This window comes from Cnephaeus nilssonii (assembly GCF_951640355.1).
Source record: "Cnephaeus nilssonii genome assembly, chromosome: 9".
NCBI classification, from domain to species: Eukaryota; Metazoa; Chordata; class Mammalia; order Chiroptera; family Vespertilionidae; genus Cnephaeus; species Cnephaeus nilssonii.
In genome coordinates this window covers 76,715,585-76,769,902 of record NC_137080.1, presented here as the reverse complement: position 1 = coordinate 76,769,902, position 54,318 = coordinate 76,715,585, and the positions used below count along the sequence as shown (strand labels likewise).

Below are 54,318 nucleotides of genomic sequence, written 5' to 3'. Positions count from 1 at the left end.
AATCTCGTCCTATCTGTAAAGTGAAAATTCTGGTCAGGTTTATATAGCCTGTGCTCGGCCTCTTCTCTCGGATGTGAGGGCGATCTGGCTGCGACATCTGTCACCCCATTGATCGCCAGGGTTGATTCGGCTGATCTGGCTGGCTAGGCGGGTGTCCCCCTCCTCCCTCACCGATCCATGTGCGTCCCTCCCGAAGCTGCGCGCTCGGTCGAAGAGGACGACCTTCCCCCCAGAGGAGAGGACCGGTCTTCGGTCAAGGGTATACGAGTAGCTGCGCTCCCCTGCTAGAACCTCCAAACAAGCTCTCAAGGTCCATTTGTAGGAGAACGTAGGGTAGTCAAGCTTCCAAGACTCCAGACACATCCAAATGAGGCGCTGCACGTGGCAGTCTGCCTTTCTTTTCTAATTCCAATCAAAAAATTACTTTTTTTTAAACTTTTTTGTCTTATAGTATCAAGTACACGATAGATGAGCAATTTAAAGTTAAAGGTATATGCTTACTTAAACCGTAATTTTTTATTTTTGTCGTTTCTTGTTTGACTGTAGATGCTTTTGATTATTGCCTTGAGAACCTGTGGTTTATCTGACAGAAGTGTGAAGAATAAATTGGGACAGTGGGGTATAAGGTGAAGGATGAGATGCGGAAAGGAGAAAGAGAAAAAAATCTAAAATGACCCACACACATTTCCTTTTCCACTTTCCTATTTTTCATCACATTTATTGTCATCTAAAATACCATACATTTTATTTTGTTGCCTGTAGATTTGATAGAATGTAAATTCCATGAGGTTAGGAATTTTCACATTATTAACAACATACTTTTGTGTATCTTTTATTTACTGAAAGAATCAATGATGCCTTGGTTCCTAGCTCCATAAAGCCTTGTGGGGGAAACAATGAACAGATTTGTCTTTCATTCCTATGAGCCATCCAATTGGTAATGTCCACTAGACAGTTGTATAAGCCAGTGATGACTCAGAGGGGAGGACTGGCATGGATCAAACTGGCAGCAAAAGGGTGAGCTTATCTAGAGGAAGCATGTAAAACAAGAAATAAAGCAAATCGAGAATAGCTGGCAGCCCAAGAGTCAGAGAAGTCACTTTCACACAGATGACTCACTCAAACATGGGTAGGAAACCCCGTTTTCCAGCCCTGCTGAAAGTGGTCATTCATTTTTAAATATATATATATATATATATATATATATATATATATATATATATATATGTTATTGTTGATAGTATTACAAATATCTCCCATCCCCCGCCTTTACCCTCTCCAAGTGGCCATTCTTGACTCATCTTTTCTAACCCACCTTTCCACACGGATTCACTTTAATTGAACTAAATAGCACAAGCATTATTTTAACTTTTTAAAATCTCATTTATCTTCATTCCCTTATATCTAATTGTTTGAACCATATCACATTGCTGATACTTTACTATTTTTTTTCTAACCTACAAAAATGACAAGTTCATATTCCAACATAATAAAATAGGGGTCATATCATCCTAGCAATCTTGTTTACCTGAAAGAGGAACTAAGGCAGTATCATTGGACTCTATTAATTGCACAGCCTTGTGAAGAAATAAAAAGTCCTGTTAATATGATTCTGCCATTCTACGATAAGTTCCCTTAGGCCATTTTCTTCTTTGGAAGCCCCTGAAATCATTTTCTTCTTGGAGACTCTTTGAGTCACTCTGTCTTATTCATGGTGTCCACCCACCAACCTGATACATTTTCAGAGGCTCTGGGAAATCTTGTCTTTTAAACCTTCGACCACCTACTCAGTAGCATGTAAAATTGCCTTAATAAAAAATCAGGAGCTTTAAATCGTAGTTTAAGAGAAGCTTGATATGTAAACACTCCAGGAAGAGGGAAACAATTGGCTTAGCTATAGATGGCTAGAGTCAGACCAAATCCTACAGGAGGTTTTTGCCGAGGAAGGATGGCTGAGAGCTTGAATCGGCATGGCTTCTAAAGGGGCACCTTTGCCTAGAGGTTACACAAATGCTGACGATTACACAGTCGGTCGGCGGTGTTCTGATCATGAGGGGCATGTTTAGGGATTCACCAACACAAGTCTGATCGGTAAATCACATTCCTACAAAACTCCGTTGCGGATTCGAAGAACGTTTGGGAAATGAATTTCCTGTGGAATGTTGTATACAATTCATGAAGTTAGGATTTTCTTTTGAAGGTTTGTATTGTACACATGAGTGCACTGTAAGAGCTAAAAACATACAAGGCAGGTATTTACCATGATGGAATCAGAAACAAGAAGTTTTGGCCTGTGCTTGTTGTTGTTTTTTAAATCTCTAGTCACCTAACTTACTAAAAGCTAAATTAAAAACAAACAAACAAACAAAAACCCCTCCACATTGCAGGATAACTCTTCATACTGCTGCTCTAAGTATATACTTCCAATGTACAAATATTAAGAAAAAGTTATAAAATATCAAAATGCCAATTAGGAAAGACTAATGTTATCTTTTAATGAAAGAAAGAACACGAAAAACAAAAACAGAACACTCAAATCAATTTTTCTTAAACCATAACTTTATTTGGAGCAGAATTTTATAAATGTAAAATTAACATTTTAAAACACCTTAGGATGAACTATTCAAAAAGCAACATTTTTATTTCAGAGGGGCTTACATAAGTGGTTTTCTGTCCTCTATCTTCTCATCATTAGGAATATTTGCTTTATAAATAAATATATTCTTAGTTACTCCCTTGTAATCAAATCAGGTGATTAAAATTTCTGCCAGTGCCCAGATATCTGAGATTAGAAGACTATTTACTTATTCAGGTCATTTTAAATTCACATTAGCACAGTGTCTATAAGAAACCAATAATACAGATGAATGTGATATCTGCCTCCAGTCTGTCTCCTTAATGGTTTCTGTGAGAAGGTCCTCACAATAAATTATACAAAATACAGTACTTTGGTTGAAAATGTAAAAATAATTCTAAAAATTAACCACATATATTAAACAAACAAGTTGCTACAGTATGCTTTAAATGATATATAATTAGTATGTCACATATATTGCTTTTGGTCATATACTGAGCTGAAACATACAGCCTACTTTCTTTTTCTCTCCTAAATGGCACAAACAATGGCTTGATGGAAGGGAAATGCTACTTCATGAGGAAATATGGTGCCCACGAACTCCAGCAGTACTGGGATTTGTACTGAAAAGCAGAAGTTCTTGATAAAATCTTGACAATTCTTGACAAACAAGAATTGTTGGTTTTTACATGTGTTGCCTTGATTGTACTGTCTTTGAGAACCCCAGAAGATGATATAGATATTATCTACATTAGTTAGTCCTTTCGGTGAAATGTGCCTTAAAACTTGTTTGAAAATCTATTTTCTTCCTATTTAAACCCTATCATACATGAGCTGGGTGAGGGCTTAGCAATTAATGAGATTTTATTGTGAAATGAACAACCACACCAGGTAACTTCTGTGCCTGTGCAGTTCACATGTGGACCCCCTGGCACACCTGTCACTGAACCTTTGGGCCCAAAATGAGAGCCATCCCTGTACCGTTGCCCGATGCAGTCTCACTGGAAACGAGGTATAGTCATGGAGGGTACAGTTAAACTCATCGTTCCTCTTGGTGTCTTGCAGTACGCTTTACAATTCAATAGTAAGTGAAAAATACATGCAACAGGTAGCATTTATTTTCACTAAAAAAAAAAAAAAGTCACTATTTCCTTCTATAGTAAACAGCTTGCATACACAATTTGTCCTTTACCCATTTCAGGGCTAGGAGGAGTACTTTATAGGAATTTGCTAGTTCTTTAGAGTTTACAGTTTTTCAGTTTTCTAGTTTTCTCAACTGAACATCAGTTTCTTGACTTTCATATGAATAAATGTGTTTAGTTTCCCAAAGGAAGTTGTTTTCAGATAAATAAAGAGGAAGAAAAGTGAAATATTTTCTGAATTTGGACCCTACAAAAATATTATTTTTTAAAAATTTTTGTTAATCCTCACCTGAGGATATTTTCCTATTGATGTTTAGAGAGAGTGGAAGGGGAGAGACAGAGAGAGACATACATCGATTGGTTGTCTCTCACACGGGGGACTGAGCCTGTAACCGAGGTACATGCCCTTGATAGAAATTGAACCCAGGACCTTTCACTCCAAGGCTCTATCCACTGAGCCAAACCAGCTAGGGCCCTACAGAAATATTAGAAAAACCACTTCATAATGTGTATTAACCAGGTAACTAGTTTTTCAATTAAAAAAAAAATGTAATGACCTTAGCATAAGCTAGAGTTTCAAGAATATGGTATTCACAATCCATTTGCTTCTCTACAGGGTATTTACAATTTAAACCCAGCTTTCCAGCAAGCTGAGGGAGGTTACAGATTAACTTACTCTGTATACATAATACAGAACGGGAAATAAATATTAACCTCAGTAAAGGACTCGTCTCTGAAAACACATTTTCTGTTGCTTTCGATGAGTTGAGAATATAATACAGAAATGAATTCAGGTTCAAGTTGTGCTTACACATACATATTTATTTTCTGAAGCTCTGCCGCCAGTTTGTTAACAGGAAAATATTACCTATTAAGTCCACATCCATTATGTGCTTTTCTCCCGGCCCTAGGATCATAGGCTTGGTCAAGTATGTTTTTGAGCCAGATTCTCCAAAGCAGAAATTACTCCCGACTTTAGGTTAGCGCTCTTTGGGAGCCACGGTATAATTGGTTCAGGTCAGGCGGCAACGTATTATTAACACACTGAAGTGGTAATTTCCCAACTGATTAGGCTGAGCCATATCAAAGCGCCAATATTCATTTTAACCTACAAAAATGACCATTTCATATGGTCCAGCTTGCTATATCCTGGAACCTGGAACCACATGAGAGTACTTGAGCCCTGGGAGAATGAGTCTATACACTATTGAGATGATACTGCATTCTCTGGAGGTGACCTTCCCTCTTGCCTGTCAGGCAACCATGAGTGGAGGCAAATGTGGCCTACAGAGATGGATGAGAGTGGACCTCTTGTCTTTTTCTGTCTCCAAACTAGCTTTGTCATTTTCAAAACTGCTGTAAACATTCCTCTCAGTGGAACAGCCACTGCCAACCAATAGAGTTCTCACTGTTGGAAGAAACTACACAAGGGTTAAGAGTTCAAAGTTCAAATGTGGCACACTATGACACTAGCGTCATGGTAACTGTGGCTTCCTCTGCCGTCAATCTTTTCTGCTCCCCAAGGTGCCCTGAGATTTTGGCTAGGAGAGGAGATGATTTGTGGTGTGTTCCCAGCCAGGCCTGGAGAACTGAGCTGAATGCAGTATCCTATCAGTTATTATCATAAAAAATCTGCTGGGTCAAAACTTAGCTTTTTGGTCGTGCATCTTGGCAGGGATGTCAGTTTCATTGACTGTATTCACCTGTATGTTGAGAATCTTGTGGCTACAAAAGCTTCCCTTTTGCGGTACTGATACAATTTGATTTTTAAAATGGAAGAAATAGAATGGGATGGCATAGCATGATAAAGCCTGGGTTCACTTGGCTATCTCCAACCACAATAAAGGGTGTTGTAAAAATTAAAAAAAATATTTACTTAGAGTTCTTTCAGCTGGGGAACAAACACCAAACCAAATGAATTAATTATGTAACAGTACTTTCAGAAGGGCACAGTGGTCTCAAAAAATCAAACCAATAACATGACACTGGAAAGCAAAAGACCGTTTTTCTAGTGCTGAAGTCAGTCCAAGGAAGCCTGAGGTACCCCATGTGCCACATTTAAAATTTAACCACTTCACAAATAATCCGCACGCGTTGAGTAAATAACCCTCTGTCATGTAGCTTTAAATTGCACCCCTGTTGCAATACTGCATCAATATTATTACATTTTTAAAAATCTGTATAAAATATTATCTGGAACCCCAAAAGAAAATTAATTAATCTTTAAAAAGTTTGTTACAAAGTTGACTGTATAAAACACTAAAACATAACCTATATGTACAAAATGCTGCTGTTTAAGAAAATAATGGGACCCAGTATTAGAATAAAATAATTTTGTACAAATCAATATTTAAGAAAAAAACTTTTAAAAAGAATATTGAAATGTCTTAGTTCAGAAGAACAACTATAAAGTGTGTGTTTGCTTTTACACCATCCGGAAGTTTCTTGCAGGGAGAACACCAGTTGGCGGGGGGGACAGGGTCCTGCTTTCCCCTACGGAAGGGATCCCGACTGTCATCGCCGAGAGGCGTACTTGGAAGCCCAGTCGGTCCGGCCGTGCACGGGCTGGGCAGCCGGAGGCCGTGGGATCAGCCCCGGAGTGCTCCTCGGCTGGGTGTGGAAGAAAGGCCGTCCAGGATGAGGTCTCACAGCCTTCAAGGAGGAATAACCTGCCGTGAAAGAGAAAGGTGAGCCTGGTAGGTGGAGCACCCATGCAAACAGGTGCAGATAAATGCATCTCAGTAACAAAAATTATGAGAAAAAGAGGATTCAAGAGCAGCACTTTGCCTCCTACTCATAGTCTTCCCTCTCTCCGTTAAAGTCAACCTAATTCTATAGTGTCAGGCCAAAAATACAGATGTCAATCCTGACTCCTCTCTTTCTCTCAAATTCCACTTGTAATTTGTCAGCAAATCCTACTGGCTCTACCTTCCAAATATACCCAGAATCTGGCCCAACTCAACCACTAGCACCCCAGCTCGGGCCAGCACCATCCCTTGCCTGGATAATTAGCCTGCCAATCAGTGTTGCTGCCTCCAATCGTGCTCTCCCCTTTCAGTCTAGTGACAGCCAGCTCTTAAGTGAGCGTGGAAGATGCATGTCAAATCACCTCACTCCTCTGCTCAGAACCTTCCAGTGGCTCCCATGTCGCTCAGAGTCAATGACAAAATGCACATGGTAGCTGCAGGGCCTCATAGCATGGGGTGTCTTCTCACCTCTTTGACCCGCTCTCCTCTTCCTACTCCCCGCCTCTCACTCCTGCCACCCTGCACTCTGTCCCCTTGCTATTCGCTGAATATGCCAGGCCTGTCCTGTCTCAAAGCCCACACACCTGTGCCAAACAGGTGTGGCTCAGTGGCTGAGCGTCAACCTATGAACAAGAAGGTCACAGTTTGATTCCTGGTCAGGGCACATGCCCAGGTTGCAGGCTAGATCCTCAGTGTGGCACTTGCAGGAGGCAGCCAATCAGTGACTCTCTCTCATCATTGATGTTTCTCTCTCCCTCTCCCTTCCTCTCTGAAATCAATAAAAAAAAAAACACATATTTTTTAAAAAGCCCACACACCTCAGAATCCCATGTGTGAAACAGTCTCAATATATTGCCCGCTTGCTCACTCACCTCCTCCATACCTCCTTTGCAATGAGGTCTTGTTTGGTTACCCTATCTAAAATTGCAATCTGCACCCCACCCTCCAACTCCCACATTCTCTACTTCCTGCCTGCTCTATTTTCTCCTCAAAAGTTACAAGCATCTTATCTGGTCCTCTTATATCTATAGAGTATAAGTCCACAAGGACAGAGAGTTCTGTCTGTCTCCTTCACTTGGGGATCTTAGATCTACAACATGCCTATCCATGTCTGCAAAGACAAAGCCGTTGTTCAATAACTACTTGTTGAATCAATTCATGAATAATCCACAATGGAACTTACCAGGGGAAGGGTCTGGAATAGGTGCCAAGTGTACCCTCTGCACAGCAGAACCAACTTCTTTTTTCAGAAAGGAAGGGATATAGTTTCCAGTCAGTCCACTAGAACTTGTAGAGCCGGAACCAACTGATTTGCAAAACAAAAGTTCATTACTACAAAGTCACGTGTACATGACAGGGTTAAAGGACAGTAGTACAGAACAATAAAGAATTAGGTTTTTATTTTTGGAGGGGGAAGAATTATGATAAAAACATATTCTGATCAGAGCATTCCAGCACACCACACTGTCAGAAAGATGGGGGTTGCGGGGGGGGGGGGGGGGGCGGCGGGTTATGCTCCTGTAGCCCACACCCAAATGGAGGATGGTTGATTTGTTGATTTGTATGAGAAAAGGGAAATTTGGAATTTTCTTTCTCTTGGTATAATCAGTTTAGCCTGTTCTGAAACGTGCTTTTTCCACTTCATAATAATATAAAACAATTATCATTGTATGTCAGTATATGCAAATTCTAGAATATGGCTAAACTATAATACATTTGACCACTCTCTTATTCATCAATACATGGGTTATGTTAATTATTTAGCTATTATAAGTAGTTCTATATTAAGTATTCTTGTCTGTAATCAGAACAATTAACCATTATTAAAATATATTAAATACATACACTTATAATGCCATTTCCATCTGGAGAGTGCTTTAAGGGCCAGAACTATAGCTACTCATCTTAGTATTCTAGGATGTTAGAGGAATGCCTTACATATAGCAAGTAATCAATATATATTGGATGGGGGAATGAATATCTATAAGTCTTACTATGAAGGCATAAAGCTACATATGGAACGATGAAGAGTGTTATTATGGCCATTGTACAGTGGAAGTCCTAGCCATTAAGAAAAGAGTTACTGAGTAGTGGAACTGCTCTATGTCTTCCCAACACAGAGCATCCTTGCTCAGAGCAGAGCAGGAACCATGGTCGGAATGCCTGTCTGAGGAGCTGTGTTGGTCAGCTGGAGCAGATTTTGCATTTTTGGTGAATAAACAGATATGAAGAAAAAGGAGAAGAGAACTTGAACAGATAGTCACAAAAGGGAAAAAATGTAGTCAATAAACGCAAGATGCTCAACCTCATTATTGAACAGGACATGCAAATTTAAGCCACAATAAATGCTATTTCACACCCATCACATTAGCACAAATTTTAGTCTCGACAGTACCAAGTGGCATCAAGGATGCAGCACAACTCCCACACCCTGCTGGAGAGCAATCTGGCAATATCTGCAAAGTCGAAGATGAGCACACCCTTTAACCTAGCATGTTTATATCACACCCAGAGAAACCCCACCCAGGTGCACAGCAAGGCCCATTTCAGCACGCTTTCTAACAGCAAAAACCATAAACAACTTACATGTTCATCAAGAAGAGAAGGGATAAATAAATATGGTCTAGTAGAAGTAATAAATGATGGTATTGTATGGTTATATATATTATATATGTAATGTGATATATAATATGACATACATTCTATATATGTGTAATTGCTATTTACATAATATAATTATTAAAATGAGTGAAGTAGAGATCCGGGATTATAGGCATATAAATTTTAAAACATGCAAAACCATACTATGTGTTCCATGTATTTATATTTTTAAAAGCATAGAAATAATAAATACCCAAATCAGGTGGGAGTTGAGTGAGGGAGAGACAGAGGGAGAGGAAGGGAAGGCCTAGACATGGGCTTAGGGTCTATTGGCCAAGTTTGACTCTGTAAGCTCGCAGCGGGTATGTGGTTGTTGATACATTATTTTCTTCTTCTTTTTTGTATTCCTTGAAATAAATGCACATGTAATGGATAAAGGCAGGAGAAGTGAAGCCCAGATGTTTACTTGGAATGAGGAGGGGGAGCAGCACAGAGCAGGGCTGCCGTGTGAGGGACGGCCATGTGGGAAAGTGGTCGGCGGGGAACAGGGTTAGTCAGCCTGCACAGCTTAGGAAAAGTCATTTACTTATTTACGAAGAGTGGGAGGGCCTCCCAAACTATCCTCCAACCGGAAGTCTTGATGGCCTGGCAGGGGCTGGGTAATCAAGCAGAGGGGACAAGCTGGAGCTGACTTCTGAGGTCATGCACCATAGAGGGTCAGAGTCTGTCAAGTTTTTTACTGTTTTTCCCAGGAGCCAAGAACAACTATGCTTTTCTCGCCAGATACTCCTGGAGGTAGAGCCGTGGAGCAGGCTGAGTCCCCAGGGCCTGCTGCTGAGAGAGCGGAGCACAGGCCAGGAAAAGAGGCCCAGGGTTGGCGTAGCAGAAAGGCCCCCGTGGTCCCACCATTGGTACCCTCGTCTCCGTTCCCACTCTGCCACACCCAGAGAATTTGCTTCTTGCCATTTAGGGGTTAATAATTATTACTCACCTGAATTTATCTTGCTGATTACTGACACCGTCCCTGAAGACTTCCCCGACAAACCGGAACTAGACCACGGGTTAGATGGAATGAAGTCCTTGCCCGGAGTCGGGAGGATGCCATTCCTTATATTTATGCCTAACAGGGAAGAAATGTGTTTAAAGGCAAAATATGCACCAGACTTCAGAGATAAAATTAATGCAGAACCCAATTTGTCTAAAAGTTTCTATGGCTCAAAAATCTAAGCAAAAATTGACTGAACAGGAAAGATGCTGTCTTTGGGTTTAGTATGTTGCCTCACTGGCACGTGGCCGGAGAGAGGTGCCTGAAACTTCTATTACCAACAGCTCTGTCCCATGTCCTATGTTTTGATGCCCTCTGGTGCTGTCCTGGGCTTTAGTGCTCCTGGACATTCCTACTTGTCCCCTTCACAGACCACCGCCTCTCTGTCATCTAAGTTCCTCTCCACCCCCCTCCAAAGTCCCAACCTCTGCAGCTCTTCCCTCCTCTTTCTGCCTCTGTCCCCCAAGATTCCATCTTCTCACCTGACCTAGACCACTTCGTCATCCCATGCTGATGGCTCCAGTCTGTACCAACAGCCCTCACCGACTCCCTAATGTCCAAGGCTGCCTTGACCTTAACCTCCAGATGCCTGCATCCCCACTTGTGTCAGGCACTGCAGGTTTCGGGGGGGACGGGGACCGGGAGGGGGGGAGAGACCTCAGGCATGCTGCCTGGCTCTTATCAGTTCCTCCCTCCCTGGGGGCTGGACCCAGTATCCGCTACCAAATTTCTTATCTTAGGCAACTGTAAAAACTAAAAATATGAGGCCTGGGCTCCAGCAAATATTTTTATGATGTTCCCAGCAGTTTTGAAGAGAAGCCCCAAGTGCCTTCCAAAACAGAATCTCTGTGAACATGGGATCCCAGGGAAATGGTTTCTTATCGATGGTCAGAGAAGAGGGAATTGCTTCTATTACCCGGCAAGTATCGGGAGTGCTTCAAGTAGTGCTGCTTGGCCGAGGATCTCAGGGTCGGCGTGTCTCGCCTCTGATACGAAGTCTGGGTGGGGGCACTGTTTCCTGTCCCCATGGGCTCAGAGGGCTTCAGGTCCAAAACACTCTCAAACCTGAATCGAGAGAACATGGCTCGGGTCACGCTCGAGAGAAAGCATCGTCAGATGGGTAAAGGGCCCTCACAAATCCCAGACCCAGTCCGTTCACAGACAGAAGCGCACACTTGCCTGCAGAGAGTCTCGTCGCTCTGTCTCTTCTTGTTTTTCAGGTCAATCCTGGTGAGGGATGGACTGAAATCCAAGTCATCCAAGTCAGCCCAGTCATCGGAATCCTTTGTCGACCTGGAAACAAGACCCCACCTTCTCCTACTCTTTGGCTTGATCTCACCGTTCTTGTGCTCCAGCCCAGCGAGGATTTTCTGTGTTCACAAGGAGAGGTGGGGAAAGCGATACTTCGCATTAATGGAGCTCACCCATGGGTATTCCCCATTCCGAACTTTCTTGATCATAAAAAGGAGGATCCTTGCCGAAACCGGTTTGGCTCAGTGGATAGAGCGTCGGCCTGCGGACTCAAGGGTCCCAGGTTCGATTCCGGTCAAGGGCATGTACCTTGGTTGCGGGCACATCCCCAGTGGGGGGTGTGCGGGAGGCAGCTGGTCGATGTTTCTCTCTCATCGATGTAACTAACTCTCTATCCCTCTCTCTTCCTCTCTGTAAAAAATCAATAAAATATATTTAAAAAAAAAAAAAAAGGAGGATCCTGGGCATAGCATTCCCTAATCTGCACTGCTCATCTGAAAGGGCAACCGGGGCAGTGCTTACCCAGACCCTTGTCTCTCGCCTACCCTGCACAGGTGACATCGGTGTTCATCCTATGGAGACACGAGTCGTATAGGAAAAGGACTTCAAAAAAGAAATTTAAGGGACTTCTCCCATACTAGGAAGATGGCTGGATTCTCATTCAGGCCTCATCTCAAACAGTTAATGTGATTTATAGTGTTATAAATAAAGATGTAAAGAATATAGTGTCAATCATCCCACCCTCTTACAGAAAACAATACAAATAATGCCTTCTTTGCCTTCTTGATAGACTTGGACATGATTTAACTACTGAATTAGCTATAATAGGAAATTTCCAAATACCGCTGCCTTCAAGTCCAGGGCTGGGGTAAAATAAACAGTCTAGAGACGCCACCCTGTAACCTCACGCAGTATTGTACATTGTGCTGCTTGGGAGCCAGCGCTCAGTGAAGGAATACTAGTTGACAGAAAAAGTGTTACTTTTGCATGAAGGTGTCAGGAAATCAGACTTTCAGACAGCATTAAAAAGCTACTGGCAACTAGACTCCCTTGGCGGGGTTATCATTTGATTAAATCTAATACCCATTGATTCCTTTTGAATCCCAGCCCAAGAGGAGAAGAAAGATCTGGGCTCAATTAACAGCCCAGCATAAGAGCCATTGGTGGGATTCATGGGAATAACAACCTACAAATATTCGTATGGCACTTTGTGACTTTCAAAACATCTGCACAGCCCAGCCAGCGTGGCTCAATGGTTTAGCGTTGACCTATAAACCAGGAAGTCATGGTTCGATTCCCGATCAGGGCACATGACCGGGTTTTGGGCTCAATCCCGTGTGGGGAGTGCAGGAGGCAGCTGATCAGTAATTCTCTCTCATCATTGATGTTTTTATCTCTCCTTCTCCCTTCCTCTCTGAAATCAATAAAAATATTTTTTAAAAAAACCCAAAACAAAACAAAACAAAAAACAGCTGTACAAGCATCAGGAACTTTGATCCTCATAAACAGCCCTGTCTGGTGGACAAGCCAGATGTAATGATTTTCTGTTACAGATGAGGAAACTGAGTCCACAGGGATCAGCATCAATGACTAATATTTATTAAGTTCTTCCTAGGTGCCAGGTATTAGTTTAAATTCTTTCAAGCATTAGTTCATTTAGTGCTCAAAAGAATTCTGTCAGGCAGGTGTTATTATCTCTATTTTACAGAGAGGAAATGAGGAGCAGAGAGGCCGGGTCATGTGCACAGGGCCATCGAGCTGTGAAAGAGCAGAGACGAGACTTGAGACGTTGGCAATCTGGTGGCAGCGTCCAGCGCTCACCCACCACAGCGCCATGATTAACAGGCAGAGCCAGAACTTGAACTTGGCCCTTTAACGCCAAGGCCAAAGCTCTTTTCACAAGTCCATGATATTACAAAGATAAATTCATTACAGTTAGACTCTATATGCTGAAAAGGAAAACAGGTCACACAGTAAGTGAGGTACCAGTAGAAGAGGAACAGACCAGACGGGGGGCTCACTAGCAAATTTCACCGCTTACCGCTGGAGGATTCTTGGCGTGGAGGGATGGGAAGAGCAAGGGGTTTGGCCTGTCCTCCGGCAGGTGGCTCGGGTGCTCTGTCCTGGGCGCCTCTGCTTTGTAGGGGTACATGAGATGCTGAGGGGGCTGGCTGGCTTGATGCTGTCTCGAAGAAATCCGCGTGTGTGGCTTGGTCGGGGGCTGGGCAGGAGGGACCGGCTTAATGTGAGGCGGTAGGCCTGCCTTTTCCAGGATGTCCTTCTGTGGTTTTCCGGGATCCTGAAGGCTCTGTGTGGTGCTGCCCAGGGGATGCCCAATCTGGAAGTAAGGATATCGGAGCGCCTGGAATGACACATATGGCTGCTTCAGAAGAAAAGTCTAGTGGGCAGGTTAGCACCATCAACTCACGGGGCTACGTTCCTTTGATCAGTTTACTGCAATTTCTTAGCCCAAACCAACTACAGGGTGGGGCAAAAGTAGGTTTATAGTTGTTTGCATGGAAAATAATACAATAATTAATAAGTAATATAAAAGAATAAACTCTGTATTTCTCGTACTCACAAACCTATGTTTGTCAGCACCTTGAATCTGTAACACCCCTTGTAATTTTTCTTATCTAAAGTATTATCGAATGTATGAACTTAAAATTATCTCACTAAAGCAGCCAGTTATACCGCTATTACCTTTGCTACTTCTGAAAAGTATTCTGGCTCAACACAGCTCCTAGCTTTGTAACTTATTATTTGCTATATATCTTAAATATAATATTTCACTTTTCTAAGCCCATTTCCTCATTCCAAAGCAACTATGTTGTTTAAACCTTGACTACTTTAACTTTACAAGTTTCAAACTATTTTAAGTTCTTATATATAACGAGAGGCCTGGTGCACGAAATTTGTGCATGGGGGCGGGGGGGTCCCTCAGCCTGGCCTGCACCCTCTCACAATCCGGGACTGCTGGCTCCTAACTGCTCACCTGCCTGCCTGCCTGCCTGATGCCCCTAACTGCTCCCTTGCTAGCCTGATCGCCCCCTAACTGCTCCCCTGCCAGCCTGATCACCCCCTAACTGCTCCGCTGCTGGCCTGATCACCCCTAACTGCTCCACTGCCAGCCTGATCACCCCTAACTGCCTCTGCCTTGGCCTCTGCCACTGTGGCTTTGTCCAGAAAGTCATTCAGTCTAATTAGCATATTACGCTTTTATTAGTATAGATACCCCAACAGTGGTATTCTATACTATTTTTTTTTAACAAATTAAGTACTTCCTATGAGATTATAGGACTCATTCAGAGTTAGATATGAACTTCATAAGAAATGCATCACACAGAAGAAGATGGAAGAAAACCTGACTAGCTGTTGGCCGTTTTTTGGGATCCCACTGAAGCAGGTCTCTCAGGAGCTGAATTGCTTCGCTGCTAGCATTGGGAATCAGGGTCTTCAAGTTATTGGGGACACACTGGGGCCAGCGGAAGTTCATAGCACTTGAAAGTTGGTAGCCTTCCGGCCAGTCTGTCTGAAAGAAGGAAAGATAGAAAATCTTGCTCAGCCACTCTCTGTGATAGGAGTGCATATCCTGGCATGTGTGCCTACAACGGAAAGGCGATCATGTCATGACCACGTCCATATCCATTCTGGTGGCACCATGATGACTGACACACAGGAGGATGCTAATGGGGAGACCAGAAAGTACGTGAAGTCTGAGAACGCGTAGAAAAAGAGACTGGATTTGCCACCAACCTGCTTTATAACCTTAACACAAGACAGCGCCTCCCTTGAGATTTGGGGGTTGAACCAAATTAGTATTTTCCCAATTGTGTTCCATGAGACAGAGGATTTAGAAACTGCTAGTGAGATATTTTGGGGGGATGGGGGAATAAACAAAACACCTGTCCCCAGTTAAATAAATTTGTCAAAACCTACATGTCCCCATCTTGATGAAGTCTAGCGGTAAAGAAAGCAATCCCACACAATCTCAAGTTCCCCACTTTTTCACCCATCATACCCATGACTAAATGCTGAAGTGCATGATGGGAAAGGACGAACAAATGATCTTTAGGGTCCCTTCTAACTCCAACACTCCACTATTTTACAAGACACATTCTAGTGTAATTGCTTTTTTAAAAAAAGCAAAGTGGCATTATGTATTGCTCATATCATTCATTCACTTAGATAGTTACTGAGTGCCTGCTATAGGCGTAGTGGTGGGTATCCAAAAATAATCTGATATAAATGCTGCCCTTATGGAAATTACTGTCCAAAGGAGAAAATAAGATATTTATTTAAAAGCAGTAATACAGAATAAAAAGTAACTAGGGCCATGAGAGGTACAGAAACAGTTATCCCAAGGAGGAGAGACTCCGGCAGGAGACTCTGGAAATTTTGAAGAGGTGCCATCAGTGATTCATTCAAATGATTTAGTCATTTATTTTGAGGGACTGATTTGTACCAGCACTGATGCTAGCTAGGACCCGGAAAAAGAAACACAAATATACACAAGATAAATCCTTGCCCTGAATGAGCGTAACGTCCAGGAAACAGATATGGACACAGATGATTATATTAATAACACAGATCACAGAGGAAGGCGGAGAGGAGAATCAGTGAGGAGAAAGATTGCGGGGCCTTGGGAAAACAGCGGATGGGGTCACGGGAGAGACCTCAGTCGGGCAGAGTGTGCATATGCAGAGCACGATAGTGCGGAGGTTCCAGGTGCATGGTATGGGGGTACAGGTATAAGGTGGGGGACAGAGAATGACAGTGAAGGTGGCTGGTGATAGGAGCCAGCAAATATTTTTAGGAGGGGACACCAGTACCAGAGCTGTTCTTTAAGGAGGTGAACTGGCTGCAGACTGAAAGGTTAGCTGGAGGGAAAAAGACTTGAAGGCAGAGAGATTGATACCCCCATTCAGGGAGGGCAAGCAGGGCCGTCTGTGATGGGCCAGTGGACTCCAAGGATGAGAGCCACCTGAGAGACTGCAGCGACAGTCAACAGGATGTAAGGACCCACTACTTAGGTGAGGGGATGGGGAGTAAGGGAGAGAGAGAGAGAGAGAAATGGACACTCAGCCTCAAGGCTGGGGCTCTGGGACTATGATGGGACCACAGACAAAAATGGAGAATGAAAGCAAGAAGCCAGTGGGGGTAAATGAAAAACAGTCTGGTGCACCTTAAACCCACACAACACTGTTTCCATTATATCTCAGTAAAATGGAAAGAAAAAATTGCAGAATGTTTGTGTTCTTTGGAAGAAGTTTAAAAAAGCAAACTGACAGATGTGTTGATGGTGAGGGTGTCAGGAGCGCCTCTCACAGAGAGATGTAACTCTGTGAATGGAGTTACAAAGGGGGGAGGTGAGGGCTACAGGTTGCCTTTAGGAGACTTCTGAATAGAGAAAGAGAAAGGCTACAAGGGAGGTGAGGTGCCATGGAGAGGAGAGGAGAGAGAGAGCCAGAACAAATGTCTTCTACTTAAGAGCAGAAAGAAGGCACTAGCTGGTTTGGCTCAGTGTATAGAGCGTCGGCCTGCGGACTGAAGGGTCTGATTCTGGTCAAGGGTATATGCCGGGGTTGTGGGCTCCAGCCCCAGTAGGGGGCATGCAGGAGGCAGCTGATCAATGATTCTCTCTCCTCATTGATGTTTCTCTCTCTCTCTCTCCCTCTCTGAAATCAATAAAAATGGAATCTCGGAGGGAAGGCAGGGGCGGGTGGGTGGGTGGGAAGTTATCAACCAAGGACCTTATACTAGTATGCATTTATGCATGGCCCATGGACACAGACAATGGGGCGGTGAGGTCCTGGGGTGGGGGGGGGGGGTAGCCTAGAGAGGGTCAGTGAGGGGAAAAAGGAGACATATGTAATACGTTCAACAATAAAGAATTATTTTTTTAAATAATTAAAAATTAAAATTAATAAAAAGAGAGAGAGCAGAAGGAGGGAGCGAGGGCCAGGTCTGAGAGGTGGGCGTGTCTGAGGGCATGGGCGTGTCTGAAAGGTGGGTGTGGAAGATTGCTGAGGCCAAAAGAAAGATTCCAGAAGGAGCAGGGGGTCATGGCGCAGTGGAGGCCAGGGAGCCTGGGGAGCCGGCTTACCTTTTTCGGGGTCCCCAGTACTTGGCAAATTTTGAAGATTGTGTCGATCTCACTGGCCCCGGGGAAGAGTGGCCTGAGGGTGTACACCTCGGCCATGATGCAGCCCACGGCCCAGATGTCAATGGGGGAGCTGTAGTTGGTGGACCTCAGGAGCACTTCGGGGGCCCTGTACCTGGAGGGACAAAGGGGCACTGCCTGTTACTGCCTCCACTGGTCAGAGCAAGTTAAATATATCATCAGCTCTCAGTGAGAGAGCTTACACATTCCCATTATCTGTGTAGCTCAGTGTGGTACATGCAGGCGTGGAGATTGGCAGCTGCTGTGGCTGCTGTCAGAGAGCAATGCTTCTCTATCTTAGGGTTGTTTCTATTGTGCATGTCTCTACAGGACTCCTCTCTGCAGCCTCTTTGGGAAATGCAGAGTGAGAATAAAAGCGAGGAAGAGAGAAGGGAAGGGAAGGGAAGGGAAGGGAAGGGAAGGGAAGGGAAGGGAAGGGAAGGGAAGGGAAGGGAAGGGGAGGGGAGGGGAGGGGAGGGGAGGGGAGGGGAGGGGAGGGGAGGGGAGGGGAGGGGAGGGGAGGGGAGGGGAGGGTGGGGAAGGGAAGGGAAGAGAAAGAGAGAGAGAATATAAAACATTGTCTGTAGGCTACTTCTTGCTCATGGCCAACTACTTAAAGCAAATTCTTAGGGTTTGGAAGTTTTAATAATAGCGGTTATTCAGATAGGTCTTTGGAGAATCTTTTACACAACTCTTTTGTAAATGGTCTTTAAGAAGGTCTATAAAATATGATTCATATTATGGAAAAGCATAATGGACTTCCTTTAAAAATTATTTACAACACAAGCTTTTAACCCTTGCACAATGCCAACATATTTACACATTTGTTTTAAACTGCACTGTTTCTCCTAGTGAAAAGTTGATGTTTGTGACATGAATAGCACCCTCAGTATAATGGCATATTTTTAAAGAAATGTAATCAAATACTTTTGAAGAAAATGGCATTCACCATCTGGTAGATACGTAATCTGTGTATGGAGGTCTGGATCGGATTTCCCGGGCCAATCCAAAGTCTGCGATTTTCACAAGATCTGGTCCCATGCAGAGCAGGTTCTCAGGCTTTAAGTCCCGATGGAAGAAGCCTGAGAGAAAGCGGAGAAGGATTCCAAATGCAAGCTGGCCTCTGTTTATACTCTTCCCAGCTGTATCGCTCTTTTCATAACTGCCATAATTTAAATTATAATTCAGGTATGACAGTGAAGGCTCTATACATCCATCCCACTGGTAGAGTCCTTCAGACCTCTCAAAGGACTTCATTCATTTCCCTTTGATGAATTCAAGATGTAAAATTATTCCTAAGTTGATCATCAATCATACTTTTTTTTCCAAGAGAGAAAACTTATTCTAAAACATCAAAAATTTTATGTATGCAATTTATACTTCTATAAATCTGACAAGAATGAGACATAAAAAAAATCTTCAAGGAGTTCTTCCCTAGTTTCTGTATCCGATTCTCATTTCATTCCTTGTTTTCTTATTTTTTTAAAAAGCCTTAATAGCTGCATAATATCATCATTTGGATAAATTATCTCTGGCATACCAATTCTTCTATTTGAGCATTTAAGCTGTTTTTTCCATTTTTCACTATTATAAATAAAAGTTGAATATAAAAAATTAAAAATAAATAAGTAAAATATCAAAACTCAATTATGGGCTGAGATAACTTTGCAAAAAGAAATTGTCATTCAAGGAAAAAATGTCATTTCAAAAGACGAGTCTTATGGGTACTAAGAGTTTATACCACAAGCAGAAACACAATTACAATTTTTGTTCAAGAAACAAGGGATTTATGAATAGGACTTACATAGCTGAGATTCTGCTGTCACAGATGTTTAATATTAAATACTATTTTGCCTAATGAAGAAGTAGAAGTGCAGTTCATATCTTGAAAGGCAAAGCTAACTGATCAAATGGGAAGCCGGACTCAGCTTTAACAAAGCTTTGGGGGTACATGCAGCAGACACTCAACATGCCAACCTTCCAGGCGCACGCAGACACCCACTGATCAGCAGCATATGCCTCTGAAAACCCAGAACCCCCCACTTACAGAGGGCATTGCTGACATAGACATCTTAATCTCAATGGAACACCCAAACTGGAAATACAACTCCGTTAATGCTGCTCACAGTGTTATTTGTTATGTGCTATCATTATCAAGGTTGTGAAAGTTAGGATCCAACTAGCGCATTATGCGAGAAATTAATAGCCATCACTGAAGATCTACACTATTCCTCAACCACCTCTCGCTGATAATGAACATCTCTAATGTCCTCCTCCACCCTTTTCTAGACCTATGTCTCTCAGGATCGCAGCTGAATATCACTGTCATCCCCACATCAGCCTGTCCCAAACTCTCTCTCCTTCTTGAACCTTTGATAAGATACCCAGATACCTCGTAGTTAGGTTGGATCCTAACCGTCACATTTCTCAGTAGATCCCTCATATGTGTCCCCTGTGCCCTTGCTCATTGGCCCCTCCCAAATCCTACCTCTTGCAGCCTATCCCTGCACTGCCCCTTTGTAGCAGGCCGTCCTCACTCCAGCTTGCTGGATTCCCACTCTTCCTGACAATTCAAACACCGTTCTGCTACTGTCCATCCACAAACACACACAACAAAACCTTCCATGGCTCCTTTTAAAATTATTCAACAAGCCTGAAACGCCTTTCAGTCTGTCGAAAGAGACAAAATTATTTTCCAATATTTACCACCAATATGTGTAAAGTGTGTTCCAAACAGGTAAAATTCCTCATTTTCGTTAGGTTCATTGTATGAACCTTGGTAGACATAATAGGCCCTCACCAGTAAACTTGAGCAGAGTGCTATTGTTTTCAGGCATGTTAACCATCTCTCAGTAATTAGATGTAGCACGTTAAGGGTAGAGGACACAGTTTTATTTCTTCTGGATGTCTAATGCAGTGGCAAGAGCATGGTGTCCTCATAACATATTCTTACTGATTGACCCAGGACTTGAATAGATTTGTAGGGAACGTGAAGACAAATGATGACAAGTATACCTGGGTCAAGTAGGGAGAGGCAACAGAGAGCAGACAGGGCTGTTGGGAAGGTGGGAGGAAGAAAACCTCACAAGACAGCAGCTGAGAACTGAGAAGAGCAATGACCCTGACGCAGTGCGGGAGACACCAAGGGCTCAGAATGGGAAGTTCTCATCACAGAGAGTGTTCCAGCAGGACAGAATCTACTAGTCAAGGACATTTTCTAAAACCCCTCTCTGTTCTAAAGGAAGAGCTGGGTGACTGTAACCTAGTTATATGTGAAAAACGCACTAGATGTCCTGTATCACAGAAGCATCAGTGTTTTCATAAAAGGATACTCCTCTCTGTTCATCATTCTGGAGACACCAGAGCTCAGTATAAGGTCAAGTTCCAGGTGGTTAGTGTTATGACATAATGATGGGTCTGTAAGGTGAATGGCTGGCTAAGATGGACCAAGTGAATATAATTACAGATCCAAGAACCTGGTCCGCGTAGAAGGGCTGAAGGTACAGAAGTGATCGCATACATTCAAGAGAGCCACAGGGGAGAAGAGTAAGTGCTTCCTTTCACCAATGAGCTGCTTTTATTTTCCATCATCCAAGGCATTGAGAAGATCAAAGCAGTTAGACCTGGATTAGACAGAGACTGGCATAGCAAATTTTCTATTTGTATAGCATATGTATATGTAGTACATGTATGTGTAGAGCTTTGAGTGTTTATATGCTTATATGGGTGTAGAAAGGTAGTCTATATCTATATCTATATCTATATCTATATCTATATCTATATCTATATCTATATCTATATCTATATCTATTCCATTGCTTCATTCTTTATCCTAACATTGTACCAATATATACCTAATGACCTTCCTTAAGTTTCCTAACCAAATTAAGAGTAAATTAAAGCTAAATTATAGGAAGAACCAAACTTGAGGCTGATTCAAAATCAAACAGTAATTCAGTGTTAGTCAAAAATGGCCTTTAAAATGAAAGAAAGGATTTCAGATGTGGGCAAATTTGGATGACTTCTGCTCAGCCTAATTAAATAAAGATGATCAGCGCCCACCAGAGTGGGCGAGGTCTGTTCTGAGACTGAGTCACTGTGTTTGGACCCTCTGTTCTTCAGAGCACCATCCAGCTCCGAGAAGGCCTGACGGCATGCTCCCATCTTGGAACTGACTTAAGAATGTGAAAATGTACAAGCAGTTATTAGAGAGTGACCTTTTGTCAGTGCATCTAGGAAGACTCTCGTGGCCCCTGAAGATATATGAACTATGAGACCATGGTCTCTCATTCAGAGAATTAAAACCACACCAATGAGCTCTGTCCAGCATGCTCAGTGGTTAGGGCGTAGACCCATGCACTGAAGGGTCAAGGGTTCGATTTCCGCCCAAGTGGGGGCGCATGTGGGAGGTAACCAATCAATGTGTCTTGCTCACATTGATGTTTCTCTCTCTCTCCCTCTCTCTTTCTGTCTCTCTCTCCCTCTACCCTTTCCCTTCTACTCTCTCTAAAAGTCAATGCAAAAAATATACTCGGGTGAGGATTAACAACAACAAAATGATGACACCAAACACCTCAATGAGAAAAGAAATGGTAGACATTGTTTTCTGACTGAACAGATGGGAAAGGTGAGTCATGGTGGGTGGGTGAATCATTCACAATCCTACCAAGAAAGGTGCCACAGCTGTTATACTACGGAGCTCCACTCTGTCCCTCTCAACCCACCCACACAGCTAACCTAGGTTTGTGGTTCAAGTCTTCTCAGGTCCAGATTAATGCTGCTTCTCCTCTTAACTCCCCCTTTCTCCTCTTGCTGGGCTAAATTATTATTTCTAAACTTTAGTGGCATTTATGAGTCATTTGTTCTCCAGCCCCTAAGCTCCACTGCCACCATCTATAACACCCACCTCAACACACTTGCATCTTCTCCTGCGCATCCCACCACATCGACCTGTGCTCAGATACAAGTATTCTCGCACTCCTTGCTTCCATGCTGGTCATGCTCCTGTAAACACGCACTATCTCCTCCCGCCAGTCCAGCTTTATCCTCTCCCTCTTTACTTCTACTTCCACAGAGAACACGTGCACTAATGAAATGAGGAGAGTGAAGATTCTGGTTCCTCATATGTCCCTCTAAGCAGCTTTCTTTGCTATGGATCATACTTCAGGCCCCAAATAAATAATCAGAGGGAAAATGGCTAGGGGGAAAAAATTAATTGCAAACAGACCCTTAAAATTGGCTGGTGAAAACTGTATCTGTCAGTTGACATATGTTGTCTGTTATACTGTATTTGAGAATAAGCCTTTATAACTAGGAACATTCATGAATATGTCTGTAGAATCTAGCCCTCTGTTCTTTTCATTACTGAATAATGGCAAGAGCTATTATCAGCTTTATGCCCATGCGTTCTATTCATTGGTAATTAAAAGTATAAGGCCCTCCTGTCATGTACATTTACTTTTCGTCTCTATTTTAACAAAGCATTATCACATGAGAGGCAATACTGCATAGTGGTAAATTGTTCAGACCAATCAGATTACCCAATTTCAAGTCCCAATTCTGTTCACTGGCTGGCAGATCACTTAACCTCTCTGTGCCTCACTTCCCTCATCTGTAACAGCATCTACCTGTGGGGTTGTTTTGCAGGATTCAATGTGTTAACATTTGCACAGCTTTTAGAGCAGCACTTAGCACGTCGGCACCTTGTTGGTATTAGTAGTATGAATCCTATCATTTTCTCTTCCCAGCAACCTGGTAAAGTGAACAGGCAGACACGGCTCCATTTTTGTAGATGCAAAGAATCAAGGCTGTGAGGCTAGTGATGTGCCCCGACCTGCGAGGAGGTGGTGCTAGCTCTGCTCTGATTCCTGGCTGGGTCCACGCTCTGCGGATGCGTGCTTTGGGACTTGCAACAAGAGTCCACTTCTCCCTCTGCCCTTCCGATTCCCAATGCAAACCCTTAGAGCTGGGTCATTCAGGGGTCATGCAACAGCAAAGTGCTGTTAAGATAACCCTTCCTGTCAAAACTGTTTGGCTTTCATAATTCAGGATCAGCCCTTCAACCTAATTTCAGGGCGCCCTACGCCAATCGAATAACAGAGGAATTTCCTCTTTCATCCTGGCAGAAAATGTGTTGTGCTTACTTTTCATTAAGAACCCTGGGGCAAGGAAACCACGAAGCCACAAAGAAGGCTTTCTCCCCTCTGCCACATCCTGTTAATGAGGGTCCTGATACGAACATAGGGAAATAACCAGAGAATACTTAAACACTATGAATTCATGTAGCACACCTTCCTGCGACGGGAGGTGTCATTTCACAGATATTACCGAGTTGAAACCTACAATGTTTTTATAAAGAAGGCCACGAGGCCAGCAACACACAGAAAGGCCAAGGGCTGACTCAAGGTCATGCACAGGAAGACAGTGGTGAAACACAGAAGCAGAGAGCCACTTCTTGGGGCAAAACATTGTTCTCAAGCCAGCTATGCATTTCTGATTACTGGCATGGACGCGTGTGACCTGCATATTTGCAAGGGCAGGTTAAGGAAGAAACACAGTGTGCATTAATTTTTTAATTTCCGCAAAGTGCATGTGCTTTGGCACTGCTCAATCGGCCCCAAGCAGGATGGTGTCTTCGTTCCCTGGGGAAAGGGCTCAGTGACATGGACTATGGCCATAGCAACTGACTACCCGCAGGGCGCCTCTCCCCTCTCAGAGGAGTCTGCTCCCCGGGGACAGAACGCGCCTTCTCACAGTGAGAACGAGCAACAGGGAGGAGCCTGAGATTCACTGTGAAGTGCTTTAGGTGATTTTTCTTTCCAATACTGGAGAAAAGAAATAATATGGAGTTACATGTGCACTTAACCAAAGTCAAGTCAATACCATATACATACCATTAAAAAGTTTCCAGAAATTATTTATCAATGAAAATGAGGTAGGACCTGTAAAATTAATATCCACCTACAATTATTATCACTATTTTATTAACCTCTTACTCTCTTGTTCGCTGGGAAATACATTTGTCTAGTGAAGCATGGCCAATGGACACAGGTATCTGAGCTGATCTCTGCTCTTCCACTTCATTGCAGTGGGGCCTACGACAGGTCTTTAAAGCTCTCTAGACCTCTTTGGAAGGAACAGATACCAGCTATCCTTTCTACCTGAGAAATTGGCACGGAAATAAGTAAAGTGACAGATGAAAAGATAATAGGTTATACCTAGAACTGGGCACTTAACAGCTGGGGAAAGTGTCAAGAAATTCTGGTAAAAAAAAAAAAAAAAAGAGAAGAAATTCTGGTCATAGAAATGGTGCTGGGGTTATAAAGTAAAGGTGGTTTGACCTTCTCAATAAACCCAGCTTCTCAAACACAATCTGATTTTAAATCCCAATTCTGTGTACTGGCTGGCAAATTATTTAACCTCTCTGTGCCTCACTTTCCTCATCTGTAAAATGGAGCAATAACAGCATCTACCTTGTAGGGTTATTTTGCAGAATTCAATGTGCTAATATTTGCAAAGCTTTGTGCATTGGGACTTGTAACAAGTCTAAGGCGTGTAAGCAAAACTGATAGTGTGGAGTTCAGTTTCAAAGAACTGCTTTGACACAATAGTATATGGATGCTAGTTTATTAGATATGCATATAAGTATTGTGTGTGTATGTGTGTGTGTAGGGAGGGGTGTATATGTAGATACATGCACATGTGGGTATGTGTACATGTAGATGTGTATGCACATGTATGAGGGTATGTGCATGTATTCATTTGATGGGTTAGATAGAGACCTGGATAAAAGGCTACATGCTCTTTCTGGAAACAAATATCTGAGTCTCATAAAAGCAGCAAAAGAAGAGAAAGCTAAAGAATTTAACTTTCTTTTAGGTCCCCACTCAGTTTCCAGCACTGAGCAAGGAGTCCGAGCAACTGAGATGCCATCACTGGTCCCGATTTGAAAACATTCTGATTGACCTTTCTCTTTTGAGAATCTCTTTGATTTCTTTTTTTTTTTCTTTCTTTGATTTCTTATCATTTCTTTTTCCTGTGCTCTTAAATCTAGTAAGTGACTCTTTCCCCCATTTGTCCCTAATGTCTTACTATAAATGTTTCGTGTTTTGCAAATTCATAGTATGCCTTGTGAATTCTGGTGAATACGGGCTGAAGTGCTAGCTCTATCAATGTCAGCAGAATCAGACATACCTTTTACTAAAAACTTTTTACTAGAACTGATTCACAATTTGACTCAGTCTTGCAATTACTCACTGGTTATTTTAGCATGTGTCTGAGGCTGACAAGGATTTGTACGGATAGCCTGTCTGTTGTTTGTGTTTTATTTAGTCTCTAACTGTGAGAGGCTACTTAGGGGTTAAAGAACAGGCTGGGAACAATCCCAGATGGATGGTGGCATGAGGTTTTTTTCTACTCACTACCAATCTGTGTCAAATCTGAACTGACTGTATTATCAAAGGGTTTCCACCCAGTTTCCTTACTAGGAAATTGATTTGTTGGTGCAATATTTGCAATGGCAATGATACCCTTACACTGGCAGTGAACAGATTTCTCCCTGGGCAAGATCAGCTGCTTAGCCCATCTGTCTATATATTAAAGTGACCTCAAATGACCTCCTGCAGGATCTCCTGGCTCTACTGGTGCACATGTCCATCCCACGGCTCTGTGTTCACGAGGAGGTATCGATCCATCCCAGGTGGGCCGCGTGCAGCTAGTAACAAAGACTAGTAATGCCCCAGATACTTGCCGGAAAATATAAGCTCAAACTCACTGCTACTCATTATCTTTCAAAAGCTCAGCTAAGAAGGACAAAAGTGATAGAGGCTTTCCTAAAGAGTAAGCACCATCCATTATTCTAAACACTCTCTTTCCTCGGACTAACCACACCATCCCTAGAGGGAATTATCCTGGGCCTCAGTAGAACTGTGTTCTCTGATCAGTTGATATAATTGGCCTGTATTGAGGGATGTGACATGAATCTTCCCCATGTCACTGTGTTTACCATGAAGTCATGTTACATATTATTTCTTCTACAAGGACACATAAGAGAACCTCCCTGGTCTCGGTACCAAGAATAGTCTGCTTCTCTTGGGCAAACGGACTGTTTTTACCTCCGGGAAACTATGTAGCTTGTAATCTGTCATATTTCACATTTCTCATTGTCAGAAAGCAAGCTCAGAATCAAATCTGTAGCCTGCTCCTTCTACTTAAGTAAGACAGGTCGAGATGCATTTTGTGGATTAACCTCACCCCCTGGCTATAGCTATACTGTAGCTTGCTTGGCCTCTGCCTTTTTCTTTCTTTGCTAATTTTTAATTCATTTAATTTTCCTGTGTTGCATAAACCTTGTTAGACTATTTTTGAACCCCTCTGAGCAAATTAAAATATAAATACATTAGGAAAACGAGAAGCCACAGTAAATCAGTGTTAGTTAGTGGGTTAAACATAATATGTGAAATTTCCCTGAATTCTAATCTTGGGTTTCTCATTAATACACCATTTAAGTCAGAAATGATTTTAGATCTATAACTAACAAGCTTAACGTTAAAGCCCAAAGAAGAAGAATACGCGGACATGAGAAATAATGAGGGATATTCAGAAATCAAGTAATGGAAGATAACATATTCCAAAATCCACTGTCAACCTCTCAACTCTTCAACCTTTTCCAGGAGTCAATTGCAAGATACACGGATGCTTCATGTACCCACCTGATGACAATACTTCACTGCTATTCAGAAGAACAATAATCCAAATCACCTACCGTGTTTGTGAATAAATGCAAGTCCTTGCAGTATCTGAAACATGATGTTCCTTATAGCAGACTCAGGAAACAACTTATTTCTGTATGGAGCAGAGGGAAAAAGTTATAAATCTAGATTTACAAATGAAAATGGAATTCATCTTGGTTATATAGTAAGAACTTGTGAAAACATTTGCTCATGTGCTAATTTGACCAGATCCTTTGATAATACAGAGCAAAGAAAAACAACCATTTGCCCAAACACACCAAATATATTTAATTATGTTACAAAGAAGCAATGATGAAATATTTTATAGTAAACCCCCCAACAAAATTCCTGCTAATCCTATATAATAAAGAGGTAATATGCAAATTGACCATCACTCCAACACACAAGAAGGCCACCCCCATGTGGACACAAGATGGCCAGCAGGGGAGGGCAGTTAGGGGTGACCGGGTTGGCAGGGGAGGGCAGTTAGGGGTGACCGGGTTGGCAGGGGAGGGCAGTTGGGGGTGACCAGGCCAGCAGGGGAGGGCAGTTGGGGCGACCAGGCCAGCAGGGGCGGGCAGTTGGGGGTGACCAGGCTGGCAAGGGAGGGCAGTTAGAGGCAATCGGGCCAGCAGGGGAGCAGTTAGGCGTCAATCAGGCTGGCAGGGGAGTGGTTAGGGGGTGATCAGGCTGGCAGGCAGAAGTGGTTAGGGGCAATCAGGCAGGTGAGCAGTTGGGAGCCAGCAGTCCTGGATTGTGAGAGGGATGTCCGACTGCCCGTTTAGGCCCACTGGGATCGGACCTAAACGGGCAGTCAGACATCCCTCAAGTGGTCCCAGATTGGAGAGGGTGCAAGCTGGGCTGAGGGACACCACCCCTCCCCCGTACACGAATTTCGTGCACCGGGCCTCTAGTGTAACATATAAAAATCTCCTCTCTCCTTAATATAAACTAAAACTTTAAAAAATTTTAATGGGGAAAATTTGAGGCTTTATCACATGTAGAGAGCAACATTTTTTTCCTGGTTGGGCAAATTACGCATCTTCTTTGCTATGATTTTCAATAAAGACAATCCTTGTCCACTGTAATCACTCAGAGGGATTCTGTGAATGGCTTTCATCTGCCACCAAGAAAATGTGCCCAAGAGGTTCTACATGGCTCACTTTTAAAGTTCCTAATTACCATAGCAGGTAAATTTTTTATTAGTCTCCTCTGCCCCATGCACAAGCCCCTGAGCACTGTGGCGAGGAAGGAATGGAAATGAACCCAGAAGTTTTCGAGGGAGGTCTCAAAGTGAATGAAGCTTTTACACCTTGACTTGCAGTTGCTCTGCCCACATGTCCTTGTGGGAATGGAGAACTGCAGAATGTCTGTTACATGTCTGAGCTTCTTTGGATGAATAAGCCATTAAAACATGACAACAGCTTCATTGAAACTAGCTTCTATGATGCCAGTGCAAGGCCTCCAAAGTAGGAATGGAAGTCTGGTCTCTAACAGGCAGCTTTAAGCAGCACAGCCTAAGGAACATGACTGATAAAAAAAAAAAAAAAAGCAGAAAGAAAACACGTCCACTTTGCAATCGTTATTTCTAAGATCATGAAAACCAAATCGTACCTTTCTTTAATGAGCTGGTAGAGATTTTCCTGCATGTACTCAAAGATAAAATAAAGATGATCGTTCTCCCTGATAACTTCTTTTAATTTTACTATATTGGCATGGTTGAGCTTCTTTAAAGACTGAAAGGCGAGGAAGAAAAACAAAAAGAGAGGTTCTATTGTTGAAAAAGAAAAGTAACCCCATGTAGACTTAGGAAGAAACACCCAATTCTACAACCACAGAAAGACCACAATTCATATTTTAACAACAATTTCATAAATGACATGTCAATGAAATCCATAGCAACTTTAAATGGAAAACTATCTTGATTAACTGACTGAATGGTAAATGCATGACCTTAACTGGTATTTCTGGTGCCGCCAGTACCAGGCAGTGGGCCAGGGCTACCTGAGGTGTGTTCCCCTCCAGATAACAGAACTCATTCCTGGGAGGTGGAGGGAGGAATCTATTGGAAGATGAGGCTTTGACTGTTCTAGCACAGGCAAGCCTCGTTGTATTGCACTTCACTATATTGTGCTTCACAGATGTTGTGTTGTGTTTTGTTTTTTACAAATTGACAGCAAGACCCTCCACCAGCAAACAAGATTACAGCTTGCTTTATTGCGGTGGTCTGGAACTGGACCCTCAATATGTCTGGGGTGTGCCTGTATTGGAGAAGGCAGCCGCCTTGCGGCAAGATCACCAGTTGACAGTCTGCAGACATCATGAACAAGAAATTGTTCAAACAGGGGCCGATAGCCTGATTCTGTCAACTCCCATCTGGTTCATCCGTGTCCAGAGGACACAGAGTGCTCTTTACACTGTGAGTTCTGAAGGAGAGGGAGAAGGAAGAGAAATCTCTTTGGAAAGACTCTGAAGTGATATGGGAGGAATATCTCTGCTTCCAAGAACAGCAAAGGCAATACAAGTGAGCCACAAGGAACAAGAGGGTGACTTGGAAAATGCTGCCTGACCTCATTATTCAGCCTTGCATGCATGCAGGTTTCCTCTTCTGGGAACGCACTCGTGAGTACGGCCACGTGTAAACCATTTTTTGCTTGCCTCATTCGTTCTGTCAATGGTGAGCAGCAATCCCATTCATGTGTGACAGCCAGAGATACCCAGCTACTGGTGTGCTCACTAGACGATTAGAATTTGATAGACAGGCTCCTTCCAGGAAGCCTCGAGGGGTCACCCTGGCCAGTGGGATGAGCCCTGTCATTCAAAAAGCCACTTCCTCCCAGAGAAGGGAGCCCAATAATAACACATTGCAAAGCCCTCATTATCTTTGCATTTCCTTAAAAGGACATCCCTCTAATAAAACAAACGCCATGCCTGAAGATGAAATGCTAGCATGAATATTCAAAGCTGGAAGGACACTCGGTGATAAGGTACCCCAGGGACCAGAGCTTGGGAATGTGCAATAAGATCAAGTTATTTCAAGCAGCTGGGAAGAGAGGGGGCTCTGGCCAGTGAACGAGAGCAAAGGAAGACTCTCTGGTGCCTCTTCCTGGCCGGCCGAGCTGCCGCCAACATGCTCTCTGGCAGGAAATACTCAGCTGTTGGGGCCAAATGGACAGATCCTTCGAGAATGGCCCCACCGGGCGGATGACTTCTTTCAGTTGGGTTGGATTCCTGATTCTCCATGAGTAACAAAAACAAACATTGCTTAACTTGTAAACAGCGTTCACTGGGCTCTTGCAGACTGCAGCCATCTCTTCTGCCTGCCTGCTTCCAGTGCCTCCCACACCATGGCTGAGATGTCCAGGGGACGAGCAGCAAATTTGTTCAGAGGAAAATGAAGTAAGTTTTAAAAATTTTCAAGAAGAGAATTCTAGGCAAGGAATAGGGTACCTTCTGTTGCTAGCCTGAAGTGTGTTTTGAGCATGAATTACTGGACCAAGCCTGAGTGGCTCACAGCTCTTGTTTCTAAGCGAGGATCATGAGCAAGATAAAGCATGTATTAGTTTAACCTAAAAAGAATTAACTTTGTGTGGAGGACTTCATGTGACTCATTTTACAGAGAAATATTTCCGGGAAGAAGGCATCTTACTGTGGCTCAGGAGAGGTCTACAAAGGAGAGGAAGAGGCAGGACAGCTGTATCAACGCAGAGAGGCAGATTGAACCTGGGTCAGCAGCCCGAATAGGGGCCGTTTGTCCCCGAGCATGAAGGTTCCCAACTAGTAACAGAACTACAGTAAGTACTCACTTAACGTCATCAATAGGTTCTTGGAACTGCAATGTATAGCAGTGTATAACAATGTATAACAAAATCAATCCTAGGCTAATTGATATCAGCGTTCTAAAAAGACCTTGCAGGAAAGGGCATTACTGGAGGACCTGCTGTACAATACCCTGGGCCCCAAGGGTATCTTGGGGTGCCTGCCCTTCAGAGGCAAACAATCTAATTCAGAAGAGAGGACAAAATACATGTAACAAAATTAAGAAGATTGTATTAATGACAGAGACAAGGAACATCAGAGGTGTTTTAAGAAGGAGTACTTATTAAACCCCGAGTAGTCAGTGAGTATCATTTGAATGTGACTTTAAGGAACAGTAACACCTAGACAACTCAGTGGGAGGGAAAGGGTGTGTCGGGAGGGAGCCCTCACAGGTAAGGGTGTGTGAGCATGGAGTGGCATTCTGTGTCTGAGGAATAGGAACGGCCCCAGTTAGGTTCTAAAGGAAGTGCATCCGGAAGACTTTACCTGGAAAAGTGGGCCGGGAAGACATTGCTTGGATGCCAGGTAGATACCCACCGAAACCTTCACACAAACCTGGGTTTGAAACCAAGCTTTGGGGCTTACAGGTGTGTTTACCTCAAGCCAGTTACTGAGACTGGGTCTCAGCTGTTTTCTTGAGCAAACTCAAGACCCTAACACTTTTCACATCAGGTAGTTGTGGGGTGAAGTAAGACACCTAAGGGGCTTCCTGGCCTATCACAGCCCCTCAATAAACGGTAGATAGTGCATGAGCAGCTGAATGTCACGGAGATCATTCAGGCAGCAGCACACAGGATGGATGAGACACGAGGAAAGTAGGATCACACAGGCCACCTACAAGGAGCTGTGGTTTCTGGCTGAATGTTAATGAGCAGAAGGGAGAGAAAATATGAGCACTGGGGGTTGCAGACATTCTAGAAAATTCAGGCACTGATATCCACTGAGCATTTGGATATAGGGGTCTGCAGCAGGGATGAGCAACTCGCCTCCAAAGGGACAGAGAGTAAGTTATTTTAGGCTCTCTAGGGGAGAGGTCTCTGCTGCAACTACCCCACGTTGCCATTGTAGCATGAAGTCAGCCATAAACAATATGCAAACAAACGGGCATGGCTGTGCTCCAACAAAATGTTACTTACAAAATCAGAACGTGGGCCATGTGTCAATCCCTGGTCTAATGCATAAGAAAGGTAAAAGATCTGATGAGACTGCCGAAGCAAGGGGGTTGAATGACATTACTCAGGAGGCGTGTCAGAGCAAAGAAAAAAATTGCTAAGAACAGAATGCGAGAAATCGCCGATATTTAAGGGGTGGACCCACAGGAGAATTGGTGAAAGGCAAGAAAGAGGTAGGACAGCTAAGCAAAAGCAGAGTCCCACACCCTGGGAGAGGAGAGGAAGTGGTCCACAGCACCCAACCCTGCAGGCAAGAAAGTGCCGGAGAAAATGATCCTGGACTTGGCAATAAGCAGCTTCCATAACAGAGAGGGAAATGCCAGACTAAATTCAGTGGAAAGTCAACGGTAGGTGACAAATGATGGTATAAGGTGTTGTTTGGAAGGAAAGGGGAGGGAGCTCAAGGGAAGAGAGGGCTGAGGCTGATTCGAGAGAATGGCAGGCACATTTAGAGACCGGAGAGAAGGAGCCAGTGGAAAGGAAGAGTTTAAAGAAACGGGAAGGTTCACCATCGCCGAAAAGTGAGCGCAACCCAAGTGTCCATCAATGGACGAATGGACAAGCAAAATGTGGTATATCCATACCATGAAATACGATTCAGCCTTTAAAAAGAAGGATGAGCCTTGAAGACATTTATGCTAAACGAAATAAGCCAGTCACAAAAAGATAAATACAGGCACACCTCGGAGATAACTGAGGGATTGGGTCTAAAGTTTAAACCACCTCAAGGAGCGAGTACTGCCATGAAGTGAGTTAGAGGGTCTTGCCTTCAATTTGTACAAAAGGCAACATGTGTGAAGCACAATCAGTGAAGCACAACAAGACGAGGTCTGCCTGTACTGTATGACTTCACTCACCTGAGGTACTAAGGGCAGTCAAATTCACAGAGACAGAAGGTAGAGGTCATGGGGAGTTACTTGCTGTTTATGGGTACAAAGTTTCAGTTGTGCAAGATGAAATGAGTTCTAGAGATAGATGGTGATGATAGTTGTAAACAATATGAATGTACTTCATACTGTATACACTTACAAATTGGTAAGATAGTAAATTTTATGTTATTTGTTTTTCATCACAATTTGAGATAAAGAACATTAGTGGGAAACTATTGAAATCGGAATAAAGCTGTGATTAACTTAAGAGTAATATACCAATATATACACACATTAATAGCATAGCAATCTTCTATCTTGAGCTATTAACTGAATAATGTTAGCATCCCTCCCCCCTTTTTGGGGGCATCAGTGAAACAATTCAAAGAGAATGAATATATCCACACAAAAAACGTAAGCATATATAACATTATTTTAATCAACTATACATAAATTATTCCCTATGGTATTAATACATACCTTAACCTCACGAAGGTTCATGCATTCCTCCCAGGAATAAAACTTCCTTTTCATTCTAAAAGAGAACAAACAAATAGTATGCTTACTCCTAGTCACAGGCTACACTTTCTTTTTAATGTTTTCATTCTGAAACAAATGAATAGTGCTTAAAATTGGCTTTGATTCCTATCAAATATTATACTATCCAAAACAGCATTTATTTTAAAATCTGGCAATCAATCCTACATCACCAATTTCCCAGCAGAGGTGGTGCAGCGTAGCACAAGGAGGCCTGGCCTGCGTCTTGCTTTGTCACTAATTAGTTAACCTGGCCGTGGGGGGATCCCTCATTCTTATTTTATCTAGACCAGAGTTGTCCATTAGAGCTTTGTTTCCCTGGAAATGTTCTGTTTGTCCAGTATGGTCACCACTAGACAGACACATGTGGCTAGCGAGCACTCGGAATGTGGCTAGTGCAACACAGGAACTGAATTCTTAATTAAATTTACATTTCAATGTCACATATGATTACTTGCTACCCTATTAGACAACCCAGTTCTAGACACGCCAGTAAAAGGGTTGGCAAGGTATGTCTCACCCCAGCTCCACCCCACCACATGTTTTTGTAAAGCCCATGAGTTAAGACGGCGTTTATATTTTTTAATAGTTGGAATAAAAACAATCAAAAGAAGAAGAATATTTTGTGACATGTGAAAATTATCTGAAATTCAAATGTCAGTTTCCATAAATGAAGTTTTATTGGAATACAACCACACTCACTCATATATATGGTCTATGACTGCGTTCACACTACAACAGCAGAGCTGAGTTGTGACGGGGGCCATATGGCCTGCAAAGCCTAAAATATTTACGGTCTGGCTCGTTACCGAACAAAGTTTGCCAATCCCTGGTGTGGAGCCTGAGGTGAGGAAGAGAGGCCCATTAGCTAACCAGAAACCCAGGATGCGAGGGAATGTGTTTAACACCTCAGACATGAGCATTCCAGAGTCGACAATCATCTCACCCACAGAAATCAATGTCTAGGGTCCTTCTCCATGCTTCCCACACACTCCCCTTTGGACAATGCGTAGTGGAGGATGCATTCATGAGAGCGAAGGGTCAAACTTACTTTTTAATAGCAATCAGTTCCCCAGACTCAATGCTTCTTCCCAGCAGGACGGAACCGTAGGTTCCATCCCCGAGCTGCTTGATCGTTGTGTACCTATTCATGGTGTGCCCCCGCAGGCCGGACGCTCATCTCAGAGCCGAGGTGGTTCAGTCCTGCGGCGGCAGCAGGCCTCCCCGGAGTGTAACCAGATTTTTCTGTGGCAGCACCCGCACAAGGTATTCAACAGAACGTGACTATCTCCCAAATACATATTTTCAAAGATCAGTCTTCTGCCTGTAGAGAAAAATCAGGGACAAGCATAAATGCTATTGTATATTTTGAGTTTGTGTATTTTTATAGCCTAAATCGGGAATCAGCAGACTATAATCCTCCCCCGCCAGCCCCGCCACCTGTTCTTTTTTTTTAAATTTATCTTTATTGTTGAAAGTATTATAGATGTCCCCCATTTTTCCCCCATTGATCCCCACCACCTGCACCCGCCACCTGTTCTTATAAATAAAGTTTTACTGAAACACAGTCCTGCCCACTCACTGGCATAGTCTATGGCTGCTTTCACACTACAACAGCAGAGTTAAATAGCTGTGACAAAGACTGACTGGCCTACTTAGCCAAAAGTATTTATTTTCTGACCCTTTACAAAAAAAGTTTGCCATCTGTGATCTAAATAATGGTCTTTTACAAGTCTTTGTAAAACTAAAGATAGCATTTTTGGAAAGTGAATTTGTCACTGACTCAAAAATGAATCTGCAATTCAAAGCTTTTTTGTTGACTAACCACTGTGGGCAAACCCTGCACAATAGCTATGGTCCCTGAAAACTGCCGAGCTCATGCTAAATATACCGTGTTCTGTAATTCTGCTACAGTTAACAATGCAAACATACAAAATCAAGAAATGCTCAAATCCAAGTTCTCCTGATAGAGAGCGGACTTGTGCTCCATGATGTATTTGTGGCTAGGCAAAACAGTATGATTTTTACTACTAGACATTCAGAAGCTAAACAAAGAGCTAGTGATTTTTTTATGGAGGCTGTGCCCCTTTTAACATCATTCAGATTTTTATTCATTCATTTATTTATTTATCTTTAAAAATATATTTTTATTGATTTCAGAGAGGAAGGGAGAGGGAGATAGCATGGAAGATGTAAAATATTTGTCACAGTGCTTAATATTAAGAAGCTTTTCCTAGTATTTCACCTAGATTATTTTTGCTGCCATTTGAATTCTGTATACCCTTTAAAAAAAAAGAAATTTATTTATTTGTGTATTTATTTATGTATGTATTTATTTATTTTAAGGGCTTTTCTTTAAAATTTTTTTTATTATTAATTTCAGAGAGGAAAGGGGAGGGAGAGAGGATAGAAACATCCATGATGACAGAGAATCACTGATCAGCTGCCTCCTGCACACCCCAGTAGCCTGCAACCGGGGCATGTGCCCTGACTGGGAATCAAACCGTGACCTCCTAGTTCATAGGTTGATGCTCAACCACTGAGCTGGCTGGGCAGTCCTGGGCAGGTGGGTGTTTTTTTTAATTAAAAATATTTTTTTAGTTCTGTTTTTCTAATGCCATTGATTTTTTCATTTATAAAATTGAGTCATTCAGTTTGCTTATAATAAAGAAAACACAGTAATAACGTATGTGATTATAATGCCTTTACATAAACATTAATAAAATGTAAATACATGAATAGAACATTGAAAACATTTTAAAAATACAGCTATTAATTATCTGAAGAATCACCAGAGCAGAAAATATTGATGTTTCTCTCTCTCCCTCTCCCTTCCTCTTTGAAATCAATAAAAATATATTTAAAAATAAATAAATAAATTATATGCTTCATTAAAAAAAAAAAGTAGATGCTGGCCTAGAAACAATGGGAAGTCAATTAAGGGTTTGTTTGTTTTTTAACTAGAGAATAACATGGTCAGAATTGCATTTTTTAATCCAATTAGCTAGACTATTTTTCTCCATAGCCAACCAAAACTTGCCTATTGTACTTTAAGCTAATTTCTTCATGCTTATTTTTTGTGGATATAAAGAATATATCTGACAAAAAATATGTATATACATGAAATTAGTAATCAAATGTGAGTCCTTTGGCCTTTTCTTGCTTTAATTACACAACCTTTCCTCACAGGACCTGTTTCCACTACTTTAATTACCTTTGGCTTTCATCTCTGAATCCTCACACACTTCTCCATGTCCTTGATGAACTGTGGTGACCAAAACTTAATGACTATCTACCTTCCAGAAGCATGTGGGCTCCTCCCCACTTTTTTCCCCCAATGGCATTATACTAATGAATCACATCTATTAACTATTAGTCATAGATGCCTTTCTTTGATAATTAATGAGCTACTACTTCCTCATTCATTTAAACTGTATAATTGGGACAATGCTTTACCTAGATCAGGGGTAGTGAACCTTTTTTCTGCCAAAGGCCATTTGGATATTTATAACATAATTCGTGGGCCATACAAAATTATCAACTTAAAAATTAGCCTGCTAGCCTGGCTGGTGTGGCTCAGCGGTTGACCAAGCGGTCACAGGTTCACCCGAACCAGTTTGGCTCAGTGGATAGAGCGTCAGCCTGCAAACTGAAGGGTTCCAGGTTCAATTCAGGTCAAGGGCATGTACCTTGGTTGCGGGCACATCCCCAATAGGGAGTGTGCAGGAGGCAGCTGATTGATGTTTCTCTCTCATCGGTGTTTCTATCTCTCTATCCCTCTCCCTTCCTCTCTATCATATTTTAAAAAATATATATTTTTATTGATTTCAGAGAGAGGAAGAGAGGGAGAGATAGAAACATCAATGATGAGAGAGAATCATTGATCGGTTGCCTCCTGCACGCCCCCTACTGGGGATCGAACCTGCAACCCAGGCATGTACCCTGATAGAAATTGAACCCGGGACCCTTCAGTCCTCAGGCCGATGCTCTCTCCACTGAGCCAAACCAGCTAGGGCTCTATCATATATAGAGAGAACTGAGATTAAAAAAAAAAATTAGTCTGCTATATTTAGTCAAATATTTACTTAATTCACCCCTAATGCCTTGGCAGGGCCAGACCAATGATTTCAAGGCACTCATATGACCCATGGGTTGGACATTTTCCACCCCTGCCCTAGATGATCACTGAGAAAGCTATTTGTGAAAGCATTAAGAACTTTACTGAAATCGAGATAAAGTGGGTCATTCATTCAACACACAGTCACCCTAACAATTCTTTCTTGTTACAGTTTTTCAGATCATAGAACAAAACTCAATTACTCTGGCAAGATGTAACTCTCACCAAAGCATGGTAGTTGCTTTTTCATCTTGAGTAATGACCTTATAATGGATCAGACTAGTGCCTCTCCAGGCTGAGATGCTAAGCGTTATGCAAGCTTTGGGGGCACATTATGGGTAAGATAAGGGCCCTTCCTTTACATAACTCACAATTGACACGTACACGAAAAATGTAGAGAGTGCTATGAGGACATGATAGAGAGAATCACCAACTCTTGGGAGAAGGCAACCCTTCAGAGAAGTGAAAGGGCTGAGGTACTGAAGAATAATCAAGTTTCATTATATACAAAAGGGAAAGAAAGGAATTAAAAGTAAAGGAGGCTTGGGGAGCTATGGTAATTGTTTCAAGTGTCCAAAGGGGTATCAGAGAGAAGGATGTAGGGCTCCAGAGAAGAGAACCATGACCACTGTCTGAGCTTTCTATTCTCTACTCCAGTGAATTATTTCCTATCCTAAAATAAATAAATAAATAAATAAATAAAAATGAAGTGGTATTATTCAAATTAGCATTAGACAAGAAGTATAATCAATTCTGAGCATGTCCCAGCAGTAAGTGGTTAAATGCATTTGAGATCAGTGGTGGTCAGTTATTCATCATTTTTATGGTGGCCTGAATGTGATGACTCATGTCATGATCTGAAAGTGAAGAACAAACCTCACTGCTGCTCCAGGAAAACAAGAGTGATGGACAATGCACTGGAAAAAAGAAGGAGACAGGGGTGGGACCACTGCTGACCTACCCAATAGCAATGCTCCTTTCCTTGCTCAGTTTATAGAACCCTGATATTGTTCAGGATTCAATCTAATGAGGGCTGGTAGCTACCTACCATAGTCCTGATGCATGAATTCTGATCAGTCTAAGCCAAGCAAAGCAACTAGGAGTGAGGCTATGGCTCAGACTTAAGAGATGGAAAGGAAAGTGAGATGATGATGGAAGAGAAAAGCCTCTGTGAAGGAATCTATCTACTTCCTGATAAAGACAGTTGACAAAAATAATGCCCTGTGTTTCTGCCTTAAACATGATTGTATAAAACTGTGATATTTAGGGTTCCGGCAGCCTTCTGGTGACTATAAGAAATGAACTCTAAAGATGAGAATCTTTTATGCTAAGGATGGAAAAAAAAGAAAGAGGGGTTGGGGGAAAGGCTGAGTGGTTGATGATATCACTAGCCTGCTGCATGATCCCTGAAAATGTCTGTCTTGGATTTCTTGTTATATGATCTAATTAAAGGCCTTTCTTGCTGAAGCTGCTGTTCGATATTCTATTGAGTACAGCTGAAAACATTCCTGATACTGCAGACTAAGGCTACAATGACTTAAGATGAGGTGATAGAGATAGATCAATCATCTGTAGTTAGCATGCTTTGAAAACTGAAAGAGGTTAGCATAGTTGGAGACAAATTAGAAGAAGTAATTCTCTATTAGCCTAAGGTTCAATTTTTCCATCCACCATTATCTGCTTCTATTTGGGAAGAACATACAACTACAAATCTATTGTGGTGCAATATGAAGGAGTGTCCAAAAGTGGCCCTGGGCACCACTCAGGGTTGCCTGGACAACTAGCCAACTGGGAAGGGGACTCTTTTATCCAGAGTTTATCAAAACCCAGCTTCTCTTGGGTCTTGAAGGTCCCTACATGCTAGGTGGATGGCTTTACCAGACTTCTACTCTTTAAAGCTGACACCTAATCCCAGACTCTGAAAATCATCTGATTATGCCAACACTACCTATTCAACAGAGTACCATAGTCCAGCATGGCTCTTCACAAAGATGGTGATAAATTGGGACATCCATGCCACTCTTCCTTGTTTTCTTGATTTGAAAGTTTCCGCCCAAAGAACCTATTCCTATTATCAATGACATACATTCATGCTGTATGTCATTGATAATGAAACTTACCACAGACGACAACAGAGCTTAAGTTCAAGGAAATCAGAGAACCTCCCAAAGACTTTCATACAATCATCTGAATTAAGGCAGCAGTGGTTTTTATTTATTCAAAAGAATGTTTTAAGAATGAAATCAGGAATATAAACTGTGCCCGGGAGATTTGTTTTCTCGTTCTTGTCCACTGAGACACCCTCTGTGGGAACGTCAGTGGGTTGCTCTCATCTCCTCGTGTCTGAACATGGTGCGGACTAGAGCAGACATTCTCCTGGGCACCTATAGAAAAGTGGTGGCTGCTCAAGCCCCCAGGAAGGTGCTCGGTTCCTCTACCTCTTCCACTAACTTCACTTCACCTTCCTCGAGGAAAGCTGAAAATAAGTATGCAGGAGGGAATCCAGTTTGTGTGCGCCCAATTTCCAAAAGGCAAAAAGGAACTGGAGAATTCTTCCAACTGTCTCCTAAAGATTCTGAAAAAGAGAATCGGATTCCTGAAGAGGCAGGAAGCGGTGGTTTAGGAAAAGAAAAGAGGAAAGTACATCCTTTACCACCGGATGACACAGATGATGAAACAAAAAATAGAACTTTCTTATTCATCCTTGACTAATGTCTCCTGTTTACTCTGGTATCTTAGGATGTAAATTTGCATAAATGTATTTGTTCCAGTTACCTTTGTTGAATAGGCACTTAATTAAAAATGAGGGTTACATATAGTTACTCAAAAGCAACTAGTTATGATATTGGAAGATTTATGAGATAATTATGGTTACTTACCTTAGTATTCAATAAAATGCAGTATTTGATTTCTTTTACCTGTTATTAAGCTTCTTGTTCTTGCATGTTGTATACAACAAATCTGCTGTATTTGAGATATGGTTAGATTTTTGTACTACTGCCATTTTTATTGGCATTAGATTTTTTGGGATGGTACCATATTTTTGTTCCTTTGATTTAAAAAGCAGAGTTGGATTTCCGCACATTAAAAAAAAAATCAGTATTGATTAAACCACACCTATATCCTTTTTTAAGAATGGGGGCCAAAGTTGAAAAAATTTGATGGCTGTCTTCTCCTTAGAAAAATGTAAGGGTAATTTGATCCTGAGGGTTTCAGGTAGGAAGATTTCATAGACTACATTAAAAGAGAAGAATTTTCTTAGACTATGCATTTGATTTGGTATCATAAAATAGTACCCTCTGGAAATCAATAAAACATGAAAGGCAGATCATGCCATAAACCTAGAGCTATGTCTAAAGTTCTTAGAGCTACCTTTATATTTTTCAAGATAACAGGGGTATAAATGACGAGGTGGATATAATATTACTTAGTAATAGTAATTCTTGCTTCCTCATTACATTTTTTTTTTTTTGCTCACTGACAGCTGTTGTCAAAATTAACCATGTTTTAACAGATATGTTTTTCTGAAGTTTGTTTTTAATAAATGAATACTTATTTTAACAATTTTTTTTAAAAAAAGAATGAAATCAGAAGTCTACACTTCCCCAATAAGCAACGGAATTCCTTTTTGAAGTATAGAGACTATTTCTCTACAATTTTGCAGAGTGAGCAAGACTTCACAATTGTGGCTGAAATCTCTGAATACGACATTGGCATATGGAGATTCACACTGTGTGAACCGGGAGCTTGCAAACTGGCCGTCTGAGGCCTAGAGTCAAAGTGAGGTTCTGAATCTGTATTTGAAAGCAGGATCTTTCATATAAAAATCCAGATTTGGGGCTTCTTTAGAAAAACCGAAGGGCTGACAACATGGGATCCTTAGCCTTGTGTGGTAACAAAAAGCCAGAAAAGGGTAGTCACCAACTCCTTAGATTGAGATGGACTCTTCAGCTCATCACAGTCCCCATCCTTCCTGCTGTCCCCAAAATGGTTTCTATGTCAGTTCCTCAATTTTTTTTTTTTTAGTAACCATGTATTTTTGTACCATCACAACCACCTGTTTTATTGAAAGAAAAACATTTCTCTGTTCCTATGCTGCTATTAAAAGTGACAAGCTAAAAGGAAACCTGAAAAAAACCTCATGTTTGAAGAAAAATTGTTCTTTATTTAAAAAAGAAGAGCATTTTCTTACTGTCTAACAAGCACATAGCTAGCTTCCTCGAGTCTTTTACATTTCCTCCTCTGCCCCCACAGCATCTGAATTCACAGCTCCAGGTATAGACAGACAGTCAACACTGCCTGAGAAGTGAGTGGAATGTAGCAGCTCATCCACTGACTTGGGAATTAGCTGACATGCTAAGGGGTAGACCTTTTACATACCTCTCTGACTCCAAGAATAGCCTAGATAAATCCCTCACTATATCTAACCCACACTCGCCTTCCTAATATCCTCTATAATTAAAGGCTAATATGCAAATCGACCAAATGGCGAAAAGACCAGTTGCTATGATGCACACTGACCACCAGGGGGCAGACACTCAACTCAGGAGCAGGGAGCGGGTCTCAGCTGGCAGGCGTACATCCCCCAAGGGGTCCCGGACTTTGAGAGGGCACAGGCCAGGTTGAGGGACTCCCCAACCCCCCACCACTGCATGAATGTCGTACACGAGCCTCTAGTATCAAATAAACCCAAAAGGTACTACTACTAATTTTAGTACTTACTATATGTATAGTAGTATTGTAGTGCTTCTATATATTAATCTGTTTAATCCTTACAACTGTACCAGGTAGGTACTATTATTGTTATTATTCGTATTTTACAGATAAGGAAACTGAGGTATAAGCAACTTGTCCCTAGTACTATTACCATCACCCCTGAATTTTATAGATAAGGAAGCTGAGACACAAATTACTTGTCCAAAGTTATACAACTAATAAGTGGTAGGATAGATATAGGAACCCAGGCTGACTGCACCAAACTCAAGGGAAAGGTTGCAAAAGATCCAAAGGTCATAAAATCTTTTGATGATCTGAGAATAAGAGGAATTAGAGGAAGTACGTTGCAGCTCAAAATCCAAATATGGAAACCAGTGACGTAGCCATGCTCATTGGCCTCATTCTGCTAACAAACATCAGTGAACCCAGTGGGGACCTCACCACCACCAGCAGCAGCAGCAACGGAGGCAAAGTGATTGCAGACAAAGAGGGGCTGGTCCCAGTTTCCAGACCTCCTCTGATTCGGAGTGTCTCCTGGCCCTCAGGTTTACTTTCTGTGAAATTAGGGCACTGGACTTGATGCAGCTAAAATGGTTTCTTGCTCAAATGCTCTGTGATTCTGTGACTAGATCACAATCATGCCAGCATTTGTCTAAGAAAAAAAAAAAAAAAAAGAATCACTAGCCCTGGCCGGGTAGTTGGTTGTGGTGGGAGTGTCATCCCAAAACACCAAGGTTGCAGGTTTGCTCCCCAATCAGGGCACATGAAAGGGTCAGCCAATGAATGCATAGATGAGTGGAACAACAGGTCAATGTTTCTCTCTCTCTCAAACCAATAGGTGGGGGAGGGGAAGAATCAGTTTCCACTTTTCCCATCACCTGCACAAAAGCTAGCAAAAAGAGTGCCCCCGAGGGACCCTGTATGCTACATGACATTTCTCTTTCAGAGAGGGACACGTACCTCTTGCCTCAGCTGGGCCCCCAAGTTCAGAATCTGCAACAATCACCTCTTTGAAGCCTCCTGCCCCAAACTACAAAGACACTGCTTTTCTCAAGGCCCTGTCCCATCTCAAAGTCCCCACACCTTCCCAGTGGTCAGTGACATGCAGGCCCGCCCTCTGCATCAGCCAGGTCACTCACCACGCTTCCTTGGCCTCTGCATTCTCACACCTCACACTCCACTTGCACACAGCAGTTACTCAAAGATTGTCTGAATGGTCAAAATCTGGATGTTAGTCTTTGCTATCCATTTTCTGTACCACCCTCAATGAGTATCTCAAAACTCTCAGCACTTCTATTTCTTCATGTGCAAAGTAACAATGAAATTGTTTGACCTGACCACAAACGTTCAGAAGTTCTGAAATGGGAAAACAGAAAACACTACAGAGAAGCGAAGACAGGCAGGCGGCCTGGGCCTTCCCACCGCCATGCCAGAATCACCGAGTCTCAGAGACTCACGGAAAGGCCCCCTCCACATGGTCAGATCAGGTCTTTGGCCTTTGGGTAAGGCTGTACCCAACTAGCAGAGAAGTACAAGTTGGTTTCACTTTCAAAGAGTTCTAGCCAAACTCTGAAATATAGTGATGGTTTTCCTGGCTAGGTGACATCGGGGGAAACCTTCCTGTGACCGAACAGCCCCAATTCCCTCCCCTCGGCTGCCATCCTCTGTGGAGGCAAAGAACATCTGCTCATAGCCAGCAGCTCGCATGGGGGCCCTGCTCATTCACAGCCTGGACACCAGAGACTGGGCACAGGGAAGCGGTAGTCATTCCTTACTTTGGAATCCTGATAGTCACTGAATGAATGCCACAATTACTCATTTGTTAAGATCGAAGACAGAAAAGTGCATGCAAACATGGGCTTCTTGAGAGCTCTGGTTTACCAGCCCACTGACCCCGCTCAGACGCTATGAGGGTCTTGATTGTTTTACACGGAAAAGATTCCACTGCTTTCATCTGCCCTCATAGGAAAACTGGATTATGTGCAAAGTCATTCAGTGGCCCTTCTCATGGCACCATAACCAGCATGTAATTAATTACACCTTGGATTCTAGGTTTACGTGTGTCATAACTTGACATGAGGAAGTTAAGACTGTTAATTTCTTTTTAAAAGGTACTAGAAACAGCACACGTGCTCATATTTTTCTCTCTGGAGCCCAATTCTTCTGTCTATATACATTTAGCAGAAATGTTCTTTAAGTATTTTGCCTCTTGGATGAATGCCTCTTCCGTTTCCAGAAACTGCTCCATGTCTTACCTCTCTCTCTGCCATCAACCCAGCTTCTGAAAAAAGAATTCCCCATGTCCCAGGGCCCTTAATCCTCTGAGCAGGGTCCATAACTTCCCATCGCTCCCCCTGCAATACCTAAGGGTGCTCGTGCCTGAACCTTAAAAAAAGTCTTCAATCACATGCGGATTATTTCTAAACTAGGACCCATAATTCTACATTCCACTCACTTTCAAAGAGTTCTAGACTATAAAGAACTGAAAGGGATGTTGACGAATAGAAGGATGTTGATAAATGTTGACGAGCTGAAGAAGGATACCTTTACCCTGACTTGTATGAAACTGTGGATGAGCTGGGGTGACAGTCCTCAAGCTTAATGAAGACTGTTCAGGGTGGCAATAGTCCTAGTTCTAGCTGCTGACCTGACTGGCACCCCATGTTGTAAGGGTGGGCAAGGCAGGTTGTGGTGAAGATGGGGGAGTGAATGAGAACATACACTGAGTGGCCAGATTATTAAGATCTCTGAGCGCATAATAATCTGGCCACTCAGTGTATATCCTTCCTATATAATAAAAGGCTAATATGCAAATTGTCCCCTCGACCAGGAGTTCGACCAGCAGGCAGGCCGGCCAACCGCCCATGTCCCCTCCCCCTGGCCAGGCCGGCCGGACCCCACCCATGCACGAATTCATGCACTGGGCCTCTAATATATATATATACATATACACACTGAGTGGGGCAAAATAGGTTCACAGGTTTGTATAGAAAATAATACCATAATTAACAAACAATAATAATAAAAATCTGTGTTTCCTGTACTCACAACTGTAAGCCTACTTCTCCTTACCCTATATTCAAGCACTGTACAAACATTACAGCACCTGTAACTCAGGAGCTGGTCTCATGTTAATGTAAGGTGATTCACTATCATGTCTAACAACAAACAAATCAATAAAATGTGTCAAGGAAGCAAAGACTTCATGTAAAAAATAGTACAGAGCAGGGATTAGTAAACGTTTTCTGGGAAGGGCCAGTAAATATTTTAGGCTTTGAGGGCTCTAAGTCTGTCACAACTACTCCACTCTGCAGTCCGAGACAATATGGAAATAAGTGGGCACGGCTGTATTCCAGGACAATGCTACCTACAAAACGGGCAGCAGGCAGGGTATGCCTGCAGGGCACAGTGTGTGGGCCCCTGGAATAGAGGAAACCCTGCAAGTAAGCAAAAACATTTTAGCTGTCTCCATAGAACCCTCATTTAACCGAGGTTACAGTGTTGCATGTGTGAACTGAGTTTATCCCTAGAATATAAGCAAGGTGAGGGCAGAAATTTTATATTCACAACTGTATCCCCAGCACCTAGATGAGAACCTGGCATACAGCTGGCACAAATAAATCCTCACAAGAAAGATTTGTTGAATGAATACATTAATGAATGAGCCACTTACAGGTTTGTAAATGGTCATTTTGCCTACAGGTGATTTTCCTGTGTCACCAACCCCACTCCCACTGCCATCCCACCCCCCTCACACGCTTCTTTGCAAAACTGGACAATTATATGAGGACTAGGATACAAAAATTATGAATCCTTCTAAAAACTCTTACCCTAAAGTAGGAAAACATGCTTTTTAACAGCTAAGATAACATGTGAGCATGTATATCTTACTTTTTCTCACTTGGGTTTGTCTGAGTTAAATGAATCTTTAATAAAGTCGCTTTCAAAGCAAAGGCAGTGTCCAAGATCACAAAAGCATTAACTACTGTCTTTGGAGAACTACAAGTTCATGCAGACAGTAACTTTCATGCTAGCGTCAAACATGTACTTGAGCACATTGCACCATCATACTTTATCTTTTTGGTTTCTGGGCCATTATCTTTTATAGTAACCACGAGGGCCATCACATGTTATCAGCACTTCATCACAGGTTGTACTACACCTACAGAAAGATAAAAAATGACACATTGATCTTTCCACCAAAATACGTGGCTCTCAAGCTCTCGGCCATCACTATATATTTATCAAGTAGCTACGAAGAGCCCCCAGTGTGGCGGAAAAGGCACCAAGTGAAACCTGTGGCTCTTCCATTAAAAAAAACACAAAAACACGAAAAACAAAAACCACCTGAGTTAGGATGACAAAGTTAAAATCTAGGGAACATTAAGGTAAAATAATATGTAGCAATGTTCATTAGTATAGACTGAAAGCTGAGTTCACAGAACCTAAGTTCAACATGGGCACAAGGAAACTTCAGACTATAAAATTAGATTTTTTTTTTTCCTGTAAGGGACCTTAATAATCATCCAACACCCTCACTTTACGGATGAGATCCAGAGACCCGACCAATAGGAATGGATTCCTTGTTATCTTGAGATAGCATATTTTTTAATGTCTGAATAAAAAATGTTCATTTTTTTTTTCTTAATCCTCACTAAGCATGTTTTTATTGATTTTTAGAGAGGAAGGGTGAGAGAAAAAGAAACATCGATGTAAGAGAAAAACATCGATCAGTTGCCTCCTGTATGTGCACTAACTGTACCCGGACCAGGGGATGGGACCCACAACCTAGGTATGTGCCCTGTCCAGGAAACGAACCCACAACCTTTTGGTCTACAGGATGAGCCACCCAACCACGGCAAGAAATGTTTTCATAATCTATCAGAGATGTGTCAAATGCTCCCCACTTGCCCTTTTGTAAAAAGTATATGAATGTTTTGAAAATTCTGAGCCACATATTAAAAAGAGTCACAGATCTGCTTTCTTCAAACTCTTGAGACAATGTCACAAGTCAACGCACACCAGCTGTACCAGCAAGTCTGACCACACCCTTTCCATGAAGGCTTCGACTTGCAAAGCACACGCATTTACTCAATGAGCGAGGATGCTTCGCTTTCCTTGGGAGGAAATCAGGAACGGATTGAGTAGTTCTAGGATCTGTTGAGTAGTGACATTTTCCTACCATCGGACAGCACCTCGCTAGGTGCAGAGATTGAGTACAAATGCCCATCCCGACCTTCCTCACCTTCTCGGGAGGAACCTGAGCTGCTTCTTTAACTTCCTCTTTGGCTGCAAGCAAAGGCATCTGATTCCTTCCTGCCATAGCACGTTCTTAGCATTTTAATGTAATTGGCCCCAGAAAATGATTTGCTTCACTAAATTATTTTCACCGGGTGATTTTGTAGAGCACGTGTATTTATAAGGAAGTTAAAAAACTGTGTTTCAAAAGTCAGCACAGCCACAACCTAGGCCAAGGTTACACTATCATCCCCAAACAATATGTGTGTAAGTTGTCCTGCACACACCTCTGTTTGCACATCAGCCACAAACACGGAGGCCCAGATAGGAGCTTTCTGACACTCTAGTCAGAGGTCCTTCTCAGAAGGCCGCAGAGCAGTTTGTCAGACTGCTGATGAGAGAATTTACAATTAAGTGAGACACTATTCACAGGCTGACAGATCAACATATACACAAAGGTCACTGTAATCTGCCAAGAAAGTGCTAGGCAAGTAGTTCTGCCATAAACACATACTCTCATACATACCTCACAAGCAGGAAAATAGAAGGACGTGTGAGATCAAACTCCAACTCGGCAAGATCCTGCCAAATGAAATGGAGGAGCTTGCCTCAAGGGAAGCAGTTAAAAAAATTTTTTTTAAAGGCAGTAGTGTGTCTGGCAAGGTTCAGATGGAAAAACAGCAACAGATCCCAGCAGCAGAGCGCTAGCCAGGAATAACCTCAGCTCAAGCCATTTTAAGTACGGGCAGGATAACGCTCGCGAAGCTTCACTGCATGACTGCCCCATGCTCTGGGCTTCCAGGCCGAGCCAGGACTCGCGGTCTACTACAAGTCCATCAACACACATCGACCAAATATTTGTAACATGTTCAGGTCTCTGTGAGTCCCTGTCGGGGGAGGAGCAGGTTTCTGTCAGGTATACGACAGGCACTGTTTAGGCACCAGGCCATCGTCACCACACAATCAGCCGGGGAAAGCATTTCCCCTAGTTTACATGTGAGAGGACTAATGCTGGGTGAATCCCACAAGGCCACATCACATGCATAATAAGTGGAGTCAGGCCCTGACCTCAATTCTGCCTGACTCCAAAGCCCACGATGCCACATTACCATGCATAAAATATGGGTCCTGCCCCAAAGAGGCTTAAAATAGCCTAAGCCAATTAGAGGTCAATATGGCCAGTATAAGGAAGGGCTAAAAAAAAAAAAAAAAAAAGACAACACACACACAAGTATTTAAAGAAAGAGGAGAAAATTGAGTAGTTAGAGAAGACATTATGATAAAAGTAGGACTTGGGCTCCCTCACAGAGGATGGGTAAGATTTAAGATTTGCACAGGAGAGTGGAGAGAAGAGTTTCTAGGGAGAGCCTGGCCCCTTTAGCAGGAGAGCAAGAAGACCAAACCCCATAGAGCACAAAGATGTATGCTAAACTGAAAGTAAGATTTAGATGGGAGGGATGAAGCCTGTAAAGGCCTTGAAAAATGAGACAAATTATTTTAGAGAATGGAGAGGAACCGCAGGTGGGAAAAAGCTAGGAGCAGCATAAGGAAGTGATAGTTTAAAAGTTTAGAGAGTTTAGACAAACAAGGAATGCTGAAGATTCCAGAAAGGGGAGCATCTCATTCATTCTTCATTCATTCATTCATTCGGCAGACATTTACTGAGGACTTACTAAGAGCCAGGCTTGGGAGGGTAGCTAAGAGGCTGCTCCAGTCGGCAGGAGAGGAAAGGTGAGGTTCTGGATTAAAATATAGAGGGAGGGATCTATTTACATTATGGTTAACAGGTCGAGATGACTCATTGATATAAAGGAGGAAAGAAATGAAAAAAAAGATCACTCCAAAGGTTCAATATTAACATGAGTTCCACCTTTACTAGGAACCTCAAAAAGCAATAAGAATAAGACCAACAATGAGCTTTAATGATGTTGAACAGTCAACAAATAACCACTCCCATAAAGCCTTTTCTTTATCCTGGTAGCTCATTTACATATATAGTCAGTAGTAGGAAAGTTCACTGAGAAAAACCATTTCTTTGTGACTAAATGCTGAGTTCCCTGGGTAAGAAAGACAGGCCTCGGCCTACTCAGATAGGCCCCATCAACCCTCCAAAACATCTCTCCATCCATTCGTCAACTAATGGGTACTTACACAATGGACTATCATGCAGCAGTAAAAAAGAAGGATCTCTTACCCTTTGAGACAGCACGGAGGGACCTGGAGAGTATTATTCCAAACAAAATAAGCCAGTCAGAGAAAGACAAGTATCACATGATCTCACTCACATGTGGAATCTAATGAACAAAATAAACTGATGAACAAAAAATATTCAGTGACTTTGAAGCATGCAACAGACTGGCATATTTCAGAGGGAAGGTGGGGGGAGGGGTGTAAGAGATTAACCAATGAATGTGTATGCATAACCCATGGACAGACAATAGTGCCGGGAAGATCTGGAGAAGGGGTGGGAGAGGAGGGATTTAATGGGGGGCGGGGGGAGGACATCTGTAAAACTTTCAATGATAAAGATAAAATTTTAAAAATCCCCCCATCATCTAAAATTAAATGGGTCTCGTTTAGAAACATGACTGCCCACTCCTGCCCAACCACCAGTTTTGACTTTGGAGATGGGGACAAAGCCAAGTGGAGGGGGTAAATAAAAAGTGGGCAGGTCACTGTAGAGGGCTGGACCTTAGGGAGAGGGCAGTGGTACAGGATAACCTTTCACATCAAGAATCCCAGCACAGCTCTCATTTCTACACCCACTTCCTAGTGTTTTACAATGACTGGCCCGCAAATAGAGAGGAAGGCCTTCAAGATCCTGTACCAAATCGTGGCGCTTTGTCCAGAAACTATTTTAAATGTGCATATTTACGCATCCATTAACTCCTAGCACAGCTAGCATATGGTTGAGACACAAGTTCTTCTTAATTACTTATACGTTGACTACACAAATTTAAAGCTTATCTTGATTGTATATCCAGCAATAGTACAATTCACTATTGGGGCACATTGGGAAAGGTGAGAAATGAAAACTGTAGCTATCAAACTTCTATTGCTATAAAGAGTGGTCCAGGGCAAAGTAAAAAAAAAAAAAAAAAACACAACTGCCAGTACCTTTGAAAAACCCAGCCCTGCATGCAAAATCCAAGGTGGTATCCTCTCAGCACAGTCTCAAGCTTTAGCAAAAGCGGATCTTTATTTAGTTGTAAGTGGAAACGAATACTCTTTTCTGCAGAGGGATGCATTAAACTACTTTTACATTTAAAAGCCAAAGCCCTCAATGTTAGTGTCCAAGTCAAACTTCCGAAGGTGCATTACAAAAGAAACTCTTGTTCTGGAAAATCCTTCAACATCCCTCTCATAACAGGTACTCCCATTGGTTAAGAAAGAATCAGAGCAGAAAGAAACCCCGTGAAAAATGGTTGCACACAAATGTGCGAGGATTCTTGCTCAGACCCCTTGCGGGACAGCCCAAGGCCTAGTCGGGGAAATTCCAGAGCAAGTCCTCCACCTCCGACTCAAGGGGCTTCAAATCGGGCACGGATCTCTCCCCCTCTTAAAACACTGGAAGGTAAACACCCATCAAAATCTCCCAGACTCCGAGGAAACGGGAGTGTTCCTGCCTGGAGGTAGGGAGAGACCCACATGACCGCGCAGAGAAACTACAGCCCATTAACCTCTCCCTCCCGCCCCGATCACTCAGGAGGCCGCGGGACAGGGGTCCTTCCGCAGCCCCAGTCCATCCCCGCCCCCGAGTGACAGGTCGCCCGGCTGAAGCCCCTCAATCCCTGACCCCACTCACTGGCGCGGCGAACACAGGCGGGGGCCCGCCCCTGCGGTGAGCACAGCTCCTCGGGCGAGTGGGGCGCAGCAGCCCCTCGGGAACTGAGAATGGGGGGCGATCCCTGCTAGGACAGGCCGAGGCGTCCGCGCAGGGCCGCCCAGGAGGACCGGCGAGTCGCACGGGCCGCGTGGCGCATGGCAGAGCAGCAGGAACCCGGCCGCTCTCCAGCCTCCAGCAGGAAAACAAACAAAAGGCAGGGAGGCTTCTAGCGAGGACGACGGGCCGCTTTCCCTGGGAAAAGTTACCCTGCAGCTCCCCTCGCTGGCCCTGCGCGTTCCTGCACCGCGAGCAGGGCGCCCGGGAGCGCGGAGCCGCCGCGCTCCAGTCTCGCTGGGGGCCCGCCAGCGCCCGGGGCTCCCTGCGGCCGGCTGACCCGGAATGCGACCTCAGCTCCACACGCGCGCCTCCTTGCAGCTCGGCTGCACACGCATGGAGATGGAGAAATGGTGGCCGTGGGTGCACAGGCCGAGAACATTTCCTTACAGGCAATCGCAAAAACATTTTTCCTGGTTTTAAAAAAAAAAATCGTAATTGAGGTTGCAAGACATTGTGAAGGAAATCAATGCCGCTGAATGGTACACTCAAAATGGTTAAGATGGCAATTATGTTATATATTTTATTACCACAATAAAAACGTTTAAAATAAAGGCGCAACTGATTGCCTGTTGTATTCATTTGAACTGTAGGAGCAACTTTAGTTTGAAAGACTGAATTGTTATTATCCAGGTAGGAAACAGTTGTCTTCTGTAACTGGTTACTATACAACATTTAACACTTAACACTTTTTAAACACATTCACTTGTATTGTAGACATTACCTTATTCATATGAGGACTGTGGACGAAAGGAGCCACATGCTAACCTGACAAGCTCAGGGAAGGCCTGCGTGGCAGTCTTGCAAACTCAGAGACCTGGAATAACCACAAAGGATGGTTTGAAAATTAAATATTTAACTACAAACAGGTTATAGTGGGCAGTCATTCCTAAGCTGATACCTTCCCTGACAAAGATCAACTTAGATCTTCTTTCCTGAGCCCATTTGCCTTTTCGCCTCTAAGATAACATATCTGTGAGATGTCTGGGTAACTTGTAACTTCCTTCTTTTGCTGGAGCCCCTGGGGCACAACCAAATGTGGTAGGCGCCAGGACAGATGCCTCAAATTCCTTCATTATCCTGTTAATTGTTCCTGTACCCACCTAAGTATGTGTCCATCATTTTACTTTTTGTCCAATCCCAGGGGTTTCCCACCGTTTGACTTTATCCAATGAATTTCATGTAGCCCACCTATGTCCCTCCTTTGATGGCAATGCATAAATACAGATGTAACCCACCATTCTTCGGAGCATAATCTCAATTCGTTGAGGTTCTGCTTCCCGGCATATGTCGACAGTTTGGCTCAAATAAACTCACTAAAATTCTTTACAGGTTTCAATGGTTTTTTCGTTAACATTACTTGGCGTAGTCGTGGCAGGATTCCAAAGAAAACTCACCCAGGATCATCCTATGGACTTGGACTTGGAGCTAGGATCCAGCAAAGGGCCCCTTGAGCCCACCGGTTCTCCGCCCATTGGGTGAACGTGGGTGAGTCGTCTCTTGGATCCAGGACCTTCCCTCGCTTTGGTAGAGGGTCTGACTTTATTTGAGCTGTGTTTTAAAATCCTCGAGGTGGAACCAGGGTTGACAGAACCCCAGGTTAAGGGTTGGCAGAACCCAGGCTAAGGCGGGACTGGAGAAAAAAAAATGGGTGGCTGGTTTTGATTTTGGCTTTTCAATTGGAATTGCTGAGAGTCTGAGCAAAAGTAACTTTCGCCGTATAAATGAGCTGAACTCATTCAGCTCCGAAGATAAAGGAGCAACATTTTCTTTATTTTTAAAGAATAGTCCGATTCTGAGGTGTTCTTAGATGACTAAGAATTTTGTGGAAGTGTCAGAAATGCAGGAGCCCCATCTGGAAGTTCCGACACAACTGCTAAATGGCTTTTCTAGGGGCCACCATAAGATTTGGTCTGCCCGGGCCCCAAAACTTTTTTTGTGGTTTTAGACAGCCGGGAGAGAAACTGAGGCCACATTTGACCTACTACATAACATATCTAAAGTTTGCTCAGACTACAGATATCCAAAAATAAAAAAATTTAACATGGGAAATTGTGCCTCCAAGGCTAGAAGCTCCCAAGACCCCAGCCCTCATTTAACACTCCTGATAAGAAGCCTTTACTTGCAAGTACTTAACAGAAATGAGAAAATTTAACTAGAAAATATTAACTGAGGAATGGCCAGAAAAAAGAAAGAAAAAAAATGCAGTTTGTTTGGGGTACCTATGTTAATATTTTGCATGCAGAGAAAAAAAAAAAAAATGCCGGCTCTGAAATTAAAGTGAATGAGTATATGGGAAGCGTATCTTGATTTGGAAACTAGAAGCTTCTAAGAAAAAAATTTTCTTCCAATAAGATGGAAATTAATAAAAAAGATTTTCAGAGACTGTTTCAGAACTATTTTGAAGTTAACAAATGTCTACAGCCATTTTTGAATAGTCCTTTGGGAATGTACTGAAATTCTAGAGAGAGGCAGTTCCCGAACCGGGGACAAAAGACACTGCTTTGGTAATTTTAATGCTAGACATTCTCTGGTGTAAATTCTTAGTGTGTTTTCTGCGCGCCTGTATAAGAGTGTTGATGTTTTTGTGTCTCTTTGTTGTTGTTTAATTTGTTGAAAGAAGAGGCAACTCCCGCTTTGGGGAAGCCTAGTTGT

General features: G+C 42.7%; 3 protein-coding genes across 4 annotated transcripts; 1 reads left to right on the top strand and 2 right to left on the bottom strand.

Annotated features, from left to right (window-relative positions):
- Positions 1-2,572: 2,572 nt before the first annotated feature.
- Positions 2,573-34,837, bottom strand: CILK1 (ciliogenesis associated kinase 1). Its single transcript, XM_079780434.1, has 13 exons — positions 34,704-34,837; positions 33,596-33,650; positions 28,870-28,991; positions 27,288-27,367; positions 18,474-18,606; positions 17,468-17,639; positions 14,726-14,893; positions 13,403-13,723; positions 11,290-11,480; positions 11,027-11,175; positions 10,057-10,185; positions 7,648-7,770; positions 2,573-6,386 (listed from the first exon to the last, which is right to left on the bottom strand). The coding sequence occupies exons 1-13, from the start codon at positions 34,802-34,804 to the stop codon at positions 6,232-6,234; spliced, it is 1,899 nt and encodes a 632-aa protein (XP_079636560.1). The 5' UTR covers positions 34,805-34,837; the 3' UTR covers positions 2,573-6,231.
- LOC307105040 (uncharacterized protein) lies at positions 28,870-52,037 on the bottom strand (the record flags this gene model as incomplete). Of its 2 annotated transcripts, XM_079780435.1 has the most annotated exons (4): positions 51,529-52,037; positions 34,797-34,976; positions 33,596-33,650; positions 28,870-28,991 (listed from the first exon to the last, which is right to left on the bottom strand). In XM_079780435.1, exon 2 carries the CDS (start codon positions 34,951-34,953, stop codon positions 34,834-34,836), a length of 120 nt encoding a protein of 39 aa, XP_079636561.1. In that variant the 5' UTR covers positions 34,954-34,976; positions 51,529-52,037. The 2 variants fall into 2 exon arrangements, with proteins under 2 accessions (XP_079636561.1, XP_079636562.1); XM_079780436.1 differs by lacking the exons at positions 28,870-28,991; positions 33,596-33,650; positions 51,529-52,037 and adding an exon at positions 49,397-50,179 and having other exon boundaries at positions 34,834-34,976.
- LOC307105589 (PCNA-associated factor-like) lies at positions 39,974-41,266 on the top strand. Its single transcript, XM_079781444.1, has one exon. The coding sequence runs from the start codon at positions 40,119-40,121 to the stop codon at positions 40,479-40,481; it is 363 nt and encodes a 120-aa protein (XP_079637570.1). The 5' UTR covers positions 39,974-40,118; the 3' UTR covers positions 40,482-41,266.
- Positions 52,038-54,318: the final 2,281 nt, after the last annotated feature.

Bases quoted from the DNA above. Each gene is read 5' to 3' on its own strand.
- CILK1 (XM_079780434.1), bottom strand. From the start codon at position 34,804: ATGAATAGGTACACAACGATCAAGCAGCTCGGGGATGGAACCTACGGT. The intron at 33,651-34,703 runs GTAAGTTTGACC...GTTCTCTTTTAG, and splicing joins GAACTGATTGCTATTAAAAA to AATGAAAAGGAAGTTTTATT. The intron at 11,176-11,289 runs GCAAGTGTGCGC...CTCTCGATTCAG, and splicing joins AGCGACGAGACTCTCTGCAG to GTTTGAGAGTGTTTTGGACC.
- LOC307105589 (XM_079781444.1), top strand. From the start codon at position 40,119: ATGGTGCGGACTAGAGCAGACATTCTCCTGGGCACCTATAGAAAAGTG.